Raw genomic sequence first — 72,089 nt, 5'->3', positions numbered from 1 at the left:
CTCTGGGCCTATAGCAACAATATATATATTTCCTTTTTAGTGAATTTATTTGGGTAACAATGGTTAACAAAAATAAACAGGTTTCGGGTGCCTGTATATTCCATAACACATCATCTGTACACTGCCTTATGAACCAGTGATTCCACTTCTGGGAATTTATCAGAAGGAACCTGAAACACTTATTCAAAAAAATATATGCACCCTGTGTTCATTGCAGCATTATTTAGAATAGCCAAGATTTAGAAGCAGCCCAAGTGGCCATCAGGAGATGAATAGAGGAAAAAGCTGTGGTATGTTTACACCACGGAATACTACCTGGCAATAAAAGAGGAGGGAATCTTCCCCTTTGCAAGAGTTGGATGGACCCAGAGAGTATTATGTTAAGTAAAATATTTACCTTTGAAACTGTTCCTCACTAATACCTGCCTCATAAAATTATGCGATTTTTATTTTGAGAGCAGTTTTTATGCTCCTTGTTCATAGTTGACTACACCTGTAATAAACACCAGACCAAGTTGGGGCAGTGTAAAGTATGGACTTTAGATCTTATTTCCATTTGGGAAAACCAAGGAACTCTCAGTAAATGTTAACGGACCTGTGAACCAAAAGGCTAATTACAGGCAGCACTTGCAGCGCCATCTTCATTCCGAGGGCAATGAGCTGTGCCCCAGTTTTTCATGAAGCTTACTGGACACTTATGGCCTGAAGCTCTGATACTCTGACTTAGTTAAGTATTTAAAAATTTTCAATTGCAATAAGCAAGTGTAACTAACTTAAGGAACAAGATCTCAAAATACATAACATACATAGTAAGTATTGGAAGATATATCTAAAACTAGAAACTGAACTGCAACAGTCCTGAAAAAGAGAAATTTAACATCAAAAACCACGTTACACAGAGACAACCTCTCTGGCACCTGTCTTATCCTTGCTTGTCTTTTGGCTCATGCACCCATCCCTGTGATAAGAAGCTTACCTAGCCCTTGAAGGTCACATAAAAAAGGCAAAGTATTTTAGGAAGACGCCAGCCAGCAGTGTGTGCTCGATCAGCCCTTCTATCTCATGCATACTTCACTATTGCATACCTTCATGCTGGCATTGTCAAATGCACTGCATATCCAGACAAAGCAAGCCAAAATTAATTTTCATTAATCATACAAACCAGACCAAATAGTGCTTTTCTGATTTGAAGCATTTAATAAACCAATTCAGTTCTTTACCTTGCTTAGTGTGTATAAGCATTTATCCAATTCCTTATCTCTAAACTTCAAAGAAGAACTTCATTTATGTTCTCAGGATATTTTTTGAAAAAGCATTAGATGACAGGATATAAAAATATGTATTTCTTTCTGCTCTTTGGATAAATTCTTATGTATTCAAACATCCAGGCACATCTTATTTTGCTGAATATATGTTTCTGAACAGTTGCCTATAAATCAAGTTCCTACCTATTAAAATTGATTTTCTTATTGGATTTTATTATAAACTTAGATATGCCTGGAGTTATACTCCTCTAGGGAATTAAAAATAAACTGGTCCTAAAAGATAATAGAATGATATTCAAAACTGCTGCAAAATATGTTAACATGCCAACATTTAAATATACAATATCATTTTTTTAAATTTTATATATTATTTAGAACGTGAGCCAAAGAAAAATTCTATTTAGAGCATGATTTCTGATACTCTGCATCTTTAAGTTGGAAAGTAAAAACAAGATAAGCTACCTTAGGAAAATAGAAAATAAAATAAAAATGCCTCTTATCTTTTTTTTAGCTTTTTTTTTTATAATCACAAAAGAAAATGGAACCTATTCGCTCCCAAAGACTTCATACAAACTAGTGAGTATGTTGAGCTGGAATAATGGAGACTCAGAAGAGTCCATTCAAAATGCAGCAAGACTTGAACAACAGAAACACACTCAAGATGATGTGTAATTGCCATTAAATCATGTACACAACTCTACTCTAAACAAGAGGGAGGAACCCACAATGCAAGTGCAAATCACTGCAACTAGCCCTAATTCTGTGTAAATCAAAGGGCTTCATTAGTCCTCAGTTATCTTGTCGTTAAAGACAGAGTTTGGGGTTAAAGGAGGGGGAAATGTGGAGAAGAAAGAAGCAATAATATTTATTGGGTATGGACATAGAGAACAGTGCTATGAGCTGTACAAATGCCACTTACATAGCTCTCACCACAGACCAGTGAGTGAGTTGCACTTTTTCCATGTATTGTTGAAAAGCCAGTGTCATCCAGTGAAGACCAAATAGCCAGGAAACAAATTTAACACCATTGGACTGCATATTATAGATTTTCCCCATAAGAAAAGCTTTAATGCAATGCCTCCTGGGAGAAAGTTGCCCTGTGACATGTTAATCTGACATTAGTTCCACATCTTTACATTTGTGAGGGAGCTGAGACAAGGGCAGGTAACTAAAAGTGTCAATGGCCACAAGGCAGGTTAGTTAAATAAGTGTCTCTGGCTGTATGGTCGTATGTCATGTCCAGGAATTTCCTTCAACAGACACTTTACCTTCCCAAACTCATTGACTCTGTGATTCAGATTAAGCATGTGAATAACATTGAATGAAATTAATAGGAAAAGAGATAAATTAATTTATTAAAATATTCTATAAGTATGAATATCAAGGTATTGAGTTTTATACAATTATTCATATACTACTATTATTCATTTTGTTCATAAGAAATAACTATTGCCTAGCAGGTGTGGCTCAATGATTGAGTGTCAACCTATGAACCAGGAGGTCACAGTTTGATTTCTAATCAGGGCACATGCTTTGGTTGCAAACTTAATCCCCATTGTGGGGCATGCATGAGGCAGCCAATCAATGATTCTCTTTCATCATTTTTATTTCTGTTTCTCGCTCCCTCTTTCTTCCTCTCTAAAATCAATAAAATATATTTTAAAAAAGAAATCACTCTTTGATTTTATGCCCTCAATAACTTGTTGCTTACTTGGTTGCAAACCACTCTTTACAAAAGCATTATACACTTTTTTCTTTAAAGATTATTTTACAGTTTTATTTATGTTATTCACAAATAATGAGGATAATCTACTTAAAATGTCTCACTATTAATTATAGTGGTTAGGCCATATACTAGAGACAGATTTAAGGCATAAGTTTAAATACATTGATATAACAGATAAAAACAACCTACTCATCTAGTAGGAGAGAACTACAAGGGTTACATTATTGTCTTCTCTATTGGAAAAGGGGCATGAGATACTATAAGTGATAATCAAAGACAAAAGAACACCTACCCTGTTCTCACTTAAAAGGTTGATGTGACTTCTGGTCTGGCATCGTGATTGCTACACTATCCCAGGAACTGTGCTTTACTTCTGTTATGGAAAAATGGGATTACTGAGGAACTAAATTGTATAGTGTAGGTGTATGAAAAGGCTAAAGTGAATTAAAACAACCTCAGCATCCACATTTTTAATAAAATCTCAATATTAATCTGGTCATTTCTTTACTAGAACTCTGTACCTCAGAGATTATTTCCCAATTAATGTTCTATTTCTCCCTTCCTTTTAGAGGAGAAACATACACTGCCACCTTTACATATTTTGGAAATTTTGGGAAATAGGTTACTTAACATCACTTTATACTTACTCTATTTATTCTCACAATATATTTATTAGAAAATTAGAAATGTAAGATTTAAATTTTATATCATTTAAAAATAATATTTTCTATTTCAAGAGTACTAATGAAGAATCATGACATTTAAAAAGAGTATAATTATTTGGGGTACTTAATGATAAAATAAAAAATGTTTATGTGTGCCACGGGTAAATGGCTACATTGGCTAAGATGTCAGAGAAAATGTATTGCCTTTTATTTTTATATTTTATAGATTTCAGAGAGGAAGGGAGAGGCTGGAGAGATAGAAACATCAATGATGAGAGAGAATCATTGATTGGTTGCCTCCTGCATGCCCCCCCACTAGGAATGAAGCCCTCAACTGCAATTTTGGCATGTGCCCTGACCAGGAATTGAACTGTGGCCTCCTGGTTCCTAGGTTGACGCTCATCCACTGAACCATACCATCCAGGCTTACTGTTTATTTTTTGATTGCCCTGTGTAGTAGGAAAACTAGAAGTCCCTCTAAACCAAAAGCTAATATTCTGAAAAATTGAGAAAGTAATAATAATGCATCCCTAAAATGTCATGAAATTCAGAACCAAAGAAAAAAGTGAAACTAGAATGTTTTATGAGATAGTTGATGCCAAAGATGACTTTACCACTGAAAGTTTCTGCTAAAGCTGCAGTCGCAGAATATATGCTCTGCATTTAGGATTTGTAGATAAGAGACAATCTTAGAAATAGTCAATGTGGAGAATTTCATAGAAAATTCAAAAGCCCCAGATTCAATGTACGGCGTGATGTAGAAATGAATCCCGCTGTGAGGAATGAAACACTAAAAGTCTTTCCTGTCTCAAAGTAGGCACTAGAGGAGAAGGAAATGTTATGTATTTCCACTGAGAATTCATAACCTTGGCATGCCAAGCCTTTGCAGTGAAATTCAAACTTGTATTTTCATAGAAACCTCAAAAGGATATTTTAATCTAAAACAATGCCAGGGTGGTGGAGCCCACAAGCAGAAGCGCACATAGATTTCTCTGAAAAAGAAAATATCTCCAATAATACCTCTCTATTCTCTTCTGTTTTTGGATTAATCAAATATTTTTGGTATTATTTTTATCTTTGTCTCTCATTTTAATTATTATCCTAGAGGTCTGCTAGGCAGTATGATAGCCACTGGTTACACATATATGATGATAGTTAAATTTGTTAAAATTAAATTAAATTAAAAATTAGCACACAAACATTTCAAGTGGTCACGGTGGCTAGGCAACAGCACTGAACAGTGCAAATAAGTAACATTTGCATTATCATAAAATGTGATATCATGGATCACCACCCTGGAGAATTGGACATGTATCGCTGTCATACTAAGGTCTAATGCGAATTATTTATCTTTGCACTACTTTGATAATGACAGAGAATTAGACATATTGAACTCCATATTTTCTATATTTTGCCTTATTGTTTCATGCTTCTAAAATTCTACATACCTGTTAACATCATATTGCTTCTTGAGATCTTTCCTTCCTCTTTGCCTTTGATTATACCTGGGGTTATTTTCCTTCCACTGTTGGTTTTCTTTAAGGATAGAATTTTTGGCGATGAACAATCTATTTCTGTTGGTCATTTTTATTGAATGATCTATTCAATGAGCATAAAATATAAACTTCACAAGGTAAACACTAAAAAAAAAAAGAAAGGTGGATAAACTGCGTTAATATAAATCTGATGACTTGCTGCTACATAAGAAAAACAACAAATTAGCTAGTGTTCCCTTTTTCTAAATTTAGTCCAAATATTATATCTGTGCCCTAACTGGTTTGGCTCAGTGGATAAGAGTGTTGGCCTATGGACTCAAGGGTCCCAGGTTTGATTCTGGCCAAGGGCACGTACCTTGGTTGCGGGCACATACCCAGTAGGGAGTGTGCAGGAGGCAGCTGATCAATGTTTCTCTCTAATTAATGTTTCTAACTCTCTATCCCTATCCCTTCCTCTGTAAAAAATTCAATAAAAATATTAGATTTGTTAATATTTAACATTTTATTTTAAAACTAGTAGCCCTGCACACAAATCCGTGTGCCAGTAGCTTGCCAGTAACTCGCTGCTGCCCTCCAGTAGCTCTCTGCCCGCTGCTCTGCCCTCCTGTGGCTCCCCATGCCCCCTTCCTTCCCCACCTCCCCTCATAGCTTGCTGTCCTGCCCCTCCTGTAGCTCTCTGCTGCCCACTTGTAGCCATTAGCTTGCTGCTGCCCTCCAGTAGCTCTCCACCAGTCCTTACTGTGGTCAGTCATTATGCTTCATGACTTAACAATTTGCATATTACATTTTATTATATAGGATATGGCTCAACAACTGCTCCTTAAGTTTAAAAATACTTTTATCTAGCCTGGCCAGCATGTCTCAGTGATTGAGGGTCAATCAATGAACCAGGATATCAAGGTTCAATTTCCAGTCAGGGCACATGCCCAAGTTGTGGACTCTATCCCTAGTAGGAATCTACATGAAGCAGTCAATCAATGTTTTGTTTTTTTCTCTCTCTCATCACTGATGTTTCTCTCTCTCTCCCTCTCCCTTCCTCACTCTGAAATCAATAAAAACATATTTTAGAAAATATTTCATGTTATTACTAATGTTGTGTTAGCAATTTTTCTTGTCTGGAGATGGCATTTTTTTGTTTGTTGTTTTTTAGATGTTATAAGTCTATTTTTTACACATTTCTTACTGAATTTTGTATAAATGTGTATTTGTTTGTGTTGTTTTTGTTTTTTTTAACCGATATTGAATTGTGTTGAATATTCTTGGAATGGCTATTAGTAAGAGGAATCTTTGGAAAAGTGAGAAGGGTGCAGGATGACTCCTGAAATTTCTTTACAGATTTTATACAAGCATTGATTCAGTGAAGGATTGAAATTTTAAAAATAATAACACCTCTCCATACAAAGTGATGTTTCCTTTGTTTCTTAGAATCTGGTGTAAGAGTACTTTGTCTGACCAGGATAAATATTCTCTGATTTCTACACCCATCAGTCCTACTGGCTGGCTCAGCCTTTTCCATCGAAGGTGAAACAACAACAAGATAGCTAATATCTGAGCTTTCTGACCTTTGCCTTCTTTAGCAGTCTTGCTCATTGCTGAAATTTGTTTTATCTCAGCCCTATGTATAATATTTCCCACTTAGGGGGATGATAACTGAAAATGGCAGACATTTTTACCCAATCACCAAAACCTATATTTTCCTCTTCTTTCTGGACTCACAGCTACACTAAATTCTCCATGCTTCTTTCCACACATGTGCTCAGCTGACCTGTTTTTTAGGCAGAGAAATGTAAGTGGAAGTTATGAGCAACACTCTCAGGCCTTACACAAGAGATAGTCAAAACCATACTCTCTATCTCCTTTCCTCTGCAAGCTGGACCCAACAGTGGTCTGAGGTCACCTTTAAGTGTCATTTGTAGAAGTTGGCAGAGACTCTGCCAGCTGGGTCTTGATGGTATACATGGAGGAGGATTGCTCTGTTGATGGATTTGCTGCTCATGGTTACTGTGAGCAAGAAATAAACTTCTGTTGTAAATACATTTATACAATTTGTCATTTGCCCTTGCAAAGAGATGGTAGGCAGGTAAGACTTATGTTTTCTGGCTGCTAATCCAGGACTATTTTGTTCATTCTATGATATGAAGAGTTTGCCGATGGCCTTTCTCTTTTCTTTCCTAGTTGTTACTTTTTATTATTTTATTCTTTAATTTTAATGTGTTAAAATATTCTAACTTTTATTATCCAATCTACTACTGACTCGAAAGACAATTATTTCAAGGCCACGAGTGAGATAGGTGGGGGAAAGAAAGGACTTGTTTTTCACCTCTCAAAGTTCCTCAACTGGGACAACTCAATGATAGGCCTTCACTGTGTTAGCCTGATAGCAGTTTTATTTATAATCTCATCTAAATAATGTATAGATGAAACACCCAACTGTTTTGGCACTTTACTTTCTCTTTTCCTCTTTCTCTTAAACACTCTTTTCATGCAAAGTGTTGTTGAAGGGGGATTAAAGGAAAGTTTTGGAAAATACTTGATTCTATATTGTACTCTGGAAAGTAATTATTTGCTCTTTTAGGGGAAATGATCCAATTTTTATTTGGAGGAATTGCTTTACAATAGACCAACAGTTTATTTCTTTCCCAGATGGTAGTTTGCTTTTTGGCAGACCAGTGGTTCCCAAACTCTAGAATCACCTCAGGTGATAGTACAGATATCTTTGCTTAGGTACTATCCCCAGAGATACTCTATAAATTGGACTTGTGTAGGTTTTAGGAATGGAAATTGAGAAAAAAACCCTCTAGGCAATTCTAAGCTGAATCCAGGTATGAGAATCACTGGTATAAACCTTGCATATGGAAATTAGATAATAGAGGTTGCTAGTAAATATCTTTATGATGATATGCCAGTGATTAATGTAAATGTCTTTAAAATATTTTACTACAAAATTAGTCTAAATAATAAGTTATTTATTAAGTTTCATAATTCCTTTTAAATTATTTTGTGTTATAAAACTAATTTAATAAGAAAGTGAGATTTTTCTTCTTCATTATTTGTTTTGTATAATTAAATTGCTTAATATCACCATGGTTATTTAAACTGTTTGAAATCTGGATGACATCAGGTGGTCCTTTAATTTGATCCATTTCATGTCTTTTTAATACTGAGTTAATAAAAAATTATTTTCTTCACTTAAATACTCATGAAGGTCTAAGAGTGGATTAAGACATTTTCTTAAAAAAATAACTTGCTATTTGAAGAAAACTAAAAAAAACTATGACTTAATGAAAGAAGTATAATGGAAGTATAATTCATATAATTTTAATTTTGTAGAAATGCACCTATTTCTATAACTGCATGTTAACATACCATATTCAAATTCAATATTTATACATTTAACCTTCATGTATTAAGCAAAATATGAAACTAAATAATAAGATAATATGCTTAAGAACGACTTGAACAAGACCTGTCTATGTGTGCTATTGTAATTATCTGTTTTTGCACCTATTGTTCTTTCATCCAGGATTTCTTTTCTCTAATTGTCAAAATCAATCTTGCCAAGGAAATTATATAGATACTTTAGGCCTGTTGCATTAAATTTGTGCACTGGGGCGGGGGGTTGGTGATGATAGTGGTTCCTCAGCCTGGCCTGTGCCCTCTCACAGTACAGGAGCACTCGGGAGATGTCCTACTGACAGCTTAGGCACACTCCCCATAAGCCTTTAGTTGGACATCCTTAGCGCTACCATGGAGGTGGGAAGAGACTCCCCCCACCACCGCTGTGCTTGCCAGCCATGAGTCCTGCTTCTGGCTGAGTGGTGCTCCCCCTGTGAGAGTGCACTAATCCCCAGGGGCAGCTCCCGTGTTGAGCATCTGCTTCCTGGTGGGAAGTGTGCATCAAAATAACCAGTTGTTTTGCTGTTTGGTTAATTTGCATATTAGCCTTTTATTATATAGGTTATTATAACAGACTTTGGTCTATGTAACTTTCAGAACTACTTCCATGTATTGTTATTTGAATCTTTAAATCTAGAAAGATTGGTGTGGTTAAATGGCAATATAACAAATTGAACTGGTCCTGCTCATTGTTTATAGTATGGCTTTGTTCAAAGGACAGGGTTTACAGCAGTACATTTGGAAAATGATATATATTCTTCTTACATTATTGTACTAGTGGTAGAATAACATAAGAAAATAAGTATATAATCATATTAAGGAAACAGTAAATGCTTGAAATAATAGAATATTTCTATCATGCTGAGCAATGGATTAATATACATATATGTTTCAAACACATTTTATAACACTTTGAAAATATTAGCTAAAACAGCTCTAACTGGACACTGTATAGGGACAGAATTCTCTTCTAGGCTATTTTAGAATACATTTTCTCAGGCCTAAATCTGGTAGGAAAAATTATTTTCAAGTGTATATTTGAGGTGAATTAAGTTTTCTTGGCAGAAAAGAAATTTTTATGAAGTATAGTACTTTCTTGGGTGAACAAAGCTTTTACCTACAGCAGGTGTCATGAACATTCTTCACTTCCAGAATGTAGTTCTTATCATAAGTCTCACTTCAGTCATCACTATTTTAAAGAATTCAGAGAAATTCTACCTGTCCAGGTCAAACCCAGGCCCTAAAAGCTAGTTGCCATAAGGGTATTTACTGTATATTTCCCATTTTAATTGGAGATATATGTTTCAAATAGTCAACTGTCAAAGTAAAGAGAGGCTTTTAACTAAACACTTAGTTGTGGACCAGAATGCTAGATTACTGAGTTATATGTTGCAATTTATTATAAAAGTTCAGAAACTATTTAGAAGGTAGTATTCTCTTTCCACATCAAAAAAACTAAAATTTTAGTCCATTATGAATTAACAGTTTCTAATAGAATTAAATTCTAACTGGTAATGAAATATATATTTCCACTGTTTATTCGCAAATAAATGTCAAGTGGAAGTATTTTGTAGTTAAACTAGAAGCCCGGTGCATGGATTTGTGTACTGGTGGGGTCCCTCAGCCTGGCCAGCACCTTCTTGCAATCTGGGACCCCTCAAGTGATGATCGACTGCAAGTTTTGGCCCAATTTCCACTGGCCAGCGGGGATAGGGCTGAAACCATCAGTCCAACACTGCCACTTCTGCACATTCCAGCCCTGCTGGGCCTGCTGTAGGCTTGCACCCAGTCAGTCTTTATTGGGAGAGGCTTGTACCACCTCAGTGGTGCTTGCCAGCCATGAACCCTGAACCTGGCAACCATTGGTCAGCTGAGTGGTGTTCCCTCTGTGGGAGCGCACTGACCATAAGGGGGTAGCTCCTGTATTGAGTGTCAATCCCCTAGTGGTCAATGAGCATCATAGTGACTTGTTGACTAGTTCAGTCCTTCGGTCTCTTAGGCTTTTATATATACAGATGATTTCTCCAACTGATTTTTAAAAGTTTCAAAAATTGTGTGTGTGAAATATAAACAATATATTCATGCTACGTGCTCTGCCTAGATGTTTTATTCTCTTTGCCTTGATAATTTCTATTCATTCTGCAGATTCAAATGTAAAGGTTGGCTTCCATGCTTCCCTGATATGTTAATACTCCATTAGATATTCTCTGAGAACAGTATAGCTCACCCATGTGGCTTTTAGAATTTGAAGGAATTTAATATTTATACAAGTGTCTGTCCATTAACTATTCCTCTGCTAGACAAAAATCTGTGAACGGAGAGTTCCTGATTTTCAATCACTTATCTAACCCCAATATCTAACACATTGCCAACACATGATAGACCCTTAACAAATTAGGCTTAATAAATGAATGAAGATGGCCAATAACTCTTTCTCATTCTTTCACAGGTTAGAGAATGAAATACCTTCCTCATCCTTCTCTAGTCCCTCATCACAAAGTTTCTCATTAAACTATTAAACTTTTAAAAAGTATGTTAACAAAAAGAAAAACTGTTGTAGGAAGATTCCTGCAAGAATAGGGCTTCCTGTGGCCCTCTCTGCTGCCTTGATCCCTCCAGTCTTCACTGCCTCTCTCCCTTCTCTGCTGCTTTGCTTCTATCTGCAGTGCTTGGCTTCCTTGTACACTGTCTTCAGTCTTTTCTCCATGCCCACATATGCAAATTAGCCACCATATTTGTTGGGTTAATTTGCATAACTCCTGATTGGCTGGTGGGAGTAATAGAGGAACAGTCAATTTGCATATTTCTCTTTTATTAGTGTGTGTGTGTGTGTGTGTGTGTGTGTGTGTGTGTGTATGGTGTACACTAGGGGTGTTGAACTCAATCAGAGAAGGGTCCAAAATCTAAAATCCAGCCTAAATCGCGGGCCGAATGGTTTACTGAACAGTCATAAACTGACAATGTCATAAACTGACAGCGGAGTGCAGTGATGACAGCGCGGTGCGGGCCACATTGCAAGGCCTGGCATGCTGGATTTGGCCCCCGGGCCTTGTGTTTGACACATGTGGTGTACACCATGAGCAAAGATGCTTAATCAAGGACTAAATAACAAGATGAAAAAAAACTAAATTTGAGGATTTTGTTTGGAAGGATGTGTAATGTGGAGCCAGGTCATGTGGATGGAAGAATAGAGATGATACAGAGAAAGAAAAAATATGTCAAATCATAATATCCTGATATGACATAGGATAGAATTTGAGTAGTTTTGGGCTCTAACTGATTTGCTTTGGCTTCTTAGTAATTTAAAAATAATTAGTTTTGTTCTCAACATTTTATAGTCAAGATTGTTAATATAAAAATCACAATCTTTGTCTCTTCTTGAAAGACTAATCGTACATAATAAAGAGGTAATATGCAAATTGACCCTCATGTCCTGATGTCACAAGATGGCCACCCCCACATTGTCACAAGATGGCCAGCATGGCAGAGCAGTTGGGGGCAATCAGTAGGGCAGTTGGGGGTGATCTGGCTGGCAGGGGAGCAGTTAGGTGTCAATCAATTTGACAGGGAAACAGTTAGGGGGCAATCAGGCAGGCAGGCAAGCAGGCAAGTGGTTAGGAGCCAACAGTCTTGAATTGTGAGAGGAATGTCCAACTGCCGGTTTAGGCCCAATCCCTAAATAGGTCCAATCCCTAAACAGGCAGTCAGACATCCCCGGAGGGGTCCCACATTGGAGGGAGTACAGGCTGGGCTGAGGGAAACCCACCTCCAGTGTATGAATTTTGTGCATTGGGCCTCTAGTCTAAAATGTTAGATTTATATTCATTCCCAACAACAATTAGAAGTACTAAGGAGCTGCCACTCACTTTTTTGTAAAGGCATAGACTCTCCAGTTTGCAAGGTTCCCCACTTTGCTGATTTCACTCATTTATTTTACTTCTGGACCCTGTTGACGTTGAGTGTATAAATCCTGCTATTTACAACTTTTTAAGAATCATGAAAATAAGAATATTTTGTGTGGTTAAACTTAGGTCATTAACTCAGTATTTAATTGTGATAGATTTCAGAATTGTACATTTGATTCTACATATACAGTGTATGTAAAACACAGAGTATATTCTTGTATTATTATTTATTAATAATTGTATTATTTTCCATACAAACAACTATAATTCTGCTTTTGCCTCACTCTGTATTCTACATTTTATTATTTTTATTTTATTTTATTTTATTTTATTTTATATTCTACATTTTAAACATTAATCAATATTTATTGATCAATAATACAAGTAATTAGAAATAGCTCCATTATTTTTTCAGTGTATAGGTTTTACATCTGCGTTTAACGCAAAATCTACAAAAATACATACATTTGACTTTGATCCATCAAGTATTCTGGAATTTACAAGGTTTACATTTATTCATCCAGATCATTCTTAGCTATTGAACACAGAGTATTACTACAGTTTATTTTGTATTGTTGGGGACCCATGAAAGCTTTACATCACCCTGAGAAAAGATGCTAATTCAAATTTGATTGCTGTCTCTATTATTAAACAAATTATTGTCTCTTTGGGAAGTAGAATTCTGGAGCAATATCAGAAATAGTGACATCTGTAGGAAAATAGAAATGTAAACATTTAGGTAACATAATCTTTGGTCTCAATTTAAATTAATTAATACTTCCTTATATTTTTTATGTAATTTTGTTTCTCAAATACGTTTCAGGATTATGATAAAATTTAATTCCTTCCAAACTTAGCTGTCCTAGAACAATTATTATTAATTTTAAAGTTGAGAAAGAAGCCCAGGAAAGTTAAACAACATGTCACAGAATGCATGATAATATATTTATGGAGCCCAGAATAGAATCTACTGATGTCTAATACCTTTTTCAACTACTATGGATTTTCTGCCATTTTTTATGGAATGAAGCTTTAAAATATCCCCTAAGAATTATATATATGGCACTTCTAAAAAACATTTGGAATTTAATAAAACAGTTACAGCATAAAAATAAATTACTAGTATGAGAAAAATAGTTGTGATATATGTCAAGCTGTTTTGATTACTTTATGTGAATGGTATATTTGGTTTTGAGATTTCTAACAACCAGGATAAAAAGAAGAAAAATATAGGTTATATATCTTATTTTAATTTAAAGAGAAGCATATAATACCAACAAGAGAGCCAGTAGTCTTGGGGAATTAATCACTAGCTGAAATTATATATTCTATAATCTATTTTACATGAGGCATAATTTCATAAAATTGACTACTTTAAAAAGATATTCATGCACATGTTAAAGAAAGCATATTATATTTCTACTGTTTAAATGCTATTAAAAATGTCAGACTATTTTTTAGCATCAAATTAAGTTCTACTACAGTTTCTAATAATGTTGACATTTATTGAATATATTTTGCTCTATAGTACACTTTTTAAGTACTTTATATATACTAAGTCATTTAATTCTTATTATAATCTGTGATTATAGGTACAATATTTTGTCTTTTAAAGAAGATGAAACTAAACTGTAAGTACTAAATAACTTCCCCAAGCTCACAGGGCTAGTGTATTAGCTCGTTGGCTGTGTACAATGCAATATAACACAAATATATCAATGACTCAGCAATGATTTCATGCTCATGGCTTTGCTGTTGGCTGCAAGGCATCAGATTTGCACTGGAATAAACTGAGCCAGCTGGACACTAAGCTTCAGACTTGGTTCAGATCTGCTTCACATGTTTTTCATTTTGAGACTCAGGCAAGAAAATGCTGGCTGATGCATGCTGTCATGGTGGAAGGCTATTCTCAGGAGGGACGGAGCCAACCTGTCATGCCTATGAAAGCCTCAGCTCATAACTGGCACCTGTGATCCTTTGGAAAGAAGAAGACACCTAACCAAACTCAATGTCAGAGGGTCAAAAGAGTAAACATCCTAAAGTAAGAACCATAGCAAATAGGAGAGGAAAAATGAATTCTGAACAATATGGCAGAGTGAGTGAGAATATAAATCCAAACAACCTGATTTCATAGCCAGTACACGCTCCACTGTACTCTTCTATTTTCCTATTGCATTATATTAATACTAGAGGCCAGTGCACAAAATTTGTGCATGAATAGGGTCCCTAGATCTAGCCAGCAATCAGGGCTGATCAGGGCCTTCTGGCTGCTGGCCAGGGCCTGCCTTCATTCTGTGCCGCCCCCTGGTGGTCAGTGCACATCATAGTGAGTGATTGAACTCCTGGTCTCCTGGTTGAAATCCAGAGGGGACACTTTGTTTGCATATTAGCCTTTTATATATATATATATATATAAAACTACCCTGCATTTTTGAGCTAAACACTAAATAATATTGTATATTATACCCTTAATATATTTGCTGAATTCTGTGCTAATACTTCCATACCTCTGTATATTCATAAATAACAGTGGCCTTTGGTTTTGTTTTCTGTTTTTTAAATTGGATTTTGGTATTATCAGGGTCATGTTTGCTGTGTATAATAAATTTGATAGTTCCATATCTCTGTACTATTTTGGAAAAACAAAGATGATACAGTTGTTTAAGAGAGAAAATGTATGTGTAAGTTTTATGTAAATTGTGGATGGTTATACAAATATAAGTAACCATCATTTAAATAACATGTAATGTGTAAACAGCCTAAAATGGTGTCAGATATGATCATAGTCTCATTATTTTCTCTTTTTCAATTTAAATAATTCTTCTCTTCTAATTATCTTTCTTGTTCAATTAATTTATAACCTTATTCTTATCAATTACCTTCCCTGATAAGTTCTCTTAAAAGGCCTGTAATTATTTTCTACTTGTCTTCCTAGTCTTTGTTTATAAAATTGGAAACTTGATTAAGAATTGAGAATTAGCATAGCCAATGTGTATGCTTGTTTTTAACTCTGGTATTTTGGGGTTATTACTAGTATTCTCAAATATTAATACACTAGAGGCCTGCTGCACGAATTTCATGCACTCAGAGGGGTTCTCAGATTAGCCTGCACCCTCTTGCAGTCTGGGAGCCCTCTGGGATGTCCAACTGACAGTTTAGGTGCTCCATGTGGAGCTGTTGTGGAGGTGGGACAGGCTTCCACCACTACTACCACTGTGTTCACCAGCCAGAGCCTGGCTTCTAGCTGAGTGGCGCTCCCCCGGTGAGAGTGCACTGACCACCAGGGGGCAGCTCCTGAATTGAACATCAGCACTCTGGTGGACAGTGAACATCATAGTGACTGGTCATTCTGCTGTTCGGTTGATTTGCATATTAACCTTTTATTATATAGGACCAGAGGTCTGGTGCATGATAATTCATGCACTGGAAAGGGGGTCCTTCAGCCCAGCCTGGCCAGTCTGGGAGCCCTCAGGGACAGGAGGAGTACTGGCAATAAGGGGAAGGTGACGCCCCATCACACCTCTGCTGCTGCCACAGCCGGCAGCTCAAGCCTCATCCAGCCTGGTTTCCTGAGCCTTGGGTGGCCCTGGAGGGCCCTAGGCAGCCCTGCACAGCTGGGAAGCTGCCATCTGAGGCTTGCCTGCACCTCGGGCCTGCTCTGGGTGGCTGGGGTGCTAAGGGGACTAGGGAACTCTACAGACAGGTGTGCGGAGCAGCTGCTGGGCCTACCTCAGGGTGGGCCTGGCCTTGCCATGTGCCTGCCATCCTGGCATGGCTGAGGGGACTGTGCACAGCCTTCTTATGGCTGTGGATGCCACTATTTTTGAGTGCAGGGCAGCAATTAGCATATTCCCTCCTTATTGGCCATGAGTGCTGCCATTTTTGAAGGCAGGGAGGTCAATTAGCATATTCCCTTCTTATTGGCAGTGGGCGCCGCCATCTTTGAAATGGTGTGAGGGTCAATTAGCATATTCCCTCTTAATTAGATAGAATAAACTACAGTTAGTCATAATTAGAATATTTCCATCAAGAATCTTGGAAAAAGACATTAAGAGGAAAATTATAAAATACACCCAATTGTTTTCACTTTTTTAACAAAGACAGTTGGTTTCCTGGAGCAGGATCATACCAGCTCATGAGAGACTCTTTATACATCTCTTTCTAGCATTGCAACTATAATAGTTACATCATGTTGGTAGGTTGAAACTGGTCATGGTGGGAGAATTTACATCATGAAAGTGGCAAACACTAGAAATCTCTTTGAGCAATAGCTCTGTCTGCATGTGTATTTATGTATCTGTGAATTGTGTAGTATTTTCCTATTGCTATATGATGTTATGAAGTTAGGTTATATAATTTCTTAAAGAAGCTCTATTCTGATTGGTTTAGGTCCATGGTTGGCAAACTGTGGCTCAAGGGCCACATGCAGCTCTTTGGCCCCTTGAGTGTGGCTCTTCCACAAAATACCAGAGCTGGGCAAGTCTATTTTGAAGAATTGGTGTTAGAAGAAGTTTAAGTTTAAGAAATTTGGCTCTCAAAAGAAATTTCAATCACTGTACTGTTGATATTTGGCTCTGTTGACTAATGGTTTAGGGATTAATAAATTCTTATTTTAATTGAATATCACTAACATTTCCCACACTGACACAACTTAAACTTCCAATTAAAAAAAATATTCCTTTAAAACCAACTTATTTAAAAAATTCAACTCACATTATTTAGGAAAATATTTTGGCAAACAAATATTGTTGTTTAAATAAAAACAGTTGTCTTCTGACTTATTCATGCCAGGTAAAAAAATTAGCATACATTTTATTCCACTTGGATTTGTTCTTCCTAAATTTATACAACTTTACTCTGAATAAACTAACATTACATTTACTGAATGTTTTGGAAAAGTGTAAATTTGTGCTTAACCAAATTAAAGCATTATTCTAACAACTTTATTTTAACTATCATATTTTTACTATGTCAGCTTCAAGATAGTTTCTGAGATCTTTAGGTCATTTAAAATCTTAAACTTAAGTTAAATTAAATAAATTAATGCATATTTATTGAATACCTAAATTATTTCTAAGAAAGAAATATTAAATACTAAGAATAATTTAAGTTTATGTATTTTTGCCTCTTATTTGTATATCTCACAGAATTAGGCTTTGTATATTTATATTTTGGTCTATTAATAAATATGCTCATTTAGAAAATTACAGATTTGTTTATCTTATTAAAAATATCTTAAAATAATTAAATTTATTTGACATATTACTATTGATTAGTTAAATTGGAAGCCCTGTCAAATCAGGAAAAAATATTAATGCTCCCTAGGTAAAATTTATATAGTTAAATTATTATTATATTACTTATTAATACAAATATTTCAGAAATGGTGTGAAGTTTTTGGAAACTGCTTCTGCCCTTGCTGTCAGTGTTGCTTGTTGATAGAGTCTTGATTATGTTTTTTGTGACATTAGACAACATCTAGTGTTATTGATTTCAGTTATTGTTTTTTTTTAAATTTATCTTTATTTTTGAAAATATGTCCCCTTTCCCCCATTGTTTTAGTCTTTTTAAAATCTTTATTGTTGAAAGTATTATGTCCACCTTTATCCCCATTACCCCTTATAGGCAGCCTCCCACCTCAGGCCTTCACCATCCCATTGCATGTGTCCATGGGTTATGCATTTATGCATATATATTCTTTGATTGATCTCTTTCCACCCACCCTCCTCTGCCTTTTAATTAATTTTAATTAAAACATATTTTTAGAGTTGATAAATAATTCCCTTTCTTTTTTATTTCTTTCTCTTTTAACTTCCCTAAATTCTATTATTCAGTCCTATGCAGTAATTTTTTATATTTGTACTAGAGGCCCAGTGCACAAAATCCATGCATAGGTAGGGTTCCTAGGCCTGGCTGGGAATCATCGCCAAACTGTGCTGTGACCAGTGGGTTGACCAGTGATCATTTTGCATATTAGGCTTTTATTATATAGGATACATGTACAAACCTATCTCTATTTCTTTTAAAAATTAGATTACCTAATGGTTTGATGTGTTTTTTTAATAATTAGTTTTTTTTAATAAATATATTTATTTCCTAGCTATTATCTAATTGTTTCATTTTTATGAAATATTTTCTTCATTTTTTCACCCTTCTCTTTATATTGTTTCTCAAGCTTTTTGTTCTAATTTTTTATTCATTTTCTGATTCATAGATTTAGATATTTAGTTCCATGAGTTTTATCTTAAGCACTTCCTAAGCCATCACCTAAAAATCTTCCTGGGTCAATTTTCCTATCCTTGTATTCTATGACATCTACAATTCCCTTGTTTAAAATTGATTTTTATTAAAATATAGTTAAAAATTCTCTAATATTTTTTTTCTTGAACCCAAAACTGTGTTTAATGAGAAGTCATTGAGATCCGGCCCATATATTGGGCCATTGTTAGTACACCAAAAGGTGGCAGGTTCAATTCCCAGTCAGGGCACATACTTAGGTTGCAGGTTCAATCCCAGCTTGGGGCATATGATTTATGTTCCTCTCTCTCTCTCTTTCTTTCTCTCTCTCTCTCTCTCTCTCTCTCTCTCTCTCTCTCTCTAAAATAAAAATAAAATACAGGTAATAGTTCATGTATCTACAATAATATTCCAAATAGAAAGTTCTTAATTGTTTAATGGTTTATTAAATTGTGTTTAGGAAATACTGAATGTTATTATTTCTACTATAAAAAATTAATTGTCTTGCCAAAACTCATTTGGCTCAGTGGATAGAGCGTTGGCCTGTGGACTGAAAGGTCCCAGGTTTGATTCTGGTCAAGGGCATGTACCTTGGTTGTGAGCACATCCCCAGTAGGAGGTGTGAAGAGGCAGCTGGTGGATGTTTCTTTCTCATCGATGTTTCTAACTCTCTGTCCCTCTCTCTTCCTCTCTGTAAAAAAATTCAGTAAAATATATTGTTTTTATCTTTCTGGCCCAATATGTCTCTTTGGCATTTGGTAAATATTCTATGGGCTCTTGGAAAAAAAATACTTTTTCTATCATCACTGTACAGTATAAAATAAATACTGTGTGGATGTATGCTCATCTTTACTACATTTACCTTATTGATTATGTTGTTTAGGTTCTCTATATATTTTATACTTTTTAATCTACTTGAATTACCTAAAACTGATGACTATTACTATTGTGTATCTTTGTTTTTGTCTCTTTCCCTTTTTTTTCTACATGAAATTTGCCATTGAGCTATTTTAAAAACTGTTTTTTCCCACTGTACCCTGGCTGGAGATATTTTTATATTGATTTTTGTGTTTGGTAAGAAGTAATGCACATTTTCATTTTTTCTATATCTATGACCACACACTTTAAGCCTCACTTTATTGAAAGTGATCTTTTACAGTGATCTGAAATATCTTCTGTCCTATGTTAAAACTCCATATGTGTATGGATAAGCTCTGGGCTCTCTCTTCTATTTAATTGTTTCATCTGTTTTTCTGCCAAAACCCACAGTCTTAAATTCCATAGCCTTATAACAATTTCTTTGTTAGATTATTATAAATATATTTTCTCTGTAGCTTATCTTTTTACTTTTTCTACAGCAACATTTCTGAGCTTTCAACAGAGCATTTCTGTACCTTTTGTCTCTGGTTAGTTAGACTTTGGCTTGTTTTTGCCTAAATAACATGGTGGAAGCAACACTACTGGTTCTGAGTCTAGACCACAAGAAGACTTATTTGTTCTTTTTCAGAACACTGCTTTTGAGATTTGTATACATCCATGCCCACCTGCTGGAGGAATCCCAGTCATTATCATTGCCCACCAAAGTCAGCCAATTTCCCACCCATCCATCAGTCTACCCCCAGACATATTAGCTACCCTTAGATCACGTAAGCATGGGCAGTTCAGCTATACTTCCTAGTTGGTCCATAGACTTCTGATTAATAATCAATAATTGTTTAAAGCCATTAAGTATTGAGGTGGCTTTAATTCATCTATTGATTACTGATATAGTATGATAATATTTGATATGATAGCATTTATCAATATTTTGTTTTATGCTTTGCATAGTTTGTTTACTTTGACAAAGTTCTAAATCAAAATGTCATAAAATAGTCTTGTATGATTTTTAAAACTTTTGACAAGTGCTTTACTCATTTAAGGTTTAAATAAACTGAAATTGATTTTTTTTGGCTAAGGTGTGAAGTAGGGCACCAATTTAATTTATTTTAAATATGAAGAGTTAATTGTATCAGCAAAATTTACTGATGAATAATGCTACCTTTTTATATATGTTAACTCTCTTTGTAAGTTTGGCCTCTTCCTTATGTTCTATTTACCCTTTATTTCCGTGTCCCTATGCCATTAACACCACCCAGCAATACCCCACTGTTCTCCTTGGTTACATTGCCTATTTTGAAATATTTTAATTTATACATAAAATATAGAATCAGTTTTAATGTTCCTCAAAAACTCATGTCATTTTAATTGGAATTGCATTGAAAATGAAGGTGTTGACACTGCACCAATTACTTTTTAGCATATAGTAACACAGTATATGTTTGATATTTGTTTCCAGTGAAATTCTGGTGAATTTTTAAAGTTGGTTGTTATATATGTTTTACGTGCTTAAATTTATTCCCAAGCCCCTTTTAATTTATCATTCATTTTAATAATCCTTGCTTTTCCTTCAAAATACAATTTATCACATATTCCTAGAAGCCTTTTTTTGTGATTTTTATTATTTATCTATCTTCTACTTAATACTCCTGACACTAGTTATGTATCTGTTTATTTTTATATATTTTCTAAAATATATTTTATTGATTTCAAAGAGAAAGGGGGAGTGAGAGAGGGAGAAACTTCAATGATGAGAGAGAACCATTGATTGGCTGCCTCCTGCACACACCCTACTGGGAATTGACCCTGCAACCTGGGCATGTGACCTTGACTGGAATCAAACCTGAGACCCTTCAGCCTCAGGCTGATGGTCTATCCACTGAGGAAAACCAGCTAGGGCTTTATTTTCATATTTATTCTCTTCTATGCCTTGTCTCTGACCTGCATTTTAGAGAATTACAGTCCAAAGGATAAATTAACAATTGCCTTTCAAGTAGGCCTAGTCAATGAGGAAAATAAAAAGCAAGATGCATTTCCCTCTCTCACTCAGCCTCAACTAGTGATTCTGATGTGGGCTCTGCCTCTTGCCTATGTAACTCTGTCTTTTTCCAGGGCCCCAAATCCCATCATGCCTCCTTCTCTTGCTCTCAAATGTGGTTTTAGAATTTCCATGTTGGCCCCAGTTTTGGTTCCAGTAACATTTTCCTCCATTATTCTTCTAGCCCCATGATGGAACTAGCTTCCTGATGATTTTGATAGCATGTCTGTCTTACAGTAATTCTTAATTAATCAATGTAGTAGCCAATTAACTATAGTAGAATATTTCTGGTTTTAAAGAGAGTAATTTCTATGTGTTTTTTTTTTCTGACTTCACTCACCATACTGTGAATATAGTTATATCTTTTACTTTTATAAATGGTTCATTAGCCTTTTCTCTCACTAGATTTCAACCAATTTATGTAAAAAACAAAAAACCTCATCTAGATCATTTACTAAAATAATACATAACAAAAGTATTTTGCTGTTCAAAATTATTATATGAATGATAGAATATTTAAAATGACTTACAAAGTCATGTGTCATTTAATGTGTATAATTTCTTAACTTTTAAAGTTTTATTTCTGCCCCAACGGTTTAGTTTAGTGGATAGAGTGTCAGCCTGTGGTCTGTAGGCTGACCTATAGTTTGATTCAGGTCAAGAGCACATTCCTGAGTTGTGACTAGGGGCCATTCAGGAGGAAGCCAATCAATGACTCTCTCTCTCAGTGATGTTTCATCTCACTCTCCCTCTCCCTTCCTCTCTGAAATCAATAAAAATATATATTTTTAAAAAGCTTTATTTCTTACCTTCTTCCCAAATCCAACATAATATTTATCTCTAGCTGGCCACACTCTATCATTTATTAATTTAGTCATTTAACAATACTAAACACCCATTGTATGTTAAATGTATACAGTATATGTATTTATTATAAATAAATACATATGCATTTATATATGCAGTTATTATAATAGTAGAATAAGAAGTAAAAAAAACACACACAAAACAAACACAAAACCTAAAACAATATATAATTGTTATGCTTTGAAAATAAATTATGCTTAAATAATGATCAGAATGCCATATATAAAGCATGTCTACACACAATTCTTGCTAATCAATAGGAAGATAAATAATTTGATCTATTTCCTTTGTTATGTTAGATTTTTTTCTATGCCAGAAGTTCCCTTTATTTATTTTTTTTAGTATTTATACTAGTGTTTTCTTTAGGTCATGAATTTTTTTAGTAATGCTCATTCTAGTATTAACCAAATGATTTCAACAATGTTGATAATTTTAAAAGTGCTAACACACTCCAGGGCATGGTTTGTGCTTTATTATTGTTCCATGGAGTTGTGGAAAGCACTCTGACCTTAACCTGCCAAGATGGGGCCCATTTTATGGTAATATGCACCCTGAAGAATATTATGCTCCAGTTAAGTCTTGACCCTGTTTAGCATATAGCATAGGCTAGCATATGCAAATGAGAGAACCAAGGAGCTTACCACAAGAACTTAAACTTTGTGTTCTAAGTGGTGTGCATTTGACTCTCAAGCTATGCATTAAAGCACTGGAACTGGATCCGATCCATATTTCTGCCCTCTTAACCTAATTACCCAGCCATTCTACAACCAGGTAATGTTTTTAACTTTATTGGGATTAAAAATTAATTTCAAAATGATCGTATGATTTAAAGGAAAGAATAATTTCTTTGCTATCAGAAGAGGTTACGGCTAACTCATTTATCTGAAATTTGTATCTTGTGATACAGCTTTTAGAAGCTAAGTGGCATCAGGCAAAGTGTACTGAGCCAAGGGGAAAGAAATAGTAGTTTGGCCTTTGGAGAGATGCCTGAGAGTATATATACATAATAAGTCTCCAAAAACAGCTTCAATAAATAAAGCTGACTGATAAGCTCTTCTGATGCTACTCAGTTGGCCTGACATTTTTCTCTAGTCAAGGGAGAAGGTCCTCCAGATTTAAACCTACAATCTCTTTACCTTTTTTCTTCCCTCCCTCCCTCCCTCCCTCCCTCCCTCCCTCCCTCCCTCCCTCCATCCCTCCCTCCATCCCTCCCTTCTTTCCTTCCTTTCTTCTCCTCTCTCTCTTTCACATGTTAAAAGAGTATATAGAAATATTAGGGATATAAATTCAAATAAAATGTTTCTATTGATGAGGAGATATGAATAATAGAATAAGTATAACTGGTAGAAATATGCACAATGCACAAGATTTGATGAAGCTTGCTGCCTAATATACAAGCTGAAAAAGTCAGATACTCAGTTTCCCAGCCTCTATGGTCTTATGATATAGGTATATTAACAACCCTAGTCAATGATATGGGAGGACATCACCACTAAGTTTCTATTGAAAATATTTTCCTTTCTAATAAAAACAAACAACAAAAACATAGGAGTCAATACTCTTCTTTTCTCAGATTTGTAGAATTTATATAAGATATCAGAAACTGGGACAACCATAACATATCCCGATGGAATGCATTTAAGAACTAAGGCTACGTGCTGATGATAGTTGGCAGGAAAGATGTGAAAAGGACAGGTCATTGATCATAGTCACTGAATGCCCCAGCCAACCTGGTGCACCTGCCGCAGGCTTCTTAATATATGATAAAATGCATTTTAGCCATTTTCAATTCCGTTTTAGCTGGGTATTTGATTATTATAGCCAAAAACATGTGAACTTGTACATTTTTCATATCTTCATGAAGTTCCAAATTACTGTCATCTATGGCAGGTTGCCTCTTAAATTTAAATGTTTATAAACAGGAACCTTAAAATATAAGTACCAATGGAAAAATATGAGTTTTATTGCCTGTGGTTCAATAAATTTTTAAGTATTAGACACTAAGAAAATGCTTCTGTAATTTACACACTAAATTACCTTTTTACTCTACTCTATGGAAATCATGTGCTTACATGTTATAGCTATTAACTTGAAATTTAATTTTCACTAAGAGGCCTGGAGTAGATAAAGAACAAAATTAAGTTTCTAATTACATTGCAGTTTGCATAGTTCATTGAATATTGCAGCAAATGCTATTTTATTTACTATATTAGAAAGAAATGATTCTTAGAAAAACATGATTCCTGTTCTTAGGGGTATGATAAAGCACATGGAGTCCTGGTTCCCATTTTCATTATTAATTATCTCTTTATAATGATAGATTTCAAGAAGTCTGTACAATGAGTCTGAGTACCACCTTATCTCTTCCTAAATATTTTAAAATATTCTTCTTTTAATTTGTACAGTTAACAGCCTATTATCCTGATTTATCTGAATTTTAATCACAGGCTTCACATTAATTTTACTGGAGGTCCAGTGCATAAAATTTGTGTGTATGGGGGGGGTCATTCTTCAGCCTGGCCTGTGTCCTCTCGCAATCTGGGACCCCTTGCTCCTAACTGCGCACCTGCTGGCTCCTTACCGCTTGGCTCCCTGCTCCTTAGAGCTGCTGCAGAGGCGGAAGAGGCTCCTGCCACCACCACTGCTCTAGCCAGCAGTGAGCCTGGCTTCTGAATGAGTGGTGCTTCCGCTGTGGAAGCGCACTGACCACTGGGGGCAGCTCCTGCATTGAGTGTCTGTCCCTTGGTGGTCAGTGTGAGGCATAGCGATTGGTTGTTCTGGTTGTTCCGCTGTAAGCGTCGCTGGGCTTTTATATAGATAGATGGGTGGATCTGCCTAGGCTTCTCCATGCCTGCATTTTCATTTGTAAATTCAAGCAATAAAAGCACATACAGAGAACCACACACTTATTATCCTAGATATTTGGTCTACAAAATTATAGAAGATATAATCCTTTGCATCACATAATTTACCATGTCAGATATAGGTTTCTTGATGAAGGCACCAAGATGTGATGAATTAAAATACAATGTGATTAGTCAACTTAATGAGGCACAGGAAAGAAAAAAATTTTTTTTTTGTTTTCTGGAGTTGAAGGGCTACACAATAGTATATACTTGAACTGATGCTTAAAGAGTAAATAAGATTTCACTGGGCATAAGAGTAACAGCTAGGGAAATAGTATATATAAGCACATATATATGTGACAGGACCGAGGATTTTAGAAAAAGTATGATTGGATTATGATAGAATATGGAGCACTTGAAAAAATATTTAAAAGATGAATTCAAGACACATTATGAAGAAATTTGAGTGTCTAATCAATATTTTAAATTTTATTCTGAAAGAAAAGGGGGCAACATAGAAAGATGATACTTTTAGGGCTGGGGAAAGGATGTTGGCTGAGGGTTAAACTATATTTTTAGAAAACAAATTAGGAAATTTATCCAAATGTGATCCACTCACATATTCCAGGTAGAAGAAATTAAGAGATTTAATTGCAGCAGGATTATTTCCTTGGATGAAACAAGGAAAGAGGCTCAGAAATAATATTGTTATAGTAAAAATTTTTGGTATAAAAAGTCCTATTCCAGATTAATGAAGGGGCTAGCATGTGCAAACTTTATTAAAGAAACATTTTCAGTTGTATTAATTAGGCAAAGTCTAAGCTGTTGCAACAAAGAGACTCCAAATACAGAGGCTAAAAAAAGATTAGTTTAGCTCTCAGACACATCATATTCAGACTGGCCCTGATTGGCAGAGTGGCTCTGATTCATGGAGTTTTTTAGAATTCTTTCTTGCATCTTGTTATTCTAGTACTAGAGGCCTGATGCACAAAATTCATGCACTGGAGTGTGCGGTATCCCTCAGCCCAGCTTATAACCCTCTCCAATCTGGGACCCCTCGGGGGATGTCCAACTGCTGCAGGGATGGGGCCTAAACCGGCATTTGGACATCCCTCTCACAATCCAGGACTGCTGACTCCCAACAACTCCCCTGCCTGCCAGCCTGGTCCCTCCCAACTGCCATCTCCTGCCGGCCTGGTTGCCCATAACTTCCTTTCCCTGCTGGCCTGGTTGCCCCTAATTACCCTCCCCTGCTGGCCTGATTGCCCAGAACTACCTTCCCCTGCCGGCCATCTTGTGGTTGCCATCTTTGACCACATGGGGGCGGCCATCTTGTGTGAGGGTGTCAGGGTCAATTTGCATATTTCCTCTTTATTATATAGGATTCCCTACATATAGGTGTCATAATCCGCATGTTTGATGATTCCAGGTTGCACACATGTCTGCAGTGCATCCTGCAAAAGGGGGAAAGAATGTGCATAACAACATAACAATATTTTATGCAAGAGTAATACATCACTGTGTATCACTGATATTACACTCATAGACTCTACTCAAATTTTAATGGTGAGGATTTAATCACCTGGTCAACAGTTATATGCAAATAAGGCTGAGAAATATGATCTCTAGCTGGGTAGCAGATGTTCAGCTACTACTACATTACCACAAAAGTGTGAGATGGTGGATTTTACACATACAACTATGTGTATCATATATGAGTCAAGCTTGTATTCTAGGTTTATGATCTGGGAAACTTAGTAAATGGTGATGCAATTTCTCAGGACTGGAATATTTTAGGTTTGCTGTATGAGCTGATATTTTTATTATTATTATGTACATACATCTTTCATGCAGACCTATGTTAGTTCCTCCAAAAGTGCCAGTGCAGAATTAAGTTTGTACAGAGATAGACCTGGGTCCTCAAGCATTCACATAATCTTGAAATCATATACTAATTTCCAATTACAATGGTTTGTTTTAAAACTTCCTTGGTTTTCTTTTGAAATAAGCTTCATTTCTTTTCTTTTGTAGCAGAGACTTGGAAACAGTCTGGATTGTTGAATTAATGAGAGAGTTGGAATATATTTTTACTAAACACTGTTTACAGAAGCAAGGATAGAAAGTCTAGATTAGAGAAGTGCTGATTCCTGATAAATTCAGGCACAAGAAAATAAAGTCCTCTTAGTGCCAACATTCCTGCGCTGATAAAGACCAAACACATTTAGAAGCATAGAATACCACGGATAAATTATAAACAGTACTGCATGTTTATCCAATAAACAGAAACCCACTTAAAAACCACTGTGTGCACACAGGCAGGCACACACACCTAATGTGCTGGGGACAGTCATCAAGAGATGTGACTGCTGCTTTGACCCAGGTAGTTGGACCCAGGCACTTGGAGGATCTCCCTCCTCTCCCCTGCGCTTGGATGTGCAGTTCTCTTCCTTCCCTGCTCCTAGAAGCTTTCCAAGGACATGACCTCCATTTTATTTAGTTTTTTAATATTAATATGCCATTTATTACATTTTTCCTCTTCATACTGCTTAAAGCCACATTATCTCTCATTATTGCTATGCTACAGACTTTCCTCCTATAGGTAGGAACCACAGGAGGCTCAGAGATCAGCTAAGTCAGAGTCCACATCTATAATAATAAAAGTGTAATATGCTAATTAGACCAAAATTCTATCGGAGGACCTTCCAGGTGAAGCTGGGCTATGAGGGAAGCCCGGGTCCCAGGTGCCAGAGGGAAGCTGGTGCTAGCAGCCAGGGGGAGGAAGGCCTACTCTTGTATGAATTTCATGCATTGGGCCTCTAGTTTTAAAGGGTAAAACGCCTGGATTTAGGGGTATTGAATGACTTGTCCAAGGTCACACAGTTGAGGCAGGCTGGACCCAGGTCTGAAACTTTTTGACTTTTTGAATCCAGAGAGTCTACTCTGCTCCCACCATTCCTAGGAGCCCTTATTTATAAGGACCTCCTTATCTGAATTAATCTTCACAGAAGTCCTGCGAGTGTTCCCTCTTTATATATGGGGAAGCTGAGACGTTAAATAATTAGAAACTAGCCCAGAGTCAGACAAATCTACTACAGACTGAGGATATAGCCTTTAGACAGAAATGTGGTGTTGAGCCTATCAGGCTGAGTATTTGACTGAACCTAGTTAGGGGCTTCTGTGTATGTGATTGACCCCAGTTAAGGCTCTATAAAAACTTATTCACTAGAGGCCTGATGCACAAAATTTGTGCAAGAGTACGCCTTCCTTTCCCCAGCTGCTGGCACTGGCTTCCCTCTGGCACCCAGGACTCAGGATTCCCTCACAGCTCTGGCTTTGTCCTTTGTCCAGAAGGTCTTCTGGTCAAATTAGCATATTGCACTTCTATTATTATAGATTTATTCATTTTTCTATATCAACTTTTGAGATGTGGACGATGAAGATATGCTTCCACTAGAGTCCTTTTGGCACATTTTTCTGATTCTCATTACTTTCTCAGCTTGGGTCCCATCACCAATGGTCACTGAGGGCCTGGAAGAATAATACATCATTCCAACAGTCCAATTGCCTGGATGGTTCTACTGACTGCTGTGCCCAGTGAATCATGCTTTGCTCTTGACTGCTATCCCTGTAATGGGTTATAACCACAGAGAGGGGGCGGACGTGGTGAAGTTCCCCAGCTGAAAAGCTTTTGGTGGGGAACCCAGAGGTGCTGTCTTACCAGGGTCGATTAGAGTAATAAGTGATGCACAAAACTAGAGCAGAAAAGCTATTGGCCAAGAAATATTATTATATAACACAGAAAAGCTTACCCAACTGGAAAGCTCTAGGAGGAGGGAAGCAAGCTGTCCAGTGTGGTTACCAGTGAATGGCGAGTACAAATTTAGTTTCAGTGGTCATGAGGTGAGGTATAGATCAGTAGATCAGCGATGGCTTCACTCTCTTCTCAAGACCTGGGCAGGGGTGGGTCCTTGCATGACCTGTGAGATTCAGGATGCTAGTGGTTGAGCCACATTCAGCTCAAGAGTCTTCCATTTAGGTTTAGGAATAGTATGCTAAGGAATGTATTCTAGGGAAATAACGTGAAACAGGAAAATCAAATCTTTGTTTAAAATCATGTTCATGTTAGTGTCATAATGAGAGGAAAAGAAAGTGGAAGATATTTTAGTGACTTTTGGAATTCAACAAAATTAGATTATTATCTAGGTCGAAAAAGCATCATCATGGAAACAAGATAGAAACATGGAAAATGTTTGACATAATAGTAAGTGATTAAAAGTGCATGAAAAAGACATTTACAGAGCATTTCTGTCACTTACCACATGCTGGGATGTTGCTGAGAACTGGATGCCATTATATAAAACTAAAAATTTAAAAACTATGCTCACGCAGTAGGATATCTTTATGTGATTTCATGTCACTGTGAATGCATTTATATGCAAGTATTTATATATACATATCTATCTATCTAATCACAATTATTTTTGTAACAGATTTCACACAAATACAATGAATAACTTTTATGATATAGATTTAGGAACTCTCATTTTTTTAATGCCCATACCTACAGTAAACATTTGTTTCTACAGATCAACCTAATCAATTGCAATGAAAAGGAATTTCTGAAACATGGGTAGTTAGTCCTAAGCAGTTCTTCCTGATACGGAGCTAATAGAGCAGATCTGTGAAGGCCTCGGATCAATCAATAGGAGACTAGATTCCCCCATTTATAACCAGACCCCATCTAATACTTTCCAGACACATTTTCCTCACTAACTACGTATGCCAGCATCTGAGGAACAAAGACATCCCAGTCTTCAATGATCAGTCCCTCCAAGGAGATTCTCAAAAAAAGAAAGAAAGTGTGCAGTTAAAGTGCTAACATCACCAGAAAAATGTCACTTTTAATTGGATAGGAATTATGCAGTCAGGTGTGACAAGGAGAAAGGGGTTATCATGAGCTAATAATTGGACAGCAATGCAGCCTCATGCTTCTAATCCCTCCAGAGTGTTATCACATGATTACCAAACAACCTGCTTAGATATGCCTTATTAGTTTCTCTTTTGGATATCTTCATTCTTAGGAAAACTATACTTCTCTGTGCTGGAATGTGATGATGCTAGCAGTTTAAAATAGGAGCAGCTGCTGCAGCTGACTAGTCGTTTGCAAAAATTAATCTACCCTTTACATTAATCTGTGCACCAATCAGAATGTTTCTTTAATCCACGGAGTTTTATTATGCCATCTAAATCACTCTGGCCCAGGTGCCTCGTGCTGCTTAAAGAAAAAGTAGTAACAAGAAAATTTAATCGAAAGACTATTAAGTATTTTAGGCTAGCGCTGGCTGGGATCACCTAGCAACTATAGGACAGACTGAACAAGTCTAACAAATAGCAACTCATCCTTCCTGTCGCTGCAGATCATATAATTAGGCGAGAGTTAAGTATGCTTGCTGATGGCAATAAGGGAGATAATGATAAGATGCAAGAATTTTAAGAAGAAAACTGGTTTGAGCTAACAGCTTGTGGCTGCTGCCATTATTAGGATGATGGCTTGCAGAGGGACATTCCTGGAAGCAGTTCATAAGATGACTTGGAAGTTTTACAGAAATTGAAGAAATATGACACAGGCCAGAAACAAATATACCCAATTAAATAGTCTACTGCCAAGGAATTGTTATAGGTCAGTTTTATAGTGAAAAGAGCAAAAATCTTACAATCTCACCAGATTGCTGGTAAGTTATGGGCCCACTTACCATATTTCCATAAGATAATGCCACATGGCTTCTTGTGCCAATTCCTGAACCCTTCTACCACTCTCAGTCAAATTTGGACTGTTTCTGTCTTTCTTCCACTGAGGGCTTAGGTTTAGTTTCCTAAGTCTGTGAATTTTCAGCAGGAGGTAGCAAACCAGTTTGCCCACTAACCACCTGTTTTGATAAATAAAGTATTATTAGAACACTAGAGGCCCAGTACACAACATTCATACACTGATTGGGGGAGGGGGGTTGTTCTTCAGCCAGGCATGCACCCTCTTGTAGAATGGGACCCTCAGGAGTTGTCCACGGGGAGCAGGTCTAAGCCAGCAAAAGGACATGCCCCAAAGGGTCCTCAGTGCTGCTGAGGAGGTGGGAGAGGCTCCCACCACTGCCACTGTGCTCCCAAGCTGTCAGCCCGGCTTCTGTCTGAGCAGCACTTCCCCTGTGGGAGCTCACTGAACACCAGGGGGCAGTTCCTTCTTTAAGCATCTGCCCCCTGGTGGATAGTGCGTGCCATAGCAACTGGTCATTCCACTGTTAGGTCAATTTGCATATTAGGGTTTTTATCATATGGATTAACTGCACCCATTCATTTATGTATTGTCTATGGCAGGGTCTGTGTGATCCAAAGCCCATACTGTGTGACTATACTCATGGTCTAGACCACATGTGTCAAACACAAGGCCCGCGGGCCAAATCCAGCCCACCAGGCCTTGCAATGTGGCCCGCACCGCGCTGTCATCACTGCACTCCGCTGTCAGTTTATGACATTGTCAGTTTATGACTGTTCAGTAAACCATTCGGCCCGCGATTTAGGCTGGATTTTAGATTTTGGCCCCTTCTCTGATTGAGTTCGACACCCCTAGTTTAGACGAAGTGTTTCCCAAACTTTTGCCGTATGTGTACCCCTTCTATAATTTTCGTAACGCTGAGTACCCTTCGTACTCATGAGAACGTAGAATTAAGCGCAACTAAGCACAGTGCAGTGTATATCCCCACCAAACTCCAGTGCAATGCGTACCCCCACCAAACTCTTCCCGTACCCCTAAAGGGTATGCGTACCACACTTTGGGAAACACTGGAGAATATTATTTATTAGGTATGCAATCTATTTTATAGCCTGAAAAAATTCATTTCTGTTTTCCTCTCCCTTGCTGTTTCTTGTCCATGTGGATTTGTTTTTGTCAAACTTTTATGTCACTGGTTCAGATTTCATAGTGAAATGGAGCTAAACAGGAGGGTTCAGTCTGCCCACTGCAACCAAAGGCTCCGGCCATTCTCTGTTATCCCCACTCAAAGGACTCAATAGCACATTTTGATCTTATCTACCAGGAATCAGGTCTGTCCCAAAGTAAAGCCACAGAGAATTGTCATACCCTTATCACCCGTTTTATTTTTACAACTGAATATTAGATACTTGTTAATCTCTTGGGTATTCACTTTTTTTTATGCTATCCTAGATTTCATCAGTTAAAAAGGAAATCAGCATAAATACTTATAAGAAGATGCTTATATTAATTTAATTTTAAAGACTTTCATTCAGAAAACATTTATGGAGCAGGAAATAATGCAGGTGGATTTTTTAAAATGATAGAACACTAAGAATAACAATAATAACAATATTATTATTAATAAAAACTATATAGAAGTCAGGTTTACTCTCCATAAAAAAATGTAGCCTGGTGAAGGATATAGAAATTAAAAAATAATTCAAATCAATATAACATCAGCTATTAGAGAGATAAGAACAGCTGACATAGGGAGATGGTTTTCTTGTGATTATCATTGATAGCTTCACATTGAGGAATAAATATAATTTTTGCACTCAGAATAAGAAGGACACTGCTGCCAAAAGACAATTATGCATCTAAGGAGTAGAGTCAGTCTCAAAAAATTGTACCATAACTTTTCACCACCATTTAGCTCTGTGACCTCTGTTAATGTTATTTAACTCTGTAAGCTTAGTTTTATCATCTGTCAAGTGAAGATAATATTAATACTTCGATAATAATTTTGCTCTAATGAATGTATGAAATGATGCACTTGACATTTACCAGAATTCCTGGCCCATAATAAATGTTTAGTAAAAGGTAATTATTCATGTTATTGTTATAAATTATCTACTTTTTGTAAAGAAGGATGATGCTTTAGCCAAGGGATAAATTTATGATAGTATTTCAACACAATAGTAGCTGTCAAAAAGATATATTTTGGGAAGTAGCAATGTCCCAATCATCCTTCAAATGACAAAATATAAACAACTAATTACTTTATTTTGTAACTAGAGGCCCAGTACACAAAATTCATGCATGGGCAGTGGGGGAGTCCCTCAGCCCGACCTGTGCCCTTTCGCAGTCCGGGAGACCTGGGTGGATGACTGACTACGCTGTCAGTCAGACATCCTTAGTGCTGCGAGAGGTGGGAGTGGCTCCAGCCACCACCACTGTACTCACCAGCCATGAGCCCAGATCAGGGCTTCTGGCTGAGCAGTACTGCCCCTATGGGAGCACACTGATCACCAGGGGTAAGCTTCTGCATTGAGTGTCTGCCCCCTGGTGGTCAGTGTGCATCATAGCAATCCATCGTTCCACTGTTCGGTTGATTTGCATATTATGCTTTTATTATATAGGATAGGTATGTTCTTGGTAGAATCAGAATCACCTGAATTTGGGTTCATTATTATTTTAACAACATTTCTTAAAAGTCAATAATTCAACTACTCATCATTTATAAATGTTTCTCCTAGACAGATCTTATCTAACAACATAGGTAGCATTACTTGAACATATCAATATATTTTCTTTAGCTGCTATTACAATTTATGTTTTTTTTCATTTTGTTTGATTTTTATTTTGAAAGTAAAAAATTAGCAATATCAAATAGAATTGGTTGCTTAAAAATCAAAATTGCATAGTTTATTGATCTACATGTAAATCTAGATGAAAAAGACATCATTTGCTACACTGTTGATTTAAGTTTTTATATTTCATCTCCTTAAATTTTATAAAATTAATTAGATATTGTTTCCGGATATTTGGATTAGTGTGATGTTTAGAATTATGTTATTTAACACAGTAACTGAATGGTTCTACTTGAGTTTCTTTAATAATCTATTGGAAGCATACATGCACACATGCTTTTTCAGGACCCTCAGAAGCAAATCAGCAAGCATGTGTGCTTAGAATGTTCCTATTCATGCATGTTGAGTGTCCATTTCTTATATAAGCTCAAATTATGCTCATAACCTTTGACCTAAAAATTGGTAGAACATTTTTAAAGCATCCTCTCTGTAAGGTTTAAGAATTGCCCTTTTCGATAATTTCCTTTGCAGAATCCTTATGACAAATGTTTTTCTAAGCTTGATAGCTTGATTCTCTCTGAACATGGCACAGCATTTTACCCATATTCATGTTGCAATAACTTTCCATTCTGTATAAGAAGTTTAAGCCAATGGAAAGGCTCCAAAACTGAATGGATATTTAGAGACTTAGTGTCAGTCATTGGAATGTAAACCATTGAAAGAAGACACTCTTTTGGCTCATATAAATGTCATACTGGGAGCGGACTCTGGGCAAAGCATGCAGGGAACATAGCTGCACCAGGCTTTGCAGATAAGAAGGATCCTGATTACCAGAGGGAAAGAGGAGTGGTGGGGAGGGAGAAGAGGGAAAAGGGGTGTAAATGGTGTTGGAAGGAGACTTGACTTGAAGTGGTGAAGGCACAATATACAGATGATGTATTATAGAATTGTATACCTGAAACCTGTATAATTTTATTAACCAATGTCACCTCAATAAACTCAATAAAGAAGTTTAAAAAAATAAAAAGGATCTAGAAATATACAAAACTGGGGCTGGGAAATCAGATTTAGTCAGAGGCTGGTCCTTCTGAAAGCAGCTTGGAAGCCTTAAGCAGGAGAATGATGAGACTGGCAAGCTCACGCTCGGCAGTATGCTCAGGGGAAGGAGGTCATGTCCATTCATCGCTATGACATAGCCTCAAGCTAGTTCACGTAGTGATTGAAGCAGTATAAAGTCAGAGATTTATTTGTTCAAAATAGTCACTTTCTTTAGAACTCACATTATCTCAGGAGGCCCTGTTTCTGCTTAGTGTTGGGAAAATTAATCTTTCTAATTCCAGATGGCTTAGTTTAATGCAGCATTTTTTTTCATTCAAATTTGGGATTTATATTTAGTCCTAGCCCAATTTAACTTTTTATCACCATGCTTGCTCCACCTTGGGATGGACTTCTATTGAAAAAAAAAAAAAGTTTGACAAGCTCAGGCTCAGTATTGTACTCTGAAGAAAGAGGTCAAGGTCATGTCAATTTAACATTTATGACAGGACCTTTAGAAAGTCCTGTGGATGGGTCTACTAAATATGGCTTTCCCAGGCATTGCCAAGCCAATGGGGTAGTTGTGTGTGTGTGTGTATGTGTGTGTGTGTGTGTGTGTGTGTGTGCGTGTGTGTGTGTGATGGGAGGGAGAGACCTGAGAGAGAGGAGAATATTGATGTATTTTAACATTGATCTCATCTGATTTCAGTCCTATAATACTGGAAAGCATCTCACTTCCAAAGAATAAACTATTTCAGCCCCCACAGTTGTGGATGGCATTCAGGAATTTGTATCCTCTCCATATCTATGGCATTGGGGACCTCGGTAGCTACCAGTACCTCAATTAAAAATGGATGCACCCACATGTTACTACTCTACAACTCAGTCCTGGATGGAGTAGTGGACCATGCCATGTCATCTGTGTCATCATCAGAATGACATCATCCAGAATTCCCTTCCCCATCTGGTGACAAATCAGAGTTGGCCACAAGAGGAACCTAGTTGATTACCTATACCCCATTAAGAAAGAAGAAAATGACCATTTTTGAAGAGAAGAATGCACTCATTCTACACGTATTACTTTGTTCACAAACAATTGATTTTAAAAAATACTTCATTTCATATTTCTACTACATTTCTTATTTAGGATAAAGGGAAATGGATACCCTATGGTATTAGAAAATCAGTGCTTAGCAGACCATAAGAAAAGACATGGGAAATACCACTTCTAATTCTCTTCCATCCTGTGATATCAGTCTCCAGCTTATGCCCTTCCTGTGCTATAAAACCTTCTGTGACATTATCAGACCAAAGCAGCTCCTTTAATTTTAAATGTAATAGGAGGATTACTCACTTCACACAATCAGATACATAATAAATGCTGGGTGGATTGGCAAAGCTTTGCAGGAATATGCGAGCTATAGTGTTCTGGTGATATCTGTCTGTTGTAGACTATTGATTTATACAAAAAAGTATAACTTCTATAAAGAGGAGAAGTATGTGAACAAATTCTTTAAAATGAAAATAAGGCCAGTCATGAGAAGGCATTTGATGAAGTGAATTTGTTCTTTATCCTGGGCTTTTCCAGGAGATCCAAGCTGATTATACAAATGATGCTATTGATACAAATGTTTACACCATCCAAATATTTATTTTTCAGACTTATGCATCTACGTGCTAAGCGCTTTACATATATCATCCTATTTATTCTAACAATCTCATGGGGCAGATCTTATTACATTTCTCATTTTTACACATAAGTAAATCTCACTGTTAAATAGGGTTTTCAGCATTTAAATCACATCCGCCTGACCCCACACTGTACACTCGTAAATACTGTTTCTGCAGCACTAACTGCAAACAGGTAAAAGTTGCAGCCTGGGCACTGGCCCTCACTGTCTCTGAATTGTTTGGAATTCCCTTCCTTTATTCTTTTCAGTTGACTCCTTTGGTTTTCCAATACCCCATATGGTTAATTTTGTGTGTCAACTAGACTGAACCACAGTGCCCAGATATTTAGTAATATGTTATTCTGGGTATATCTCTGAGAGGCTTTTTTCAGAAAATATTAACATTTAAATCAATAAGCTGAGTAAAGCTGGCTGTCCTCCCTAACGTGGGCAAGCCTGATGCAACCAAGCTTGAATGAAACAGAAAGGTTGACCCTCCCTGCAAGAGAGAATTCTTGCCTGGCTGCCTTTGAACTGGGACATTGACTTTTTCCTGCCTTCAGACTCAGATGTAGTTAAATCACCAGCTCTCCCAGGCCTGTACCTTGCCAAGTCACCTTGTATATTTTGAGAATTGCACATTTCCATTCTCTCTCTCTCTCTCTCTCTCTCTCTCTCTCTCTCTCTCTCTCTCTCTCATGTGTTTTGTGTGTATGTATGTTTCTATAATTTTCTATTGGTCCTATTTCTCTGAAGAAGCTTTATTAGTATACCATATGACCTAGAACCTCAATTTTAGTAATATCGTTGACCATACAATATTGTCAACCCTTGCCTCTTACTTGGTCATGGTCTTGTTCCATGATGGTACTTAAATACAAAGGAATCTTACAAACATTTTGTGGATTTGAAATAAATATGAAAAGGGTGAAATAAGGTTTTGTGTTCCATATGCAAAGTTTTATATTCAGAAGCTCGGAGGCATGCACAGAACCCAAGAGCACAATAACAGAGATGTTAATGCTAGGAAAAATCTTAATATTGGTCATCTTTTCTTTGGTATCTCACCATTTTATTTCTAACAACCTTCGCATTACCATATAAAATTTCTATTTTAATGCTTACTTATCAAGTTTCAATTCGATTAACTTCTTTGAATTAATGCACTTTATAAATTGTTCAATCATCCAAAAAAGTTCTACAACATGCTTATTTCATACCATGCATCCCTTAAATTTTTTTCTTTACCCATAATCAGTCTAGAAACCCAGCTCTGCAACTAGAATACTAAGTCCATAGAGCAAGGGCTCAGACCATGACTTCTTCAAAACTATTATTATGATTCTACCTCTAAAATGGTAGCATTCCAACCAAAAAAGAAAATAAAAGGCTTCAGTGTATACCTATTAAATTTAGCTTAACTTACATATGACAGTGGAAGAAGGGATAGAGACCATCAGTAGGGATTTAGAAGATTTCAACTCAGAAGATAATATGGGAAAGCCATAGTATTCACAAGCTTTGGGAATTTCAACCATCATGCAAGTTAATCCCAATCTTGTGTCCCCCTAACTAAAGATATGTTATTATTTAGGAATCCAATGGAGCCCTAATAGTCTGTCCCATGGGTGATTTAATTCTGTCCCATGATTCAAAAATTTCTTTTTATGGATCATCAGCACATTTATTTTTGTTGCTCTAATCTTTTTCATAAATTCCAAGTTGTATATTTATAATACACATTTCAAAGTTAACATATTTAAAATAGTAGACATTTTTCACCTAAATTCTTTCTTCTCTCATCTTAGACTGAGTAAATGTTACCCTCATCCCCTCAATGTTTCATTCAAAAGTATAGGGTTGATTTATTATTTTTTCCTCACCAAATTCTAATTCCTCAATGAGTGGTAAGCCATATTTCAACTCTGTCTGAAATTTCTCCTGTGGTCCTATCCCATTATAATTACATTATCTTACATCTGGTCTCCTACAGTGGTCTCCTAAATTGTTCTTTCTCCTTTTGAATCCTTATAATTTTTTTCTTCAAGGAGCAGTAAAAATAAAATGTTAACATTTACATGAAATTAAGCAATTCCTTGACTTAGAACCTTCCTTTGGCTTCCTATTACTTCTGCAACTATATCTATATATCTATATATCTATATATCTATGTCTATATCTATATCTATATCTATATCTATATCTATATCTATATCTATATCTATATCTATCTATATCATCTATATCTATATATCTATATGTATTTATCTATCATGTATCTATCTAACATCTATCTATCTATATATCTATCTATCATCTATAACCCTAATATGCAAATAGACAAAAAGGTGGAACAACTGAACAACTGAACAACTGGATGCTATGACGTGCACTGAGGGTATGCGTGGAACATGGTGGGCGTTGGCCATAGTGGGATGGTGGAGCAGGTGAGCAGGGGTGCCAGACCAAGGCTGGGCACAGGTGGCTGTCATTGGGGCAAGCCTCTGGTTGTTAATGAAAATTCTTTGCTCCCGCATTCCACAGTCCTGTGGGATGCTCTCACCTATTGCTGGTGCCAGCCTCACTCGCACCCACAGCCAGCATTGGAGCTGCCGCTCACAGCTGCTGCCAGCTCCCAGCACTGGGCTCCATTGCTCGGTGCTGACAGTGGGTGTGAGCTGCGGCTGCCAGTCCCGATCGCCCCTGAGGGCTTCTCCACCTCCCTGGCTCCTAAAGGGTGATTGGGGAAGCAGCTGCTGCTCCACCTGCTGATGGTTCTGGCCCCACTCGCACCCACTGCTGGTGCCAGCCCCAATTGCTCTGCACCATCAGTGGGTGTGAGCAGGGCTGGTGCTATCAGCGCATGGGAGGAGAGGCAGCAGACGTGGGGCTGCTGGGCAGACAGGGGACTAGAGGCCATGGCAGGAGGGACCAGGTGAGGGCAGGGAGCATGGGCCAAGACCCCACCCTTTACCCACCACAGCCTCAAGGCCACAGTTCCTTTCAAGATGCATGGATTCGTGCACTGGTATATATATACACATATACATATATATACATACATAATGTATACATACACATATACACATATGTATACATACACATATACACATACACATATACACAAAATATATATAGTCACTATATATATAGTCACAACATCAGTGACTTAAAGCATCACACATATATTATCTTATAGTTTGGGATCTCAGGAATCAAAATAAGTCTCACTGAGTTAAAATATGGGTGTCAGCCAAATGAGGTGTGCATTTTTTCTGGAAGTTCTAGGGAAGGATCTGTTTCCTTCCCTTTCCCAGAGGCTGGCTGCATTTCTTGGGTCTTGGAGCCTTTCCATTTTCAAAGTCAGAAATGAAATGTCAAGTTGTTGTAAGCTCTATCACTCTGGCACTGATTCTTCAGCCTCTGCTTCTACTGTCAAGGATCATTATGATTACAGTGGACTCACCTAAGTAATGCAGAAAAAACTCTGTATTTCAAGGTCAGCTGATTAGCAACCTTAACCCCCCTTTGTCACATAAAGTAGCATTCATCAGGGTATTAAGCCATAGCCTTCCTTGGGCCATTATACTGCCTGCCACAGATTTATGAAATAAAGTTTTGAGAGATGCAAACTTCTTTTCAAATCCCAAATCACTTTACTGCTTGGTCCTTCCTCAACTCTGGCTCTCAGTTTGCATTTCACACAGCCCTCTCTGGCCACATTGGCCTTTAGTGGAATTCTGATCTAAATAACTATCACTTGCCACATAATCTTTGCATTTGAAGTTCCTTGGAATGAAAGGATCTTGTCTTCACATGGTCACTTGACTCATTCTGGTCATTTCATTCATTTCTTTCAAGAGACCTTTCTGGCCACTCCATATAAAATAGTTCTATACATTACAATCTTTTAATGTATTCCTTTCAAAGAACTAATTAACAACTGAAATTTTATTATGCATGTTTTCTTGTTTAGTGTCTTTTTTTTTTTTTGCCCTCTAGAAATAAATATATTTGTGAATAGGAATCTTATCTGTTGTTTTAATAGCATTACCTTTATTTTACAACAGTACTTTGTAATTTCTCAATATATATTTGTTGAATAAATGATTGGATAATTATATGAATAAATTTTAAGTGAATGTAACCAAATCAATCATGCTTATATATATATATATATATATATATATATATATATATATATATATATATAATCTTCTTCTGGAAGGAAAACGGTTAGTTTTTTTATGCATCTCCTAGAGGTAGACCATTTTTTTCAAAAGGAAAAATCTGTTGATTCCTTCTCCCTTTAAGGGACCATGCATCCATTTCTCTGAGGGCATTTTTAGCTCACAACCAAGTTGTCTTTTTTCTGCAGTTCCTTAATCCCTTTGTCATATGATGCTCTGAGAAACACAATAAAATAGCTGCTCTCAAAAGGATGGGCTAGAGAATTTCATTAATTTATAAAACAAAAAACAATTACCATGATATTCTGTAATCTAAATGGAATGTGAAGGTCACTCCCTGCCTTTATTTACTTATTTATTTACTAGAGGCCTGGTGCACAGATTTGTGCACCGGTGGGGTCCCTCAGCCTGGCATGTGCCCTCTCACAATCCTGGTCCCCTTGGGGGATGTAACAGTATGCAAAGCAGCATGTGGCCAGGGAGGAGCCTGAGCTCTGGCCAGGCGCCATGTCACCTGCTAATTCCAGCCCTGCTGTGCCTGCTGCCATGGCTAGGAAGCACTCACAACCTCGCAGCTGTACTCGCCAGCCATGAGCCTAGCATCTGGCGCTTGAATGTCAGCTGAGCAACTCTCCCATGGGAACACACTGATCACCAGGGAAAAGCTCCTATGTTGAGCGTCCGCCCCCTAGTGGTCAGTGTGAATCATAGCGACTGTTTGACCAGCTGTTTGATTGACCTTAAGCATATATATATTTAATTGAAATTATTGGGGTGACACCAGTTAACAAAATTATACAGGTTTCCAGGCACAATTCCACAACACATCATCTGTACACTGTATTGTATGTTCACCATAATATGGAAATATTTAAAATGTATTCCTGTTTATTTGATAAGAATTCATTCTGAGCTTGTTATGTACTTTAATTACTGTACTAGCACACTTTGGGGTGTGTGTGTGTGTGTGTGTGTGGGTGTGTGCAATTAAAAACATTTTCTTTGTTAACATATGAGATTCTGGAACATAGAGTCTGTCCCATATCTGAAATACTAGGATTTAGCTCAGTGCTTGGCAGAGAACAGAAGCCCAGAAAATAGTTACTCAATAAACCAAATTAATAAATATTGACTAAGTCCAATTAGTATATGTCAGGATTTCATAGATTTAGTAATTTCAAGGTATTTCTAGACATAGTAACAATGACTTAATGCTATTTCATCATTAAATCTAAAGAAATGCAAAGTTCACAATTCACAGAAATGCCTTCAGAGTGGTTTCCTACAGCCTCTATCTCCCAGTGATCCTTGACTAGTGATGGAGTATGAAAATCTCCAATGAAGCTCTGTCCTGGGTCCTATAGGAATTACTGACTGTGCACAGTGCTGAAAATGCCCAACTTCAGTTTTTGTTTCCAGAATGTGCCAGTGTAAAACCTGCTGGTTCGTTGCCCTTAGGAAAAGAAACTCTAACTTTCTAACTGGATTGTACTCCAACGTGGTAGTGGAAAAAACAACTTGCCCTTATTATTAGTTTTGTCAGCATCCTTAGGTTTTTCTAACAATTGTCATACATTCTAATTCAAAACCACATTCTCCCCCCCGCCCAAAAAAAAAAAAAAAGAAATGAGAATGAAAGGCAAGTTTTAAATGTAGAGTGCTTTAATCTTAGAATTACTGCTGAGTACATAGAAAAGGGAAATGCTATTTAAAAGTTCAGGAAAGTGTCTGATAAGAAATAAAGAGGTTAGGAAGTAGTTCCTTCTGACAAGCCTACATTTTAAATATATTTTATGTCAATAAGTTGCCTGGATATTTAAAAAAAATAACCAAAATGCATGACTCATAATTTGTTTTTCATAATTATTGGCTTTGCTGAATTTTGTGGACTTATCTCTGAATAAAATCAGCAAAGTCCCTAAAATTAAAAGAGAAAGAAATAAAGAAAACTAATGATCTTCCCTCCATCTCTCTTCACTTGTAAGGACTGTGTATGCATGTTTATCTGTGACATCAATATTTTTTTAAAATTGGCTGGAATAGAAGGTAGGTGGGAAATGCTGATTGTTCTAGTTTTGTCTTTGCTTCAGTTTGATAAAAGTTGAGACAAAATACATGAGCATGTTTACATGTTTGCAAGGAAGATATGAATTTTGGATTCGGTAATATTTTTATTTGAGTGACATATCTGGGAAGGAATCCAAGAGTTCTGCCCCAGACATAATGGCTTGGGTCATCTTTTGTGAAGGATAAAATTAAGATTTGCTTGGGGAAAGGTTCCCATTATGCATATAATGCTGCAGGTGCCTGTATGTTTATTAATTATTCCTAAGCTTATTTATTGAGGCATTTCTATAGACCAGACACTGTTGAAACAAAGACAAATAAAAACTAAGCCTGTCCATAAGAACCTGTCTGTTCACTGGGGTAGAGGGAATGTACCCTTTCCCTGTACTAGCAAGTAGGGTAGTGAAAGTTGAATTAGTGAATTTGGAAAAAGGTACTCAGTATGCTTTCAGATGTGGCTTTCAAGGAAAGAGGATCGGGAAAGTGATGTTTGGTGTGTGAACCAGACTACTCAAGCAAAGGAATATCATTGTAAAGACAATGTCAAGTGCAAAGATATGGAGTAGAGGAAGATCAGCGTCTTTAGGTAATACCCTTTAGGTTTAAGTCACAGAAGGATTTGAAAGTCAGACTATAAGAGGAGACAGGGATAGAATGTAAACCAATTATGTAAGCCTGCTATTTAGACAGTTTGGTAGGCACTGTGGTTAGTGGTGCACACCGCAGGCCTTAGACAGGGGCAGTCCTGATCATGGGAAGCTTTGCCTGTCATGGCAATTTATAGATTATCCTATACATAAAGGCAGCTATGACGACAAACTAGGCAAAGGAATGGCATGGTCAGGTTTATATTATTATCATTCAGATAACTCTATGGAGATTGGATTTAAGAGAAGATACCAGTCAGGGAAACTCATTTGAAAACAAGTACATTGGTCCTGGCAGGAGAATATTTTAAGACTCGAATTAAAGAAATGAGAGTGATACTAAAGAAAAGAAAATGTAGATTTGTCATGCATGTAAAATTGTACCAGAACCCACCCTAGCTGTTTGGCTCAGTGGATAGAGCATCGGCCTAAGGACTGAAGGGTCCTGGGTTTGATTCTGGTCAAGAGCAAATGCCCAGATTGTGGGCTCGATAAGGGGCATGCAGGAGGCAGCTGTTCAATAATTCCCTCTTATGATTGATTTTTATTTCTCTCTCTCCCTCTCCCTTCCTCTCTGAAACCACTAAAAATAAAAATATGTTAAAATTGTACCAGAACTTGATGTGTGTGCGGGTGAAGTGTGAATGAAAGGGAAGGTGTTGGTTTGTAGAGATAAGGTAGCAAGCATCATACGCATGGTAAGTTTAAGAGCATTAGACATGTTTTCAGGTTAGAGTGCTCTCCTTGGATATATATGTATATATATATATATATATATATATATATATATATATATATATATATAGAAGATATAAGTATGTTCATTAAAACCACAGCGGTGCTTAAAATACCCTAGAAAAGTGTTTAGAGCACTATTAATTTATTGTTGTTATTACATAAAATAATTCTGAGAATCAGAGTTAACTCTATGACTGCTTCATCCAACATTTTGTACTCAATATCAGGAATTCATGTTCCTCTAAGAGTATTTATTGGCCCTAGGTTAAGAACCTATTGAGTTACATGAAGAAAAGGGAGGAATAGTAACAAAATCCCTTGGGGAACTCTTCAGGAAACCATTAAAATAATTGACTTGAGCGTTCACCAAAAATATTTTCTGTAATGAGCTCATCTCCATTGGATATTTCTCTTAAAGAATAAATCACCCTCTGAGTCCATGGATTAATGAATTATTTCATATACCATGATCTTGCAATGTAGAAAATAAAATTTAAAAAAGAAAACAGGGAACATTTATTTTCTATGTCAAGATACTGTGTTTTTTTTTTAATTTTAATTTTGCCATAAGTTATAAGATCTTCAAGGAAATTCAAAGTATTATTTGTCTGAAGCCCAAACTACATTTGTTAGAGCATGTATAAATAATACTGTTCTTTGATGCTTAATTAAGACTTTTGGCATGACCACCAACACCAAGCTCCCTGCCAATATAAAACAATTTACTTTCCACCTAAAAATAGCTCCAGTGAAATTGAAATTGACAGACAATGAAGTAGTGATTGGAAACGGTTTTTGAATACCATGCCACAGTTTTGTTAATGAAGGTATATATCAAGCTCTAGCTGGTACATTATTTATGAAACCAGGGATGGTTCCAATTTCTATAGTCAGTTCTAGGACACAAAATTTTGTCAGTATAGAGAAGACACATGCTGCATGTATGTCATTATTATAGGGGGAATCCTGAGTCCTGGGTACAATTGGTCTAGGACAGTGGTCGGCAAACCATGGCTCGCGAGCCACATGCCTCAATCAGTTTGAGGATGTCTTTAGCAAAGGCCAGCTTAGGAGTACCCTAATTAAGTTAATAACAATGTACCTACCTATATAGTTTAAATTTTAAAAATTTGGCTCTCCAAAGAAATTTTAATCCTTGTACTGTTGATATTTGGCTCTGTTGACTGAGTTTGCTGACCACTGGTCTAGGACAAATATATCCTAGTTTCTAGGTCTCCTTGCCTCTCCATCCCATCTCCATTACATTCTAATTTTCTTATTTGAAATAGCATTTTTCAAATACCATAAAGGAGGAAGAAGATAGGAAAGCTTAGAGTAGCAATCTGTAGGTGATATTCTCATTATTTTATTTATTTAAAACAGAGAGATGTCTCTTTCAATACTAACGTTATTGCTGTTCTCTGACTTGGAAAGTCTAACAGTTCAGTACATCCTCCTCTTTTTTTTTTTTCTTGTACTGTATTTCTGCCAATTAATATGCATCAATCTGTAAATAAGAGGAAGTCTGATTAACAGAGAAAAAAATAAGTATGTTTAATTTTAGTTATTAAAAGTCCTGTGGATGATGATTTTAGAGATAGTTTAACAAAGACCATAACAGATTAGGAGTGATGATGACTTTCAAAGTCAGGAGATACCAACAGTTGTCTCAACATCCAAATACCTATCATATGTATAAAAATAACACCTTAAGTTAAATTTGCATGTAACATATATACTTAAAATTATAGCATTTATTGCTCTGATAAATTTTAATGTGAGTAAAAAAAATATCTAATGATGTGATATAGTATGAATGCTCTGAAGCAATCATTTATAGATTTATATATATATATTTAAATTGGAGACCATTTATTGAGTACATCCTATATAATAAAAAGATAATATGCAAATTGACCAAATGGCAGATTGACCGGTCTCTGTGACACACAATGGCCACCAGGGGGAAGACACAATGCAGGAGCTTCCCCCTGGTGGTCACTGGGATCCCACAAAGGTCACTTAGCCTAAATGAGCAGTTGAAATCCCCTGAGGAGTCCCAGATTGGAGAGCGTGCAGGTTGGGCTGGACACACACACACACACACACACACACACACACACACACACCATGCATGAATTTTGTGCATTGTCCCTCTAGTATTTACATATATCATCAAGAAACCCTTATTTTTCATTGACCTAAACCAAACAGTATATGCCAATTCAAGCTAACAAATAATGGGACATAAAACTTCATAGTAAATAATTACTCTGAAAATAATGTAGTGTGTACTTCAGAAAGGTTGTTTTGCTTTTATTTCTAAGGGTTTTAATGAAAATATTGATACTTGTATATCACTGTATCCAAAGACCTTTATGTATATTTGTGTTGTACTCAGCCATAATATTATACTACTGTATTCATCACTGTGAATACTTATTATCTGTGATAAAAAATATGCACACTCTAAGCATCCAATTATTACTAAGCTTTAGCAAATTCATCTAATGATGGTTAGTATAAACATTGATCCTGACTCTTAGGCAACACTGTTGTACAAAGAAGAATAAAGCTTGACTTGCCAGTCAGTTTCTAGGTAGACAAGAGGAGCTGATGTAAATTTTATGCTGGTGAGAAATGATCCAATAGAGTGTGTCTAGCCCAGAAAGGAGCAGTGATCATGAATTTAAGCTCTAGAATCAAATAGCTTTGAATTGTAATTGCTATTTGAACTTGGAGAAGTTACTTAATCTTCTTGTGTCACAGCTTCCTCTTCAAATAATTGGGAGTAAATCCTTATTACTCTGAGATGCTTAGCATAGAACCCAGGAGGCCCATGGCAACTCTTAGCCATTACTCATTAGCTTATTAATTTATATCATGTCACAGACATTAAACAGACCTTAGGGCTGGGAGAAAAGGGTGAAGGAATTAAACAAGCAAGCAAAGCAACAAAGAAAAAAACATCTCAAAGGCAGACAACTGTATAGTGATTACCAGAGGGATAGAAGTTTGGGGATAGGTAAAGAGGATCTGGGCTCTGGGGGCTAAACAGTGACTGAAGGAGACTACAATTAGGGTAATTAACACACAATACAATATACAGATTATGTACTATAGAATTGTACACAGACCTGAAACCTATGTAACTTTATTAACCAATGTTACCCAATACATTCAATTAAAAAAAACACACAAAAACTTGGACTTTTTTCCCCTTTTAATTGAGATATTATTAGCATAAAACACTATAAGTTTTAGGTGTACAACATGATGACTTGATGTAGGTACATATTGCAAAATTATGACCAGAATAAGTCTAGTTAATATCGATCACCATACATAGTTACATGTCATTTTCTCTTATGATGAGAAGTTTTAAGACCAACTCTCTTAGCAACTTTCAAATATGGATATAGTATTATTAAATATAGGCATAAAGCTGCAAATTATACCTCCTCAAGGACTTATTTCTTTTATAACTGGAAGTATGTACCTTTTGAACACATTTATCATTTTTTTAAACTAGTTTCAATGTACAAATAGTAAATAAGTTCCAGTTGGTTTTGCTCAGTGGATAGAGTGTTGGCCTGGGACCAAAGGGTTCCAGATCCATTCATGTCAAGAGCAGGTACCTGCATTGCAGGCTCCTCCCCACCCTGGGCCCTGGTCAGGGCTTGTGCATGAGGAAACCAATCAATGTTCATATTTCTCTCTGTCTTTCCCTCTCTCTTCCACTCTCTCTAAATTTCAAGGAAAAAATATCCTCGGGTAAGGATTAAAAAACAATAGTAAATAAGGATTCTTTCATTTTCCATTCTACAGGCTTACTTTGAAAAACAAATACCATAATGGATGCTGGAGGCAGTGAGGTGTAGTGAGAAGAGCCAGGCTGTAGAGCTCCTCAGACCTGGTCTCAAACCCTTGTTCCTGGGCTATCTCCTTACAGAGCATCTTGAATGAGATTGTTAAAATGCAAGTTTGATGTTATCACTGTCCATTAAAATGTTTACATACCTTTCTATTATCCTTACAATATAACCAGTAATCTTTAAAATTGTAGGTAAAGCCCTGTATGAAGAGGCCCTTTTCTAGATTTTCTTAAAAAAATGAGAAATAAAAAACCCACAAAACTTTTATTTATTGATTGAGAGAGAGAGAGAGAGAGAGAGAGAGAGAGAGAGAGAGAGAGAGAGAATATCATCCATTTGTTGTTCCACTTATTCATTCATTGTTTGATTCTTGTATGTGTCCCAACCTGGGATCCAACCCTCCACTTTGCCATATCAAGAGGACACTCTAACCAACAAAGCTACCTGGCCTTTCCTATATTTTGCAGTCTACCTCATGCCACGTTCTCCTCACCCACTAGACAGCAAGGCTGACTTTTTGATTCCCTTGTCTTTGCCAGAAATTTCCCCCCCTTGAAGATTTTAATTAGCTAGTGCCTCTGCCTGGATTATTTTTCCCTTCCAGTTGATTTTCCTGGTTTTATTTATATTCAGGATGTCTTCTCAACTGCCACTTTCTAAGTTCCACCTATTTAAATTACCTAAATGGAGCACTGTTTTGATTTCTCATGATACTAGTATTTATTTTGCTTTATAATACATCACAGAATGGCATTATACATTGTTTGAATATTTGTTTATCTCTTCTGCTCAATCCATGGAGACGAAGGTATGTCTATTTATATTACAGCAGCTAAATCACCAGGTTCCAGTGTTTAATATGCTCTCAGTATAAAATACAGAAAAATTCACATAATTCCTTGAACCTTATAGTGATCACAAGAAAAGATGGATGTTAATAATACCCTGCAAGATTTTTTTAATACTGGAGGTAATGTGTATAATACCTTGTATAGCTGTCAAAAATGTAACTATTATTAATGATAAGTAATAATAAAAAGTACAGAACATTTTAAAGTAGAAAGTTATTTTTGGTCTGTAGAAGTGGGTTGGCTCACATAAAGAAAATACTCATAGAATATGAATAGTCCCCTGTGGTACAAATTATATATATATATATAGATAGATAGATAGATAGATAGATAGATATATGAAATCTACAAGGAGAGATGTAGCAGAATGCACACAATCCTGCAACTATGACTGTCTAAAGAGGAGTGCTTGGGCTGGGCTGGGCATGCCATAGGGGAGGCTTGAGAGGAGAACTATGCATGTCCAGGTGGGTCAGGATAATCTAGATAGCTGTGCAATAATGGAAGCTTTTCAGTAGAGAAAATAGCCTTGTTGGAAATAGCGATACTTCAGAGCACGTTGCATGCTTTCAATCTTCTTTCATTGAATTAACTCAATCATGTTGAGCTTTGAAAAGCTACCAAAAGTGAGGAGAAAATTAGCAAGCAGTGGCATACTGATGTGGGAAAATGTTCTAGGTGGATTAGGATCTGGATTATTATTAACAGTGTCTGACTTACCTCTAGTCCTTTCCAATTATCTCTACTATGTGCTCATCCAGTGTTCTTTCTCCAAACTACTGTGTTTCATTATTATTGTTTTTTATTCCCAACAAGAAATGTCACACTTAGCATCCTGGAGATGCTCAGTGCATGTTTACTGAGTACAGTAAGTGTGGATCGCTCAGGGAGTCAGTAAGTGTAACAGTTCCATGTTAGAGTGAGAGAGGCCAGGGCTCACACACCAGCTGTGTGATTCCAGATCAAGTTTCAGATTCTTCATTCATAATGATGATGATAATAATTCTTAGAATTGAAGGATAATTAAATACATTTTAAAATATTTAACAATATAAGTGGCATCAGATAAGTACAAATAAATGGAAGCACTCACTATTAGTATTCACTCTGCCATTACCAGTTGTTACATATGAGTATAATTCAGCAATCTGAGTGTAAAATTTGGAAGATGATAAAGATGGAATATGCCAAATATGGGCAGTAAGAATGCCAGTGAGAAAGGACAGCATATTGTAAAGGAAAAAGCGAAGAGAGAAATCCCAGAGAGAGGTATCAAAACAGAAGATTTGGAAATTGACTGAGACATTGGGGCATACTACGGAGTCTGTCGATTCTGAAAATATGTAGCTAAACAGATGTCCTCTGCCTTTAATATGCCAGAAATGTCTCATCTAAGCTATTAATGCCAACTTACTCTGGTGGAAAAAATTGTGAAATTAAATGATGACCTTTAGTTCAGAATTTTATGAACTTAATATACAAATCATGATTAAGTTTCTCAAGTTATTTTACCAATTTCTTCCTCTCCTGGATGTGTGCCAAGAAAATACCACCTGTTTATTGCGGATGTTAAATTGCTTTATAAAAAAAGGCACAGCCACTTATTTTTGTTCTTAAGCACTACATTATATTATGGGGGAAGCAGTTCAAGTATGCCTGTAGTTTCCTAGCCTCATGATGTTTTACCTTCTACAGTTAACACTATACTACAGAGGCTATTCTTCATGTACTGACCAAGAATCTCTTTATGTCTATATCCTTTTTATTTTTTTTTTATTTTTTTATTGATCTCAGAGATGAAGGGCATGGGAGAGAGAGAAACTTCCATGAGAGAGAATCACAGATCGGCTGCCTCTTGCACGCCCCCCACTGGGGATGGAGCCTGCAACCTGGGCCTGTGCCCCGACCAGGAATCGAACCCTGACCTCCTGGTTCCTAGGTGGACGCTCAACCCCTGAGCCACAGCAGCTGGTCGAGCTGTATCCTTTTTATTTTATTTTTGTATTATGATGGCTAAAATTATGATTTCTAGAATTAATCTCATTTGCCATGAAGCAAAAGACTCTGGCTAAACATCACTCATTAGTGAATAATAATGATAAAAGCATCATTGCATTAGTTTGTAGTGATCATCCAATTAGGTAATATATGTAAAGGGTCTGGCATTTTGTACATAAATAAGTTTTGGTTAGGTGATCTACAGAACTCTTTCACACTGATCACTTAGTTGATTAAGATAATCCTTTGAAGCAAACATAACTCATATCCTTATTTACAGAAAAGGAAACAGAGGTTTAGAAAATTTATCTTATGTGTAGCCTTATTTGTAGGAGGTGACAGGTACAAAAGTCAAGATCCCATGGTTTTTCTACTTTAATATCATCTTCTGTGTGTGTATGTGTGTTTTGTTGGCTTTGGGTATCTGAAGGAGTAAGTCAATAATTGACAAGTTTGTTAGTGGGAAGAATAAAGGAGGTATATACGTTAATAATTTACTTGCCTGGCTGGTGTTGTTTAGTGGTTGAGAATCGGTAAGGGCACATGCCAGGGTTGCGGGCTCAATCCTCTGTAGGGGAGTGCAGGAGGCAGCCAATCAATGATTCCCTATCATCACTGATGCTTTTAGCTCTCTCTCCTTTTCCCTTCCTCTCTGCAATCAATAAAAATGTATTTAAAAAATAATTTACTTTAGTTCAACCATCGTTTATTATAATGGAACAAATACCCTAATCACATGATATACTTGACCAAAAAAATCTCAGTCTATTGTGTGAAGTAGTCACTTACAGAATAGAATGACTAGCACAATATGTGTCCACCAGACAGAATTGATGAATGAAAATAAGTTCACTCTTCTGGGGTGAGTGAGGGGATAGCATGGAGCATATTGAATCTTTAGAGGAGTCATGAGAATAATATGCTAAAGCAATGTTTTTAAGGATGAACAGAGTTTCTCGCATGGAAGCTCATCCTAGTTGGTGAGAAAAACTGCTAAGAAATACAATATCATGATTTTGAAATAATAATAAGCTCAGTATCATCTTAATCAAAACTAAAATATTTGGCAGCAGTGGTCCAAAGGAGTAAGACTGTAAGACAAACAAGGGCCAAACCATCAAAGGCCTCTCACTGAAATACAAGTGAGATCCACCGAGAGACTGTGGATATCCCCAGTGGAGAAGAGGATACATCTCTTCTCTCTGCCTCAGAAATGTTCAAGCAAGGAAGAAACCCGAATCATGGTCTCAATTCGTCTCCCCCAAGTTGGAAAATTCCAGGAGTACAAGGTTAGAGATCATTGTGCCTCATGATCAGACAGTCTGTCACTTTGATTTGTCACCTAAGGGTGATCTATCTTGTTTTACCTCTTGAGCATGGTTCTGGGAATTAATGGTGTAACGCCAGGCATAAGGTTGCTAATAACAGAGAAATACCCACCCTGTGAGCATCTCTCACAAGATAGAGTTTAAATGGAATTTTTATGGTCTCATTTCTAACTAGCACAATCTTGGGAGGTTGTGAAATCCCTTTTAGACCGCCAATTTAATAGAAGTCATCCAATTAAAAACCCACTAAATAATACTTGTTTTAGCTATTCCTTTAGCTTAATTGAATGCATGCCATTTACTTTTCAAGGACTTTTAACTATTGTCCCAGTTGGGACTTTAAAAAGCAGCTGTGTTTATGACACAATCTGATAAGAGATCAGACATATTTCAGTTTATTGAGTAAACTAAACATGTAGGCCATTTAAAAAATAAAAGTTTATAATTGTATTGAAACTAATTATCATATAATATTTCAGAGGAGCACTTGAAACTAAGCAGAGGTTCAATCACTGGGGGTTTTGAATCTGATAAAGTTCCATTTGGATCATAAAAATGCCAGTGCCCCACCTGTAAGGGCTTCAGTCAAGCATCTGCTCCTTCACAGCTAAATGAATGTGTCAGATTTCAACAGGTGCTCCTGAGACAAAGCATTCCTTACCCAACAAACAATGCTGCAGTCACAGTTATTGACAGAGTTCTTTCTGCTAATTCAGGGGTTACTGGCATGACAATAAGGCAATTTATTTTCAGAAGTGTATGGGCATGTGGAGAGAGGATTAAATTTGAAGTTCTCTGTGATTAAAAAAACAGAAACAGCCCCAGAGGGTTTGGTTCAGTGGATAGAGTATTGGCCTGTGAGTCCCAAGTTGAATTTTGATTAAGGGCATACGCCTAGGTTGCGGGCTAGGTCCCCAGTAAGGGGGTGTGCAGGAGCCAGCCAATCAATGATTCTCTCTCATCATTGATATTTCTCTCTCTCTCTCTTTCTCTCCCTTCCTCTCTGAAATCAATAAAAATAATTTAAACAGAAACAAAAATGGATGCAGTCTCATTAGTAGTCCTGTACCAACAAATCTGAGATCTGATTATAATTGATGAATTAGCATCTACAAAGAATGATACCAATACTTATGCTAAAATTCTAACTAAATTAACTAAAACACAGTCTCAGTGTGTATTTGTCTTAATGTTGATTACATTGAAATGATTCAGTCACACAATATTAACTTATATTAATGAAGAACAGGATATGCTCTAACATTATTTTTGTTTCATGCCAAGTTTATAGGTAAATGGTTGAAACTAAAATACTACTCTTTGTTGGATTGAATTAAAAATTTGTCTCTAAATGTAAATGCTTATTTAATGAAAATTATTAATTTGCATACCAGTACATATTTTAATCAGTTTTTCCTCTCATGCCTTTTTTTTTTTTTTTTTTTTTTTTTTTTTTTTTTAGTTCCTTTGTGGGCCAACAGTTCTTTTGAGTCCCAATTTTAATGTCAAAGAGTTCCTTATGTGTACATGTCAGCCATGATATTTCAAATCTGGTTGGTGGACAAATGGTGGTGATGCAGGTCTGACCGTCTCTGGTTTGGTCCTGGGCATCCTTCAGCAACATGCAGCTTCTGTCTGCTGGTATGGCGAAGCATCCTCAGCATCTTCCATCTCTGAATTGTTTCTCTTCTGTCTTCATGGTTAGAGCACTTCTTTCTATTCCTCTCTGTTACAGGAATCCAGATGATCTCGGAGCATTTTTCTGAAAATATACGTATTCTCAACCAAAAGTTAATGAAGGAATATGTTCTATAAATTTGACTTGGGATCCTTTTTCATTCTCCCCCCTCCCCCCACCAAATGATTTTCCTCTGGCTTGTTTTGACACCATGTGTGTATTTTCATGGGTATCTTGCTGTTAGCACTTCGAATGAAGGTTAATTTCCTAAAGTACAAATTGTTTGAGAAGTCTTGTACCCATGGTGTGGGCAAGTGGGTTTTTAATATCCAAATCCAGCCTAGTAGCAGGAATGCTCAGGCCCTTCTCTAGAAGGCAAATAATCATTTCCACTAATACACACATGGTAAATAAATACACGGCTAATGGAAATAAACGAATATTCTAGAAAAACTGATTGTATTGTAAAAAAGCTTTTCCTAAAGGGTTAACAAAAATTCTTATTGGCAGAGTGTCTCATGGCAAAATTGCATAGCATGTAATGAACCTAAAGCAGTCATAGTTTAATGCAAATAATTAAAATGTAAAAGCTATCAAGACTACATTATAAAATTTACAAAAGTCTCCTATTATTTAAACTAAAAAAGTGGGTGACAGTTGAAGAATATCATGTAAGGAAAAATATCCTGCGAGTAAATTACATCTAAAAAAAATTGTACTTTAGGAAATTAACCCTCTATTGATAGCCAGTTTGTAAGTTACAGAAACACAACAGATGTAAATACTGTGTTCAAAAGCCAGTTATCAAAGAGATATAATGATATGGGTTAAGGCATTTAACATGCATTATTGAAATTTGTCTTCTGTCCCAGGTCCCAGCATATTCCCCAGGTCTTAATACAGCTTACCTATTTGGATTCCTGCTTTAGATTTTGGGCTCTGAAAAATATATCTATCTCTTCCTCTTTTTATGCCAATAATATATTTTTAAAATGTGCCATTGCCCTAGTTTAGTGGTTTGGCTTTGTGGCTAGATTGTCGGCCTGTAGACTGAAGGGTCCTGGTTGGATTCTGGTCAAGGGCTCATGCCTTTGTTGAGGGCTCAATCTCCAGTCATGCAGGGGCAGCCAATCAATGATTCTCTCTCATCATTGATGTTTCTGTCTCCCTCTCTCTTTCCCTTTCTCTCTGAAATTAATAATATATATATATATATATATATATATATATATATATATATATATATATATATATTATAAAAAATGTACCATAGACATATTATATCCAGTACACAGATATATTTTATAGTTTTATAGTTTAATTTGCAATAATAAGATTTTTATAGGGTAGTCTCTGTATTGTTTCATGAATTGAATGGCAAACTAGTTTTGGCATATATATCCAAATACTATGAGCTCACACATACACTGCCAAGTTTAAAAGTAAACATAGACTCACATGAAAATCAGTATCACAAATATCATAATTTAATTTATTGCTTGTATCTGACCTACTGAATTTATACATATTAGAAAAAATCAATCAAAATCTGAAGAATTAAAAAGTCTCTTTAATGACATGAACAGAGCACTCTCATTATGAAGCATAAATATAAATCAATTTGTTTGAGGAAAGATTTAAAAATAGATGGAAAGCTGAGAACAGAGAAAGGGAAATTTGTTTGAACCTCATATTATTACTAATGTTTCTTCTTATTGTCTCAAAAGTTAGTATATCCATTATAATGCATCTCATTAGCAGTTAAAACTTTTTTTAAATCATGATTATTTCACTAGATATTTTTATAAACTTCTATATTTACTGACAGAAATTTTTTTAACAAATTGAAATAAAAAAGAACCTTATTTTTCAGGTAACTATATCTTTAAGAAAACAAGATCCAACCTCACACTTCATTTTGAAATGTTGAAAGGATTTACTTTTTTTAAATTAAATATTTTATTGATTTTTTACAGAGAGGAAGGGAGAGAGATCGACAGAAACATTAATGGGAGAGAAACATCGACCAGCTGCCTCCTGCACACCCCACACTGGAGGTGTGCCTGCAACCAATGTACATGCCCTTGACAGGAATTGAACTCAGGACCCTTTAGTCTGCAGACTGACGCAGTATCCACTGAGCCAAACTAGTTTTGGTGAAAGGCTTTACTTTTAAATTCACCAGCAATTAAACATTGTTCCATATCTCTACCTCTGTTCATTTTTATACTGAAAACACTGACCTTATTAATAAGTAAATAAATTTGTAAGATTGACCAAGAACAATCAAAGTTGCTACAAAGTTCAGATAATTCTATCTAATAAAAAGGTAATATGTAAATTAACCATCACTCCATCACAAAGATAGTGGCATCCATAGCCACATGATGGGAGAATCCAGTCCTCTCAGCCCTGCCAGAGTGCTCTAGTCCCAGGGGGGAAGCCACTGAGATCAGGCAGTGTGAGTGGCCTGGCAGAATGCTTGCTCTGTTACCACAGTGATAAGGCAAGTGTTCCGATTCCGGCCACAGATAGCCTTTGGGCCAAGGAGAGCCTCTAGGCAGCAGAGAGCTATTGGAGCATGGATTTGTGCACAGGGCTACTAATGTGTATAGAAAATTTTAAAAAATCAGTACGGAAATTATAAATGTTATGAAAAGTTTGTGAGCTTGCTAAATACAGAATTATATAAGCTAATCAATTGAATTTCTATATACCAATCAAAGAAAATTAGTAAAAATTTTAAAGACATAATTTATATATCATAAAAAATAAAACATATAGAAGACTAAATATATGATGGGTAAGAGCTCATGAAATTAATTATTAAACTTAAATGGGAATAAATGTATTGATATACCACATATGTATAGCAAGACTCAATATTATAAACATCACAAATCTCTTGAAATTGATTTACAGTTTTAATGTAGTCTGAACCCAATCACAGCACATATTTTAGGAGAAAGCTGATTCTAAAATTTATATAAAATCAATTGCAGAGTCAATAATGGCCAAGATAGTCTTGAAGGGGAAGAATATGGATGGAGGACTTAGTCTAGAAAAATATTATTATTTATTATAAAGCTATATAAATTTTGACAGAGCATTTTGGGCACAGAAGTCAATAATGGAAATAGGTTGCACACATACAGATGCTTGGTATATGGCAAGGGTCACTGAAAAATAGAGGGACAAACTGGATCTTTTCAGTAATTGATGTTTCAATAATTCAGCATCCAGAAGGGGAACACAAGGAATCTGATTCCCATTTAAATTCATTTCAGGTTGACGAACTACATTATTAAGAAAGGTATTTCAAAAGTATTAGAAGGTGGGCAAAACTAGGTATGGAAAAAGACATATAGGTTATGATTATTAAAATGGCTTTATTAACTCAAATTAATGTCACATTTTCACAATGGTAAGGAAATGATGCTGAATAAATTACTTGAGATATTACAGTGTACTTAATTACAATCTCCTAAGTGGTCAAAGTGTTGAATAATAGTAAATTGGTCAATTAATAATTGATTAATAATTTGTTAATGATATGGTTAATCAATTTGGCCTGCTCTAACTAAGTACCTTGGACCGAGTAGCTTAAACAACAAATATTTGTTTCTCACCATTCTGGAGGTTGGAAAGTCAAGGTGTCTAGTGAGAACCCACGTGCTAGTTTGCAGATGGCCTCCTTCTCATTGTATGCTCACATGACAGAGAGCAGAGCTAGAAAGGAAGCTATTAGGGAACTAATTCCATTAGGAAGAGTCTACACTCATGACCTAATTATATCTCAAAAGCCTCATCTCTAAATACTATCACATTGGAAATCAGAGTTTCAAAATATAATTTTCGAGGGAACCCATATCCAGTTCATAGCAGATCATGTACCTTGTAAGTGAGCCTTATGATAAATAACTTCCACATAAAACTTTTTACTAATATTCATGTGAATTAGTTTCCTTGTTTTTAAAATGAATTATTAATGACAAGCTAATAAGTAATTATGAAGATTAATTAAATTATGTGCTCAAATACACAAGGCCAGAAAGTGGCACAATTAATACTTAATTGTATGCAATTTGAATACAGACAGTCCCCATTTAATGATGGCTCTGCTTTAGAGATGGTGTGAAATGATACTCATAATAGATTACATGAGATATTCAACACCTTTGTTATAAAACTAGAGGATAATTGCAAAAAGAGATTCATGCAATAGGCCTTGCTTTCCTTGGCTTCCAGCACTGCTTTTCCTCTGACATGGGGACCTAGGCCTTCACTCCAGCCAGAGTCTGCCTTCTTTGTCTTTTATGTAGACCCCAGAAGGAGTCTGCTATCTTCGTCTTTGCTGCTTTGCTTCAGACTCCAGCCAGAGTCTGCCATCTTGGTGTTCACTGCAGATTCTGCAGTCTGCAGTCTCCATCTTTGCTGTGCCAGAGAGCCTTTCCTGTAGATCCCTTGGCCCCCCACCCTCCCTCTCATAGCAGGTATCCTGGATCAGCTGGGTGGCTGCCATCCTTGTCCTTCTAATTTGCATATTCCCTCTGGATTGGCTGGTGGGCATAGCTGAATGATGGTCAATTTGCATGTTTCTCTTTTTTTTAGTGTAGATAGACATTGTGTGAGATGACTTTGCCCAACTATAGGCTAATGTAAGTGTTCTAAACATGTATAAAACAGGATAGGCTAAGCTATGATATTCAGTGGGCTAGATATATTAAGTGCATGTTCAACTGACATTATTTTCAGCATAAAATGGATTTATTGGGATGTAACCCCATTGTAGTTGACAAACATCTGTGCAAGTTTATAGATGTTCCCCAGTACCAAGGCTACTTCTTCTGAAAGTAAGAATTCAGGCATGAAAGGATGTGCCTACATCAGATATTTTAAGGACAGGGATACTGCAAGGCAAGCAGGAGTAAAGATGGGGAGCAGTTAGAAACCTTCCCTAAAAAAATAGTAACATATTTTCAGAGATATATGTCATCAAGTAGAATAGTAACATTCTATAGTTGATATGTTTAGTCATAGTGAATCAGCTCTGTATGATAGGCTATAAACTCATGGGAAACAGACAGAACATAGCACAGCATCAATCCACTGGGCAGGAAAAACAGTCAAAGAATTAATAAATTGGAGATAATGTCAGAAAAAGGCTCATTTTTGAGTGCTAATCTTTTTTTTTTAAATTTCTTTATTGTTTACAGTGGTGTTATATATGTGTCCTTATTCCCCAATTACCCTCTTATCTTCCCATCATGCCCTCACCCCCTGTTGTCTGTGTCCATCAGTTAGGCTTGTATGCATGCATACAAATGCTTTGGTTGATCTCTTCCCCTTACCCCACCCACCCTCTGAGGTTTAATGGTCTGATTGATGTTGCTAATACGGTTTTGCATTAAGAAGTTCTTATGACCATAGAAACAGTAAATGGCTGAATATCCAAGGTTAAATGTCAAGGAGATATAGCAGATACAGCAACTGGGCAGGGCAAAGCAAGAGAGGAACCATGCACAGTCTCACACCAGGTGGCCAATGGGATCCATTAAAGGTGAAACAGAAGTTCTACCTACTCCCACCAACTGTCCAAATGTGTTGATATTTGAGTGAAGTCTCTTGTCTTGGAGTGGAATGGAATGCTTTTCAGGGTCTTGGGCACAATTTTTAAGAGCAGACTAAGACAACAGCGATGGAAGAGGGTGGGAGAAATGCCTAAAGTATGGCAGGATTTTCTGAGATCATTCTAAAAGCCATAGGTCCCTGGAAATTATCAGCCAAGTAGGAGTTTTCTGGAGTGATGTAAAGTTTCATGAGGGGTCTTTCATAGCACTTGATTCAAAACCCCACTGAATTGAGATGGAGGATCTGAAACTATAACACCCGAATTTGTGCAAAAAGGTAATTGTACTAAGACTATTGATAGGTTAAGGGTCTAACATTGAGTAACTGGATGTGGTACTGTGGGAAAAGGCCAGGGATGCAGAAGATTTAACATTTCTTATCTAACTTTAGTGGGTTATTCCTCTGCAATTTTAAATGTCCACACTTCCTCTTATGGCTTGGATGTATCTGCCACACCATTTATCTATAGTTAAACTAAGTTTCCTTCCAGGATAGATATTAAAGATATATGGAAAAAATCAATCTTAAACAATTTTATTTTCAACTTTTGGTTAGCATTTCAAAACGTCTCATTACAATTGCCTTTTTAGTGCAAATGCATGGTATTGTGGATGTATCTGGGGCTTGCCTGGGAACTTAGCTACCAGTAATAGTGCTGTTTATTTGATAAAATGTATTCAGAATTTCAAATGAACAACTTAAAAATTACCTTGGAGGCACTACTTTCATTTATTTTTTATTTGTGGGTTCCTTGCAAGTAGTATCACGTATTTCAGAATTATACCCTAAATTGTTGCTAAGATATTGCCACTAGCATTCTGTAGGTGTCAAAGGACATTGGAGTAAATCTTAAAGCAAAATGAGAATGGAACAAGGTAATAGCTGGACATGTGAGCAGAGAGCAAAGGCATAAAAATTGAATGGCATAAATCATGTTTCCTAAAAGCAGGCAGTTTTGCAGGGACCATGTCTGAGCTGACCATACTGGGTTCTTTTGACTTATATTAAATCTGATAGCATTCTGTCAGGGCATTGCCACGTGGATGAATTAAAAGTGGTTTGGATTAGGCCAGGATTGGCAATAATGGTTTAGTGATTTTTAACAATGGCAGAAAAAAAGTTAATAGTTGGAAGAAAAAGTAAATGAACTAGTGCTTTTCATTCCTCAGTTTTCTTACTTTATTACATTTTCCTCTTTCAGGTAGCTGAGTTGAGAAGGTCTCTTTTTTTATTTTTTGCTAAAATACAAGATATTATTTCAGGGAGTGTTAAAATAAGTTTAAATCAACAAGGTTTTAAAAATCAAAAATTGACTCACTTAGAAAGTGACTTAAAATAAAAATGCATTATGATCTGAGGGATGCTGAATGGGTCATGTTAATAAAATGGAAGAAACGTGGACAGCTTCATGAAGCCTGGCAGTTTCATCATCACAAACATTCCCTGTTGAGATAATGAATTTGACAATGACTCTTCTCATTCTTAAGATATGATGGCACACCGTCACCGTACAAATATCAGAATGAGGGCAATTCACACTGACGATGGGATCATTGCACAGGGACTAAGAGCCTGTGATTGATGCATTTTTGTAAAGTGAGCTCCTTCATTTGTACAGAGGAAGGAGAGGATGAAAATGACACAATTCTTCTAGTATCTGGGCAATGCAGCCAGAGATCTTAAGTAATGGTGGGTGACTTGCAGGAGCTGATAATTTGAATTAATTTACCCCAAGTGTTGAAAATGACAGTGACAATCTCAACAGGAAAGATTTTGTTTCAAAATGACTAGTTCAGCAAGATCTCATCTATTCAACTCACTCCTGAGTAGCTCTCAGGTTAAAAAAAAAAAAATAAATAAATAAATAAATATATATATATATATATATATATATATATATATATATATATATATATATATATTGCCGAAACTGGTTTGGCTTGGTGGAGAGAGCATCTCCAGCAGACTGAAGGGTCCCAGGTTTGATTCCAGTCAAGGGCATGTACCTTGGTTGTGGGTACATCCCCAGTAGGGGGTGTGCAAGAGACAGCTGATAGATGTTTCTTTCTCATTGATGTTTCTAACTCTCTATCCCTCTTTATTCTTCTCTGTAAAAAGTCAATAAAATATATTAAAGTACATATATATATATATATATATATATATATATATATATAATTTTATTGATTTCAGAGAAGAAGGGAGAGGGAGAGACAGAAACATCAATGATGAGAGAGAATCATTGATTGGCTGCCTCATGCATGCCTCACACTGGGGATTGAGTCCACAACCCAAGCATGTAACCCACCTGGGAATCAATCCCAGAACTCCTGGTTCATAGCTGATGCTGAACCACTGAGCCTCAACAGCTGGGCCTAATCCAAATACTTTTGAGGCATAAATTATTTCGCATCATAGTCCTTCCCATCACTTCTACTGCTTCCTATCATCAACCCAGGAGGACTTCCCAGCAGAGAAACATGTTAGATGAAATCTTGAGTATTAGTTTTTACTCTAATTAATTCTCCATCTGCTTTTATGATAAGACAAGTTCCACATCTATCTAGAATATCTTTGAATACATAAAATAAATAATTATAACCTCCAAGGAAGTTAAGCCTATCTTATCCAACCTCCTAAAAGAAATACCGGGAGTTATTATTGGTCAAATATTTTGGTTGCCAGAAATTTAACTGTCAAACCTATTGAACCCCAAATTTTAGAGTCCTCTGGGGACTTTGGGTGAGGCAGGGTGCCTAGGATCCTCAAGGATCTGTCCACCTGTGAAACTAGCTGGCAGGGTTAGAGGGTCATGACTCATGATTTCTGTAATATGCTTACGCTCCTCAATAATTTTGTGCAGGGACCAGAGATTAACCGAAAGGGATGTAAAATCCCTGTGAGATATTCCTAATTACCTTGGTACATGACTGTGTTTGAAAGAAAGCTACATTACAGAACTTGTTTAACCTCAGGAAGACAAAAACAGGCTCTTCCCAAGGCCATGCTCCACTCCTAGGAATGGTGTTTTGATTCAATGTTGCTCCCAGGTTTGAAGAATCGAGCAAAAATTTAAGGCTCCTAACACCTGTGAGTTAGTATTTCCAAAACAGAAATAGAGCAGGAGCTAGAAGTCTTCCAGGTGCTATGCCAGATTCCTAAGAGGATGTGAAAAGAAAATATCTGTGCTCTCCATTGTTGACCTTCTGGCTCCCTTTCTATTTTCCCAAATTTGTACTCTCCTTCCAGTATTCCTTCTATTATTTCAGTATGTTGGTAGCAGATAAGCCAGAAAGCCATTAAGTGAGAGGGAAGGTTGAAGTACCAATCCATCCCTTGCTTGGTTTCCCAAACCAATTCTCACAGTGTCCTCTAGGGGAAAGTCACTACTATCTGATGCAGGAAAGATGTGATAGGCAAGAAGAGACCATACTAGTAGGGGAAAGCTATTATTTCTCTCTTAAGACTGAAAAAAGCATTTTCTGAAAAATGTTTTTCCATCCATAGGGATTAGTATAGGGATTAGTAGAGGCTGCCAATGTCTGGACCACATCCTTCTGAACACAGGGATGGCCTGGGATCTAAGATGTTTATAATGTGGTGTTCTGTTCTCTCAGTCATATATGTTGCTCTAGGAAATCCATGAGATCTAAGCTAGGCTGATCCAAGTTCTGTCTGAATTAAAAAAAAATCAATTGGTGGGCATGAACCTTGTGTGAATTCAGAATCAATCCTGGTTATCTTTACCCAATTATGGATACCTGCCCCCTGCCTTCCCTCCTCCCCCCCCCCCCCCCCCCACACACACAGGCATTTCAAGAGGTGATTCCATTTCATTTACAGGAACTGACATATATTTTAAAATTTGACAAGTCTACATTCAAATATTGGTACCAATCTTATTATGGAATTAGTCACTTTAAGTGAAGACTATAATTTCCCATTCTATGACTCATGGTATATAAGAAGATAACCTCAGAGGCTGGCTGTATTGTTGTGATTATACCATCCCTGATTTACAGTGAGTATTCAATGCATATTACCAATTTTTATTATTTGTGACTTTTGTGAGACACTGTAAATCAATATCTATATATATAAAAGCTTAAGCAACCATTGCAAACGAACGGACGACAAACAGGCTGAGTGGGGTGACAAGGCCAACAGGGGGATTAGGGAGGAGTGACCAAACAACCAAGCAGCAGGCTGCGTGCAGGCCCACAGTGGGTGAAGTTTGAGGCAACCAGGCCAGCAGAGAGGAGGCAGTGAGGGGCAACCAGGCTGGCAAATGGGGGCAATGAGGGTCAACAGGCCAGAAGGGGGGTAGTTGGGAGCAACCAGGCTGGCAATGGGGGCAGTATGGAGTGACCAGGCCAGCAGGGGGGCAGTTAGGAGTGATCAGGCAGTCAGGCAGGTGAGCAGTTAGCAGCCAGTGGTCCCATATTGAGAGAGATATTTCTGACTATCAGTTTAGGGATCAGGATCGGACCTCAACCAGCTGTCAGACATCCCCCTGGCGTTCCTGGATTGGAAAGAGTGCAGGCTGGGCTGAGGGAACCCTCCCCAGTGCATGAATTTTGTGCACCAGGCATCTAGTGTAGTATAAGGATACAACTTCTTTTTGCCTTTTTTTCTTTGAACCCTGAGTCAAGATATGTATTATTGTTAATGTCCATTTTATTATTTTCACCTTGCTGCTACAGATGACTTTTTAACATCAAAATGACTGGTATACTGTAGGGATTTTAAATAAAAATAATATTAACAAAGTATTTACCATTATTGAGAGTCATCTATATCTACTTGAGCCTGTTTCCTATAGGACTTATAAACATCATTCCACCATAGGTTTACCAAAAAGCTGTGCCATGTATTTTTTAAATTATTTTAATGTATTTTTATTGATTTTAGAGAGAGAAGAAGGGAAAGGGATATATAGAGAAAAACATTGATGATTGAGAAACATTGACTGTCTGTCTTCTACATGCCCTGGACTAGGAAATGAGTCTGCAATCCAAGCATGTGCCCTGACTAGGAATTGAACCAGTAACCTTGTGGTTCATGGGTTGATGCTCAACTACTGGGCCACACCAGCCAAGCTGTGGCTTTCATTTTTACTGCCCCCGCAAAGAGACTAACTCCATTGACTCAAGGAACGCATACTGTGCTAGATTAAGCACTTTAACTCAAATGTTCTACTCCAGAAGCCATGTTCTTCACCACCATAGGCTACCGCATACCACCAATATCTATATACTGCCTGAATTGCAAATAGCTCTTCTGCATTAACTTTATCCTTTCAAATCAATTACTACATTATTTTCCAAGTTTTATTTAGGCACAGTTTAATTATGACAAGAAAATTTGAATGCAGGGGTGGGCAAAAGTAGGTTAATAATAATCATAATAAATAATGCAAGAATTAAATAATAAATAATAATAAAAAACAAACTGTTTCATGTACTCACCATGGTTAACCTACTTTTTCTCATCACTGTAATAATATAGCTCAGATTGATGTTTTGCTAGCTATTATTAGACTTTCCTAAAGTGGGTAGAATTTTCCCAGGGTGGAAGGAACACTATAAAGGAACTCTCAATTTGGATTTCAGCCCGAATGCAAACACTGGTTTAAACAGACATTAAATATTAGTGTTAAACATTAGAAACACCCTGATAGGAAACCTGACACTGAGTTATAATCAGATAAAAACTCTTCAAATACATAATTAAAAGTGTAATTGATTGTGTTTTTGGTTAAATAGGGCTATTGCAGACAAATACATTAGCATAGTATGGTCATTAAAGTGACAGCATGGATATTACATTTTCTAATTTATTTCCAAGTGTAATTACATATTTTATTTACAGGTACTTAAAAAAACAACAATAATTAAATCAGTTTGCTAAAGACAGACATTCTTTAAAAATATGTCTACCCAAACCTATATTGCTTTTTTTTTTTCTTTCAAGAGGAGATATTTAAGCTGGCGAGAACAGAACAAATATCAGTAATAGAAAATTAAAGTGTATGATTGTGAGTTTATAGGCAAGCTCTTGGTTGTTTAAATTCAATTCTAATATCTTGGTTTTGAGGATTTACCTTCTAGGGAAATCTGGAAACTTCCCATAGATAAGAACAACAAGTGGTGCCCTGACCGGTTTGGCTCAGTGGATAGAGCGTCAGCCTGGGGACTGAAGGGTCCTAAGTTCTATTGCAGTCAAGGGCATCTACCTTGGTTGTAGGCACATCCCCAGAAGGAGGTGCGCAGGAGGCAGCTGAACGATGTTTCTCTCTCACTGATGTTTCTAGCTCTCTGTAAAAAGTCAATAAAATATATTAAAAACAAACACAAATACACATTCTCCCTTTCTCTCTGTAAAAAGTCAATAAAAAATACATTAAAAAAAAAAAAAAACACGAAAAACCAAGTGGTGATCAGTAAGATTTCAGAAGTTGTGAATAATGCACTCATCATATTCTGTAAGGCAATTAATAAATATTGTTCTGTTTAAAAAACAGAAGATAATAACTTTTTTTTTCCAGAAAAATGTCAGTTGATGAAATTTGCATCTTCACCCAGCAGAATAAATAAGCTCCTGATATAATAGTTTAGGTAAATTATAAAAGAAAACAATGATTCCCTGGAACATTAAAACATCACCCCAAACCAGCAGACTATTTTTGTTTTTCTTTTTCCTTAATAGAGTTGTTTATCTGGTAGCTCAGAAAATGGTTTATGACACATTAGATATTGGCATAATGCTCTCATCATTTTTGCTATATTTGCATAGCATGTTCATTATTATTTTCCTAAATGAACTTGCTTTTTATTTTATTTAAACAAAAATATTTTAAAAGGAAACTGATAAGCGTGAGTGGAAATGATGTCAGTTGAAAGGAAAAAATGTCTTAAAAGAAAAAGCACTTCAGTTAGGTAGAAGGTAGAGTTTTAAATGTCAGAGGCAGTTGGAAAGAAATGCATCTGACTGTGACAGAGTCTGACTTGCTCAGAAACCTAGAGCAAGGACTGTCATGTGGCTAAAGGGAACAGAAAGGGGGCAGCTAGCACTGAGATATCTGGTAGACATATGAGAAAGAAGAGGGTGCAGTCATGGGCAGAAAAGTTGGAATAAGAACAGAAATAAATAGGGTAGGGATCTTCAAATGTTGAGTTGCAAGAACCATGGGGCAAAAGCCTTCTTAAGGGAGAAGCAGGGAAGCCATTGTTCCCCATAAGAAGACTTCCTGCATTTCTTAACTTTTTAAATTATGGAGTTAATATTTGGGTGTAATTAGGAAGAATGTTCTTAAACTATGAAGCGGTTAACCTATGAAGAAAGATATTAAAGGAAGCAGCATGAAGACAGGACTCTGAGATAGACCCATTTTGCTCTTCTAAGGGTGCCACCTTTTAAAATCCACCCAAGGCAGAGGCTTTTTCCTGCATTCTTCTACATGACCTTAGAATTAGGCTGTGTCCAGGGCTGCATTAATGTTAACAAAAGAGGGCACCGCTAGTTGAGATGTATGCAGCTGGAGAAACAGCTACAAGGATGAGAACTGATGTTAGACAGAGGTTAGGGATGGCATGAGGACTGATATCCAGGCCAACAGGAAATCCATAGAAGAGGCTTAAGAGGGGAAACTCCCGGAGCTGAGAGCCAGAAACAAGCACTAAGGAAATTAAGGCAAAGTGTGATCAAGGGGATTCAGAGATGAGAGGATCCACATAATAAGAGGCTTCTTGGATGTTCAGTAATTGGTGGCATTGGAAAAGTGGGCACTCAAGAAGTTACATTTGTTGGCAGAAGTAGAAGATGTGTGCAACTGAGCTCAGACCACGATCACCTAGCAGTGTTTCCCAAAGTGTGGTACACGTACCCCCAGGGGCATGGGAAGAGTTTGGTGGGGATACGCGTTGCCCCGGAGTTTGGTGGGGATATGCACTGCACCGTGCTTACATGTGCCTAATTCTACATTCTCATGAGTGCGAGGGGTACTCAGTGTTACGAAAATTATAGAAGGGGTAGACATATGTCAAAAGTTTGGGAAACACTGAAAAGGGAGAAGGGCAGGTAGTTAGAGAGAAGCAGACAGGGTAGCCTCTCTGAGGGCTGCATAGATTGTCCTACTGCAGTGGTTTTCAACCATTGTCATTTCATGGAGCACATAAACTAATTGTTGAAGTTCTGCAGCACATCAAAACATTTTTTTTGCCAATCTGATAAAAAATAATTATAATTTTGATTCACATGAGAAGGCTATTGTGTTGGCTATTGTCATATTTTTATTTGACAATCTAACAGAGAAAAGGTCAGTGCCCTGACTAAATAGTCAGGCACTGCTTGCTTTTTTTTTTTTTTTTTTTTTTTTGAGGCACAGTAGTTTAAAATTGCTATTCTAATGGATGGGGGGTTTCTCAAGTGCTAAGTTAGGGCATGAAAAATACTAGGTTAAAAAATGTAGTTGGTCATATAATAATCCATGGTGGTTCTGTGAAGTAAAACAACCTGGACTTTATAGGAGGACTATTAGAGCAATACACAATGCTCCAGTTCTGAGAATATTGAAAGTTCCATGGGACCCCACTGTTGCTAGAATTAGCTTGTGCTATCAGAGGAAAATGGGCTAACGTATTGCTTAGGATACAGTCAGAAGGAAGAAAAGAAACCACTCCTTATTTTAGCAGAGATAATTAAAATACGAAGTTGGTTGAATGAAATTCAAAAGGGAAACACTGAGGTATTCCATTCCCAGGAAGGTGAGCAGCTAATGTTCCTAGGAAAGGGGAAAGAAGAGGGCCATTTTCAGGTTATTAGAAACTAAATCTGGAGAAGAGGCCTGTGGCATTAGACACCTGCTTTTTGAAGGGGCGATGCTGTAAAACAGGTGCTGATGTCTCAGCAACACTAGAAAGCAACTTGCAGAGCTAGAACTCAAACCTCTGAGGAGGAAGTGACAAAGGCTGATGCCAGTACCTCTGAGGGGACTCCATAAGGCCAATTCTGAGAGGGTTGAAAGTTCCACTGGACCCTACTGCTTCTGGAATTAGCTCCTGCTATCACCCTGCGAGTCCCTTGTGGAGATGATACGAAAGTCAAGTAAATAGAAACAAGTAAATTATTTCTCATCTCTCCCTGACTTCAATTTTCTCAGCTATTTCTACTGGCAAAAACCTAACAGCACACCAGCTGACAAAGGAACAAGGTAATTTTCAGTCCCAGCTCCAGCTTCACACACACACACACACACACACACACACACACACACACACACACGTGCATGCACACACAGGAAGGATGAATTTGGAGCTAAGAGACAAAACCTTAATAACTTACACAAATGTCAACTTTGAGACACTTCACAATTGCTTTCTTGAGATTTCTGTTCCCGGGCCTTTCCTCTTTGAAATGTTCATACATTTAAATGATACCATGGTTGAAATTATAACTGTATATGACTCACATATGGAGGTTTCTCTTGTCATGACAGTCATAAGAGAAAGAATCCATAAGCATTCTTGATGGAGTGAAATAGCTTAAAGTTTTACTAATGAAGGAATAAAGATAAAATTGAAAAATCTAAAACTGTCTAAACTTGGAAAGGAAACTTCTGACTGCTAATTGAATTAGAGTCAAAACAGTGAAGTGACTGTCAAGTAAGCTTGCATAATTCTGCATTTTACTCTTGTGTCACTTAGTGGTATTATTATAGTGGCTAATATATATTGAGTATATTCTATGTGCTACGCTCCATGCCCAGTACCGCACAGGTATTATTCTTATTTAAAAAAAATACATCCACAGACTCTTTGAGGTAGATTCAATTAGCACCTTCATTTTATCTACGAGGGAATGGAAGCCTAGAATGGGTAAGTATTCCTCTAACCTTACATAATACATGGTGAAAGGATTCAGATCTAACTTTCTGCCAAATATTTAACTAGTGTGTTATAAACCCATGGCAGACAGCATAGAACCACTTCTAAATTTGCCCATGTCTAGTATCTAGAACCTGTGACTAGGTTACTTCATAGGGTGATAGAGATTTTGAAGATGTGATTAGGATCTTGAGATCTGATAATTATCCTGGATTACCTGAGTGAGCACATTGTAATCACAGGGGTTCTTATAAGGGAAACAGGGAGGCAGAAAAGTTAGCATCAGAGAAGCAAACCTATGGTGTTGTGGTGTGAGAAAGACAACTGGCTGTTGCTGGAAGGGACCACTAGCTAAAACTGGCCTCTAGAAACTAAAAAAAAAAAAAAAAAGGCAAGGAGACAGCCCCCCCCCCCCCCCCCCCCAGACCTCTAGAAGAAATGCAGGCCAGCTGATAACACCTTGACTTTGGTACAGTAAGACCTATTTTACATTTTTGAGCTCCAGAAATACAAGAAAATGTGTTTGTGATTTTAAGTCACTGAGTTTGTGGCAATTTGTCATTGGGAAACTAATGACATTGGGAAACTAAACAGTATCTTTTTTACAATCAGGGAAGATGACCAGCTCATTCTCCTGTTCCCAGAAGATGAGTTATGGCATCTCTAATCTTCAATGTCTATCTAAAAAAAAAAAAAGACAAATTTATCAACACAGACAGGACACATGTTAGAGAGAGGCATCAATTTGCTTAAGCCAGTGGTCAACTCATTAGTCAACAGACCCAAATATCAACAGTACAACTATTGAAATTTCTTTTGAGAGCCAAATTTTTTAAACTTAAACTTCTTCTAACGCCACTTCTTCAAAATAGACTCACCCAGGCCATAGTATTTTGTGGAAGAGCCATACACAAGAGGCCAAAAAGCTACATGTGGCTCCTGAGCTGCAGTTTGCCAACCATTGGCCTAAGAGATCCAGCAACAGCTTGTGTTTATTACCTGTTTTCGAGTGTTATATTCTAAACATTATTTATGAGTTAGGAAGATGGGGAGAGGGATTGATTACAAAATGGCAGGTTGAGATAATATTCTGGGATGGTTAAAATGGTCTGTATTTTATTTGTGGTAGTGGTTACAAAATATTCATTTGTCAAATTTCATAGAACTGTACATAAAAATGAGTAAATTTAATAATTATAAATTAAAATATAAAGTTAAAATTTTTAAAATAAGATAGGATTATAAAAAGCTAAACCCCCATGCTGGCATGGCTCAGTGATTGAATATCAACCTATGTACCAGGAGGTCACTGGTTGATTTCGCAATCAGGGCACATGCTCGGGTTGAGGGCTCCATCCCCAGAGAGGGATGTGCAGGAGGCAACCATCAATGATTCTCTTTCATCAGTGACGTTTCTATGTCTCTCCTTCTCCCTTCCTCTCAATAAAATATTAATTGAAAAATAAGGAAACCTTTGTAGACCTAGTTTATCTTCCCCTTTTTACCTCAACTACTCAATTCAACCTCCACCCCTCCATATAGAACACATAACTATTATTCCAGTTTTCAGATTCCAGTGGCTATTTAAATATTCCTTTTTGCTTTTCATAAATGAGTATTTTTTTTTTCATTTACTGATTGCTGATATGTTTTTGTGAGTTTTCTCATGTATCATCTCAGCCAAAGCCTCTCCCACCTCCCAGGTGAGTTGAGATGCCATTCCTGTAGGCTTGCATACATATTTCATGCATCTCTCTAATGTTCCCTACTAATTTTAGTGAATTGTACTTGTTTAACTTATGGAACACTCACTAAAGTAAGCTAAGTCATTTATTCTCAGTGCTTTACTCAGGGTTAGAAGAGAAAAAGGTATATGAAAGAAAGGTTTTGAATGACCAATAATGAATAATGAAAGACATTATTTGGCATCAGATATTTATAACTATCCTGCCCTCCAAAAACAAACAAACAAACAAACAAACAAACACTCAACAAAAACTCAACAAAAACTTTTTTCCCCTGTTTTTGTTTAAGGAAAAAATTACATAGTATATACTCACATTATATGTAAACATTTCACAACTCTTAATTCTATGACCTACCCCTTTGAAACACATGTTTTCCTATTTTTTTTCCTCTGAGGTAGAGATCAGGAGAGTGAATTATCTACTCTAAGATAAATTGATTATTTTTGTGGCTTTAGAAATGTCTGAATCAGAGATATACTTCTAAATCCAATCTAAACTTTAACTCAATGAAATACTTTTTTGAGTTTTTTGGAGCTTTACCACACAATAAGACTAGCACACAAGTAACTACTTCTCCAACTTTAAAATACTTTATATATTTATTGAAAAACTTGTCAGGTTCATAGATAAAATTTCAATCTTTATTTTGTGTATATCAGATGATACTCCCAGCCTACAGGATTTTAGCAGAAAATATTGGGTCCCCACATATGTTGGTTGGAAGTGATCTTTCTTAATCACTTCTACATTTAAAACCCTAACCCTGGGTAACTAAAGTTATAAACCAGGGACAACATTGTAAAAACAGTAGAGTACTCTTCTCTTTCCAACATGATTGCAAACTGATTCAGGATAGACAAGTTTGAACTTGGTGGT

Source organism: Pipistrellus hanaki (assembly GCF_964339955.1).
Source record: "Pipistrellus hanaki genome assembly, chromosome: 1".
In the NCBI taxonomy this organism is placed as follows: Eukaryota; Metazoa; Chordata; class Mammalia; order Chiroptera; family Vespertilionidae; genus Pipistrellus; species Pipistrellus hanaki.
The sequence above is the reverse complement of the archived record's forward strand: the minus strand, read 5'-3'. Positions refer to the sequence as shown.